This window comes from Mauremys mutica, unplaced genomic scaffold, assembly GCF_020497125.1.
Source record: "Mauremys mutica isolate MM-2020 ecotype Southern unplaced genomic scaffold, ASM2049712v1 Super-Scaffold_100252, whole genome shotgun sequence".
Classification (NCBI taxonomy): domain Eukaryota; kingdom Metazoa; phylum Chordata; order Testudines; family Geoemydidae; genus Mauremys; species Mauremys mutica.
Window position 1 is genome coordinate 78,007 of NW_025423296.1, and position 70,587 is coordinate 148,593.

The following is a 70,587-nucleotide window of genomic DNA, read 5'->3' on the forward strand; positions in this document are numbered from 1 at the left end:
CCGTGGTGGGGCCTCTTACCATCAGGGGCAGCTCTATAAATTAGGCCGCCCCAAGCAGCGCGGCGCGCTGCGCCGCCCTTCCCCGGTCCCGCGGCGGGTCCCCTCTTCCCGCGGCTCCGGTTGAGCTCCCGCAGGCATGCCTGCGGCAGCTCAAGCGGAGCCGCGGGAAGAGGGGACCCGCCGCAGTCATGCCTGCGGCAGGTCCGCTCGTCCCGGGCTCCGGTGGACCTCCCGCAGGCATGCCTGCAGGAGCTCAACCGGAGCCAAATGCCGCCCCCCCCGGGAAAGGGCCGCCCCACGCGCCTGCTTGGCACGCTGGGGTCTGGAGCCGGCCCTGCTTACCATTCCCACTCCAGGTGCTCACTTTGGCAGTGGGGCAGGAGATTTTACCTCAAGAGGCTTTTCCCCAGCTGTCGAGAAGCAGAGAAACACCCAGGCTCCAAAGGTGCTATGTAGCAACCCCCTCAAGCACAGGGACAGGCGCACACTTGGAAGAGGGAAACTGCTCCACACGCTAGCCCGGGCAACCGCCCATTTTCTTTGGCAAGTCAGGAATGGCAAAGGCGAGACTGGAAGCACCTGGGGCTCATGCCCCAGCCTTTGTGACGCCCAACCCCCAACTCCTTCCCGGGGCTCTAGCTGAAGCCAGAGCATTGGCCTGAGCGGCCAAGAAGAGGTTCCAGCCCTGAAGGGAGCAGGACTTTCAGCACAAAGGTAAAATTGCACCAGCACAACCACGAAGGGACTCGAACCCTCAGTCGCCTGATCCAAAATCAGACGCCTTATCCGTTAGGCTACGTGGTTATCCGTTAGGCTACCTGTGTCGCCACTTCCCCTGCTGCCCCCTGCCTGTCTCCTGCAGCCTCTGCGCGACCACCGAGTGGGGGAACCTCGCTACAAGTGCAGCCTGGGCAGCCTCTGTCATTGCAACACCATGGGCAGGGTGTGAACCGCCAGCTGGGGGAGACTAACGCCCTGCCCCGCCCCTTCCACCTGAGGCCCCGCCCCTTCTGCAAACACCCCTGTGCCCAGCGTACACCAGCCCTTAGATCCCTCTTGGTATTTCAATGCAGGCACTGACCTGTGAAAGGAAAACATCAGCTCACAAACACAGAGACTGAATTCCCCACATTTAATCTCGCTGCACTTTCCAGAAAGTCTCAACATTCATTTAGTTCTTGCTAGGACAGAGAAAAAATAAGTGACACTAAGTTTTTGGCTCAGTTAAATAAAATTAAGTGTTTAATTAACATAGTAAAAATATGTCCTGATTCCACTAAATAACACCATAACATGAAATAAGAAGAGACAAATCTTGTCAGTGACAACTAATTTTGAAAATGATCTTCCCATTATTAATTTCCACACCGCCCCCATTGGAGGTCTGGGCACCTCCAGTGTCACTGCTCTGTATTCACCTTACCCTAGAATTGTTCTCGGACATTCCCAAATTTGGAAAATTGTGCAGTTCACAATGTGAATAGTGACCCCGGCTCCTTCCTGCACCTGCTCTACATTGCTCCACAGCAGCTTCTCCCCCTGCAGAGTCACCCCAGCACTGCAGTGCAGCCGCCCAGGGTTTTGCAAAAATTAATAATACAGAGTTTGGAGGAAAGTAAACGTTTGGGAGTTGTGGAAATAGTAAAAGGCAACAGTTGTGGTGTTACAAGAAGGGCAGTTTTTGGTTTAATAATAAAACCCAGTTATATAAATGTAACTGTATGTGCAGCTCTGTGCACTCACGTTGGATGGAAGCTTAGTAATTAAATTATACAAGAGGGTCAGGTAAAGTGGCTACTACCACCGCTGTGTTTTGTCCCGAGAAGCCTTTACAGCCATTCTGAGGGGAAATGGGCCCTTTGCCCACAGAAATGGTCTATAGGGGACGGCTGCAGGCAGCAGGCGGAGAGATAATCTCATCAAAATGATTTGACTCCTGGGTAATGTAAGCAAAATCACTAAAGGAATGTCCGGGGTTTCTATTGGCACTTAACTGGCCTGCCCCTGGCTGTCTCTGGTTGTACAAGATGGACGTGTAATCGGGGTACAGTTGTGTAATAAAAAAAGTATTGCAGTGCAAGGGCTGTTAGACAAAACAAAATGTTGTGTGTAATTGAGTAAGGTTTTAAAAACCTACACTGAGACTTATGGTTTGTAATATAATGTTCTGAAGGTTAAACTATGGAAGGAAGGTGCATTTTCCCAGGACGTGTGCAGTGTATATTGGAGAAGGGGTAAAAGAAATGCAAACAAAACATGGTACTTAATTCAAACCCTATTAGGGCTCCAAAGGGAGCCACAATAGGCTGTGGTTTCTTTTTCAGATCTGTGGGTTTTGAAGCAGAAGATGAAAGTGGAAAGTAATCAGAACTCGGGTGGAAGTTGATTGTGTCCCTTTTAAGACAGTCTCTGAGCTGCTGATGGCTTTGGATCCAAAAGCAAGACTGAAAGCCGGTGTGAATGCAAATGACCTAGCTGATGGGGGAAGGAGAGAACTGCCCATCAGTAGCAGCACAAAGGAGCTGCAAATAATGAATACATCTAGTCAGCAAACAAGCTACTGGAAGACTCAGATTGTGGCCCTCCAGGAAAGGGAGGTGAAAAAACAAGTCAAGCCTGAAAATAAGGGGGACAGGTTAACCCTAAGGAGTGTGTGTATACTACTACTACACTGTGTGTGTGTGTGTGTGTGTGTGTGCGTGCATACGTACAGTGCTAAAGCTGTCTCTCAGCTATTACCTGAGAATAAACTTAAAGCTTGGTGCAGCAGAGAAACTATTGCAAACTGGGTCTGTTGTACAAGAGGGGAAACTGAGGCACACCACCTCATGAATTTCATAAATGACCCGTGAGTGGGGTAATTCACTATCTGACTATAGAACAAAATAAGGACAGCCTGGAGGGAATTCTTCTGTTTTTCCTGCAATCAGCAAGGAAATTTGTAAAAGGAAGTGGTATTATTATTATTAAGCACTAATCTGTCCCCACCAGGGGTGTGTGTGGAAATTGTTTCTTTTGTTTTTCAGACACTCTACAAGCAAGCTGGTGCCAGCAAAAGACTAACCCATAATACCATGAATCTATGTTTTGTGTTGTTTGTCTGTGGTGTTTGTCTTGTTGTTAGCATTGTTGTGTTTCAATGAACAGAAAATCTCATGACGTGGGTGGGGATGGCTTCAAAAGGCTGACCTGGGGGAAGATGTGTATGAAATGCAAAATGCTCGACTAGGAGGCCAGCGCCTGTGTAATAGCTACCATGATATCTGGAAGTGAATCGGCAGCTAATGTGGGCCCCACAAGCCCTATGGGAATAATGAGAAGGGGATTTGCTCGCTGGGAATCAATGGAGGGGTGTGTAAAATGGTGTGAATCCAGAGAAGATGTTTGAATGTGCCCCTCCCTGATGGCCGTGGAGGAGAACACCCAATGGCCCGTGGCAAGGGGTGGACAATTTGGTGTACTGTGTATGAGGTGTTTTGCTGGAAATGTACATATCACTGGGGACACAATTACACCAGCCCCTAACCAAACTCCACACTACATGCTGCTCTCTGGGCTTTGGTGCACAGATAGACCTGTGACTCTTACTGCTGTGAATAATCAAACCAGCACATACAGCCTGATTCCACACCATGTGGTTAAGTTGGTTTGGACAATAACCCATTTCTCTGTGGACATTCAATGGACTTATGATATGGACAAAAGCACAAAAACCTGCAGCGGCAGAGTATTGCAACTGCCAGCAACTGGACATGTTAAGAGCTTGACCCCATCAAAGGAGGAGAGGAGGTGTTTTGGTGGTGGCCAGGATGTTGGACCATGCTGCAGTGCTCAGGGCTCTCGGTGTTGCTGTGGATTATTACAGCGGCTGGTGTATTGCTAAGTATACTTGTGTTACATTGCCTATGGAAATAACCTAGAAGTAATGGAGTAAGCCCCGCCCACCTGTACTAGACAACCTGGACCCAACCTTCCCGGGCCCACTATAGTGGGAAGTCTGGACGCTAATTGGAACAGGTGTGGCCCGCCTGTACGAGAGAAGGTGCAGGGCACTGTACTACGCACGGGGCAGTGGGACAAATGGAATATCAGCACCTTCCACCTTGATGCCTGGCCCTATCAGGAAATGTGTCACCATATGTCCTATGTTTTGCTAAGGGGGTGAATGGGAACAGGGACACAAGCAAGGCTCTGTGGCATCAGGGCTGGGATGGGGACACTGAGGAAGGAAACTGGAATCATTGCTTGCTGGAAGTTCAATCCAATAAACATCTCATTGTTTGCACCTTCGGACTTTGGGTATTGCTGCTCTGTGTCTACGCAAGAAGGAGCCGGTAATGGGAGGGTGAAGGGATAAACCCTCTAACACTAACTAACATCTAACACACATTTGAACCCCTTCTTTTCACACAGTTGCTCATTCTCAGGGGCTGCTTTGTCTCCAGACAGATCCATTCTCTTTCAGAACAGCCTTGCTCTTTCCGTCTGTTTCACTCACTGAGGTGTGGGAGTAAACACTCCCCTTCCCTCTAGTCTCAGACAAACACTAGTATTAACTGTTTGCTACTGATGGATTTAGAAAGCATTTGTCAAGATGCCATTTCTGGGGGATTTTTCCCAAGATGCAGTATTTTGTGTTCAAACATCTCCCAGCTTCCTTGGTGAAAATAAGGCCCAGGTTTCCTTGCAATATAGAGGCAGTTTTTCACCCCAAATGGGACTCGAACCCACAATCTCTGACTTAGAAAGCCATTGCCTTGTCCATTAGGCCACTGGGGCCCTGTGAAAAAATGGAAATTAAATCTCCTAAATGCATATTTCTCATATTAACTTGGAAGCCAAATACCCTCTTTCTGCACCATACAGAAATGTCTGCATCCCCTGGCAGCGAGGCTACTGGGGAGGTCGCTTACAGAGCTGAGCACCACTTTTCTGCCAGCCATCTTTAGAGAAGAAGGCTCTTTCCCCTGACAGCCACACAGAGCTGCCTAGCGCCCCGAGAGCCTCCCTCGTGTTCTCCCGCAGCAGCCGCCTGCTGGTGTGGGTGGGAAAAGGGGACCAGGAAGCACTGCAGCATCATTCCGGGACAGGAGGCCCTCACCACGCCCAGGCCTGCCTCTTGCCTTCAGCCCAGGCAGCCAGAGGTGCCAGGGAGCTCCCTGGCAGGCCGCCGCCTCACCCAGGAAATAAGGAAAAGGGGATGAATGAAGAAGTCAGGAAATAACGAGGAAATGAAGAGGTTTGTCGAACGGGTTTCTGCCCGATTTACCATCTTCTCAGCTACCGCTCAAAGTTAAAACCCTAAAGTCGACCTATCGGCATAAGTACAGATGGTTAGATGGGAATTAAAAGGAGCTGCTGTCACAAGTGTTAGGTGCCTGCAAGCAGCATGCAGACCGTTTACAAACACTGCAATTAGACGCTCAGATGAAACGTTTGCCCTAAATCAGAAACGACAATAGGAGGACCAGCAGAACGCCACTCTAGGTAAACGGCCGAGTACTGGAGGCTGTTAGAGGCAAAAAGTCATTCCTCAAAATTTGGAAATCAGATCCTAGTGAGGATAATAGGAAGGTGCACAAACTCTGGCCTGTTAAGTGTCAAAGTCTAACAAGTCAGGCTAAGAAAGAATCTGAGAAGCAACATGCTAAAGACACAAAAGCTAAGCATAAATCCGGCCAATGCAAGTCCTGGTCTGTCCCCGCAGAAAGGTGAACCCCCTCTGTGGCTGGAGTGAGCTCCTCTAAGCCGACCTCACTACAGACCTGCGCCAGGTAGTGCTCATTGTAAAAATGTTTCCTCTGACGGTTGGGAAAACGGGACCAGCGGTCCTCAGGCCGGCTGACACAATTAAAATCCCCCCCCAACAACAAACATCATGCAGTCCAGAGGAAGGGAGCCTTTGATCTTCCCTCTCATGCCTTAACTGGGGACCATACACACTAATATAGCAGTAACCAGTGCCACAGAGCACAAAGCCCACCAGTAATGCCCTCCCTGGTCGGAGCTCCAGCCCCTTCTGTACTCGCACCGCGAATGTGAAGAACAAGACTCCAGCCCCATCATTCTTCCCTGGCCAGGAGGCCCTTCCTCCAATCACCCTCTGCCCATTGATCTACCCTAAAGTCATGAATGTGCATTTCCTGAACACCCACCATGGCCAAGTCCAGCTGCTCCAAGGCACTGAACATCAAGCGCCTCCTCCTGGGCCCCCAAATCCCTGCCACCTTCCACAGGGCCACTTTTACAGATGCCCCTTCCCTGGTACTGCCCTTGCTCAGCTGCACAGAGGAGTTTTCATCCCCAATCCCTGCCTGTCACTGCCCAGCAGCCCTCTGGCACCATTCCTGAGGGTCCCCCTGCCTTGCTCTCTCCCTGCCATGTTGGGAAAGACAGCTCCCATCTCTCCTTGTTAAAGGTCAGGTGGGCCAACTAGGGGCAGAAGCCCATTCTATGTTTCCCTACTGCAGAGCCCAAGATCAGAGACTCACCATCAGTGCCACCCACAGGGGAGGCAAGCAGGGCAATTTGTCCCAGGCCCCACAGGGGCCCCATGAGACTACACCATTGCAACTTTTTTTTAATGGAAGGGGCCCCCAAAATTGCTTTGTTCCAGACCCCCTAAATCCTATAGGGCAGCCCTGCTCATCTTCGGTGCAGACACCACTGTGCTCCCAGAGAACAAACTGCCCCTGCACAAAGAGGGATGAAAAGATCTGTTAAAGCCTGGGATTGAACTAGGGACCTTTAGATCTTCAGTCTAACACTCTCCCAACTGAGCTACTTTGGCAGCTGCATGGGAGCATTTTGGCCTGTTGCCTCTCTGCCCGGGAGGTTTTTGCAGCAGTTGCACACAAAAAGGACGTCACTGTGAGTGGCCCATGAAGACAAGACTCGCTTTTGCCAGCCTTGCTCAGCTTGACTTGCTGCCTCACCCCGTTCCTGCCCTAGTGCCCGGGTTGACCTGGTGGTGGAAGGGGACAGGGTGCCAGTGGCGCGGGGAGGAAGTTGAGCTGGACCCTGAGCTAGACTAGACCCTGGCGGTGAGAGTCTGGCCACCACTTGCCGCCCCGCCCTGTTGTCCTGGCTTCCCCCACTGGGCGTCATTTCGGGAGGGACGTGGGGCTTCTGCCTCCCCTCCCCGATTTTCACACCGCAGAGGAGTGCGAACAGGAAAACGAACGGCTGCTCCACACCCCCACCGGAGGAACCCGGCGCCCTTAGCTGTGGGGAGTAAGAAGTGGCTGTTGGCTGACAGGGCCTGTCCCCGAGGAGCTGGAACAGCAGCTGCCGCCTCCCCCTCGGCTCCAGGCTGTGGGAAATGCTCATTGCCTGGCTGCATGGGCGGCTGCTGCTCCGTGCTCTGGAGAGCGTCTGTATTGCTCTGTCAACCCCCCGTCTTCACTGAGCCAGTCTGGTAAGGTCCCAAGTGCCCCCTCCGGCCTGGCAGCTGAGAGTCTGTGCAGACATCGGCCCCCTGCCAGCCCCACAGGCAGCAGCAGCAGCGCGAGCCCCCCTGGCACCACAGGGGCACTCAATGCACTGGGTTTGTCCCAACATAGGTCCTAACCACTTCTGTGAGCTCATATCTCTGGTTCTTCTGCCATGTGCATTGGTGGAAGGAATCTCCTATGTCAGAATATTTGCATCACACCTTTTAATCTTTCAAAGTAGGAGGAGGTAGAGGAGAAGTGATGTAAATGCATAAAACAAGAGAGAACTGTCTGGTCTACACTAAAGACATTGATTGGTATAACTATATTGCTCGGGGGTGTGAAAAATCCACATCACTGAGCAATGTAGTTACACAGCCCTAACCCCCTGGGTAGACAGCGCTACATCAGCAGGAGGGCAACATAGCCACCACCGCTTGCGGGGGCTGGACCAATCAAGTCCGACAGGAGAGATCTCTCCCATTGGGCGAGAGCATCTATAATAGTAGTGCTACAGTAGCACAGCTACATTGGTGCAGCTGTGCCAACATCAGCTTTATTGTGTAGCTGCAGCATCAGAGAAAAAAACATGGAATCAGGACTCAACATGCGTGTCTCCGGCAGTTTGAAATTGGAGCCTGACACATTCGTTGCCTCATTGGTTACCATCATTTCTACAGCCTGAAAGTCCTTGTTACCCAATCGGGCAGCCAGCTTGGGATCCACGGGTAAGGGATGTCCTGTGAAGCACTCTCTCTTTGGATCCAGTGAAGGATGATTGTTCTCAATCTAACCCTGGTATCCTTTGGAAGTGTAATCAGTGACCCTGAATTAGGAAGTGGAGTGGTACAAACAATTTTCCTTGGGTCGTTGGTCACCAAGGCTTCCTTTCCTGGGGTGGAAACCAAGAACTGGGTGTGGACTCTTTCAGCCCCAGTTCTTTCCAAATCTTTGGTCTTGGATAGGGTAAATTTACACTTCTCTGAAGTAGAATCCTTTACAAAACCACTCAAAATCTCAGCAGTGTTAATGAAGAATGGCTTCCTGAAACATGCCCAGCTTCTCTTGAATGCAGTGGCACAGTTCCAGGCAAGGGACTGGATACAGGCCTGGATCAAAATCTCCATTAGTTACCAGAGCTGGAGTTTTTATTCAAGAATAGCTATTTTGCTGAAGCTATTACATTTTCAACACTGATTTCATTTTATACACATCTTTAGCACCTACAAAGGATAAATTCAACAAAAAAACCATTTCTATTTCCTCAACATCTGTGCCATGAAGGGCAGCATTTCCCATACCATAGGATTAGCTAGGACAGACCTTCTGTAGGACCTGGGTTACACATGCTCTGGGAACCAAATACCTGGGCATTTTGCCTACTTCAAAATCACTTATCATGGAATTCTCTCCCCAGAACATCTGAGACAATATTGCCTTAAACAACTGAACTACACTGTGCTTGTATACACTTCCTTCAGTTAGTTGGGGTTCTGATGTTGTTCACCATTTCCAAACGGAGATTTTAAATCACTGTTTCTTTATTAGCATATCCAGTAAATTGGAGAGTTCTCTCCTGTTGACAGAACTGCACTTGCACTTTCTCCACGTCATCATGGAGGGATGGTGAAAAACCAAAAGTGAAGTGAGAAATCATGACTTTAGCAAATGGTCATTGGTCTTAAATTCTCCAATAAATCTGAGCTACATCCTATCAAACTGAACTAATATCCAATTAGGTGACCAAACAGCCTTCAGGAAAGATAGAAACCCACATCACAAAGGGACAGTATACATGACAACGAAAGTGTGAAGTGAAATTCCAGAGCAGGTTACATCTGAGTTTTCAGAATCAGGACAAGAGATTCTCCCATCACATTCTCCTTTTATCCATTCAAACTTGCTTTACTCAGCACTGTCTCAAAAGTCAGTTAAGTTATTTATAAATTTTTTAGTATCTGAGCATCCCATAATGAGGGGAAAACCGCCCCCTTGCCAGAAGTGGATTTACCAATAGATGGAACCTGGGATTTAAACTCCAAATGATCACATTGTGTTTGGGATCCATTTGAATTCCCCTCCAAGGTCTTTGACACTCATCTCCAGTCATAATGACTCTAGTATAGGATTAAAGAAGTCAAAGCATCATCTCCAGCACAGACAACGTAAAATGCTTCAACAAATGACACTTTGAGAAGTGGATGGATAGAATGTGATGAAGATAAACTCTACATGGCTCAGACAAAAGGTAACAGTTCTGCAGTGATGGGGAAGAAGGGAATCTCTGAATTACCCTGTCTCCTTCCAGTGTCAGAAAGGCTGAAATGATACTTTTTTTCTGCCCCTGCTCCTATTAATTTACATATAATTTGAAAAGTTCCCAATATAGCTGCTCTTTAGCAAAACCCAGGGCAACGTGAGAACTGGCAATGATAAAATCTGTATCATTGGGGACCCTAACAAAAACTTTGCAATAGGAGGAATGGTATAAATGTGGTGCTCCCTGGTTCCTGATAGGAAGAGTACACTCCAATTACTTGTGGGACAATAGAAAGGACAAATGGGCCCACCTCAAGAGTGAACTGCAAAAGGCAAAAATGGGCCACTTATCTGGACAAGCTGAGGGTTAACAGTACTGAAAACAGTTCAAACAGCTTTAAAAGTTACTGTGTGGGAATCACGAAAAAATATGAGAGAAAAGAAAGTATAGATAACCCTAGAGGTTTTTATGGCATTGATCTCCCTTCCAGATTCTCTTATGGCTAACATGGGCTGAGTGCCAAGAGAAGGTTTTCCCGAACTCATTGCATTCATAGGGCCTCTCCCATGTGTGGATTTGCTGATGTTTAGAAAAGTCTGAGCTGCTAGTGAAGCATTTTCCACACTCACTGCGTTCGTAGGCCTCTCCCCTGTGTGGAGTCTCTGATGAACAGAAAGGGCTGATCTGTGAATGAAGTTTTTCCCACATTCACTGCATTTATAGGGCCTCTCCCCTGTGTGGAGTCTCTGATGGTGAAAAAGGCCTGATCTTTGAGTGAATCTTTTCCCACACTCTCTGCATTCGTAGGGCCTCTCCCCTGTGTGGATTCTCTGATGAATAGAAAGGGCTGAGCTACTAGTGAAGCATTTTCCACACTCACCACATTCATAGGGCCTCTCTCCTGTGTGGATTTTCTGATGCACAGAAAGGCTTGATCTGTGAATGAAGTTTTTCCCACAATCACTGCATTTATAGGGCCTCTCCCCTGTGTGGATTCTCTGATGGTGAAAAAGGCCTGATCTTTGAGTGAAGCTTTCCCCACACTCACTGCATTCATAGGGCCTCTTCCCTGTGTGGATTCTCCGATGAACAGAAAGGCTTGATCTGTGACTGAAGTTTTTCCCACATTCAGTGCATGTATTTTTTCTCTTTCCCATGAGGATTTCCTGCTGTGTTGTGGTTTCCTTGAGGCCCTTCTCCATTCCCCAAGAGGAAATAAATTTACCCGCTTTCTCCCCTGGCTGGTTTCCCGGCTCTCTTTCTGGTCTGTGATGAATTTCACGGGATTTTCCCTGCTCATGATTCCTGGACACATTCCTTTTCGACCTTTGCGATAATGCTCTGTGTTTTTCCACTTGCTCAACATTTTCCTGCTGAGAATTCTGCTCCTCTTTCTCACATACCATTGCGTCACCTGCTGTGATAGAGACAGAAACCTCAAACAGGGATGGAAAGGGGAAGGCCAAACCAAAACAAGTACTGGAGAGAGGTCAAATAAAAACAAGAACTGAACTCCTCCAAACTCTTGCCCCAAACAGGAGAGAGGAGGGGATCAATTCAGCCTTCACATCCCATCCAAATTCACAGGGGGAAGGGAGGAAGCTACTGCCTGGTGTCTGCTAGCATCTATAGGAAGCCATGAGCTATATTTACTTCGAGGATACGACCCCGGCAAGGGACAATAATGAACTGAGAGACCTTCCAAAGTCTTTGGAGGGCATCCCAGATGTTTCCTTCAGGCACTTACAGATTCCGAGTTGCTTTAATGTTTCCTCACCTATGCAGGGAGCTCTCAGGATCTCTCTTTCCTCTGAATCCTGGAGGTCTGGAACCCATGACTCCTCCCTTTGTTCTAGCTGGGAGATCACATCAGGTTGGCAAACTGGAAACCCTGCTCAGATGAAAGAAAACAAAGGAGTTCAGTTGATTTCAGATGACTGTGTCATAAAAAACACTATTAATTTAACTTCAGTGCTTAGTGTGAGCTGGTGTGCCTGGGACAGTCCACACTGAAAATGCCAGGGTCAGGGCAGGCTGAAAAAGGGAGAGCAGATGCTCCCAAAACTGGTGGTTAACACGGAAGTTAAATTCACTGATCAGTCACCAACTGTGCTTCTGATCCCCCACACTGGTTATCGAGAAACTGAAAAAAAGACATCACATGGCCCCCTTTACTGCATTCCAGTTCTCTGACTCCCAATCAGCACCTAGGTCCGGCACAGTGAGAGGTTATTTAAAAACTCTGCGCACATAAACAAAGTGTTCTTCTGACCCCAGAGTCAGCCACATTACCAGGTCTGTATAGGTTTGGATCTTACCCAGAATACTATGATGCCAGCCAATCCTTAGCATCTAAGGTTTATAAGCAAGAAAGCATCGAAACTAAAGGTTTATTATAAAAGAAGGAAAGAAAAAGGAAGTTGTTAAAATGGGAAAACAGTCAGATACATTCAGAAATCTATACATCTGGTTCTTAGTAGTATTGGTGAGTTGCTGGCTTGAGAGGCTCTCTGGTACACATCCACATCATTCAGTCCTTTGTTCCATGGTTCAGTTTGTAGACAAGTTGCTCCAGAGGTAGGAAGAGGGATTGAAGACAAAATGGAGATGATGCAGCTGCCCTTTATATTCCTTTTGCCAAGTGGCTTCTACTTCCTGTGTCCCAAACACAAGCTTCACAGCACATGGCATGGAAAAACCTTGGAGGTCTCAGTACACAGGCATACCCCTGCATGTCTTGCTGACTCAATAGGTGTCTCCCTTGATTCTTTCCATGGATTCATTGTACAGCTGATGACCCCGGATGGGCCATCAAACAGGCTGGGCAGCGCTGATGCCAATATGTCTGGGGGTGTCACTCAGAAACACTACACAAGTCTGGAATACAGCTATACCCTACATATCTATAACTCACAATATAAAGATAGAAACAAGATTATCAAACTTGGAAAATCATAACATTTTCATTGATACCTTACATGGCATATCTAGCACGATTCATTGCAATTTCATCATATTGGTATTTATAATAAAATAATAATACAGTTGAACCCTGTTATGTCGCCGGCCTAGGGGTTTGCCAAAAAGCGTCAAGATAACCGATGATCGAGATAGCGGGGCCGGCCGGGCGGGCGGGCGGGGACCGGGGAAGCGGGGCCGGGCGGACGGGCGGGCGGCGAAGCGGGGACCAGGGAAGCGGGGCCGGGCGGGCGGGACCGCGGGGAACTGCGGGGCGGGGGACGGGGGGCTGGGGAGCCGGGGAGCGGGCGGACGGGGAAGCGGGGCGGGCGGCAGGCGAAGCGGGACCGGGTATGCGGGGCCGGGCGGGCGGGTGGGGACCGGGGAAGCGGGGCCGGGGAAGCGGGGCCGGGCGGGCGGTGAAGCGGGGACCGGCGGAGCCGGCCGGGCGGACGGGCGGGCGGCGAAGCGGGGACGCGGGGAGCCGGGCGGCTGGGGACGCGGGGGGCCGGCGGCTGGGGACGCGGGGGCCGGCGGCTGGGGACGCGGGGGGCCGGCGGCTGGGGACGCGGGGGGCCAGCGGCTGGGGACGCGGGGCTGGGCGGCTGGGGCTGGGGAGCCGGGGGGTCGGGGACGCGGGGAGCCGGGCGGCCGGGGCGGGAGCCGGGCGGCCGGGGACGCGGGGCCAGGGCAGGAGTCGCACGGCTGGGGACGCGGGGCCAGGGCAGGAGTCGCGCGGCCGGGGAGGGATGCGGCAGGAGCCGGGCAGGGCCGCCGCCGGAGTTAGTAGTTTACCGGTAAGTGGCAAATTCGGCGCTCTTCTGTGCTCAAGATATTAGGGTTCGGCGAGATTAAAGAATCGACATAACCGATGAGAAACCGATAAGACAAAGAGGGAGTTTGGCGGTTCCACTTCTAAAACGTCGACTTAATACGATTGGCAAGTTAACCGAGGTCGAGATAAATGGGTTCGACTGTAATATAAAGTGTCTCTCAATTCCATAGAGTGTCACTTAATAAACCAGTGAATTCCCAGGACCGGTTCCCCAGGTGTTTGAAGATGCCGAACACCTTGCTTGTGAGGGACTGAAATACCCACATATATGTTGGGAACACACAGACAGACACTGTTCAAGTCTGTGCCCCTATGTTCACTCTTCTAGAAAATTATGATCAATTTTGTTCATAGTATGTGTCAGGGCTGAATCTCCACTCTGTCACTCCGAGTGCAGAAAGTGGGGGCCCGCCAGGATTCTAAAAATTAATTTGTGCAACTCTAGGCTTGTATTAAACCCCCAAAGTTACAGCTTTTCTCTGACCTTGGCTTGGTAAATGCTGCCACCACCCAAATACAAAAAACCCCCAAACCCTTGGACCCAGGAAGGAGCACTTGAGAATTCTTCCCTCTAGGGCACCCTCAAGCCCTTTCACCTCCCCTCCAGGAAAGAGCTGAGAAAGAAAACAAAGGACACCAAAAATCTAACCCTGTTCTTAAGAGAGAGAAATTTTATTAAAATTGAAAAGAAAAACAATAAATCTGGAACTTAGGCTTTTGCTAGATCTTAAAAGAAACAATTGTTGTAAGCACCCAAAATAGCTTTCCTGGGGGTTCAGCTTAAAGCTTAGAAGCAAACAAAAGTATCTGGGATAGCACAGAGGAGCTCCAAAAGCCAAAATAAAAAATATAAACCTGATTGTGTCTGTCTAAACATTCCCTGTCCAAATCATTTCTTCTAGGGATGGAAGATGAATTTTCAAACCTGCTTCAAGCCACACACAGCATTGCTACTCCGTGTCGCCTTCTCCAGAGAACAACAGACAAAGGGAAAGTTACTGTCCCATTTTAAAAAGTTCTAGTCTTTCCATTGGCTCTTTTGGTCAGGTGCCCACTCCTTTTCTTTTACCTATGGCCTTGTTAACCCTTTACAGGTAAAGCAAGCAGAGAAGTCACACCAACAAGGATTTTACAGCAATCTGGCTGGCTGGGTGTTTATAAAAGGGAGATCCCTCCCCTCCCCCTTGATTTATCACTGTATGGCTTGTTCGGTACCATTTGAAAAGACAATCTACTGAAAATCCTCCTTAAAATGTGTAGCAACACTGTATGTAAAGTTATGAGATTTTACGGCATGATGTTACTGAAAAAGTTGCAACCCTAACCCCAAGTTCGTCAGAGACAGCAAGGAAAACAGCTGGTCAAATAGCCATTCTCCAGGAGAGGGAAGGTGTGAAGAAGACATTTACATTCCATCACAGGGACCACTTGAAGGTCATATCTACGAGAGCCTGTCACCATGACTCAGCTGAGAACTGGATTTGTTTCTAGTACAAAGGACTGAATTATAAAGAGAGGTGAGGAAAATGCATGAGACTCTCTCTCTCTCTCCCCCCTTTCCCTCTGCTCATGACAACTCCTGAAGAACAGAATGTGGGCAGCAGGGGCAGGTTAGAGGGATTCCCGGCTGAAAGGAAAACCAGCCTGTCTCAGCAGATGGTGAGAGAAACATTTGTTTTAAATCCGTTTTAGCTGGTTAACTTAGACATTAGTTTGTGTTTTATCTTCCACTTCTTTTGTAAAGAATTCTGACTTTTATGCCTCGTTACTTGTAGTCACTGAAAATCTTTTTTTTTTTTTTTCCCCAGTAGTTAATCTTGGTTTATTGTTTTCTCTAACCAGTGTGGTTGGATTAAAGTGTGTTGGAAACTCCATTTGAAATAACAAGGCTGGTGCATGTCATTTTCCATTGATGAAATAACAGATTTCATATGAGCTCCCACTGTTCAGTAGTGTGCTGGACAGGACAAGATGCACATTTCTGGGAGATGTCTGGGAGCAGAGAATTTTCTGGGGTTCCCCTGTATGGTATGTAATTCGGGAGTTGCTGACTAGCAGCACTCAAAACTGTGTAGCTGGGAGCGAGTTACATTCTGGAGACTGCGTGTTACCTGCCCAGGAGTGGCTGCTCTCACAGTAAAGCAGTGTAAAAGGCACCCCAGCCTGGGGAACTGAGGGGACACAGCTGTTCAACAGTCCAGATTGTACTGTGCTTAATGTCACAGACACTCAATTTCAAAGTCTCTTAAAACACATAGAAAGTAAATCCATGTCCCAGAAATCGAAGTCTCCAGAGAGAGGGCAAGTCTCCCTGGCTCTGCTTCTTGCTGACAGACAGGTCCAGAGACAAAGAGAGAGTCCTGGGGAAGCTGGAAACATAAGCGTGGGGCTCAGTGGAGAAAGGGGAGAGGAAGGGCAGGGATATTACTGAATGCAGGATCTCAGCACTACTAGATGTCAGGATAACACATAGTGCAGCCCACTGGACAACATAATCCCAAATATACATATAAAATGATGGGGTCTAAATTAGTTATTTCCATTGATTTATATAAGGGCAATAAGATATTCCCTGTATTATTGTCTATCCCTTTTTAAATAATTTCTAACATCCTGTTTGCTTTTTTGACTTCTGCTGCACACTGCTGGATGTCTTCAGAGAACTATCCACAATGACAAAAAGATCTTTTTCCTGATCAGCTGTAGCTAAATTTGCCCCCATCATATTGTATGTATAGTTGGGGTCGTTTTTTCCAATGTGCATTACTTTACATTTATCCACATTAAATTTCATTTGCCATTTTGTTGCCCAATCACTTAGTTTTGTGAGATCTTTTTGAAGTTCTTCATAGTCTGCTTTGGTCTTAATTATCTTGAGCAGTTTAGTAACATCTGCAAACTTTGCCACCTCACTGTTTACCCCTTTCTCCAGATCATTTATGAATAAGTTGAATAGGATTGGTCCTAGGACTGACCCTTGGGGAACACCACTAGTTACTCCTCTTCATTCTGAAAATTTACCATTTATTCCTACCCTTTGTTCCCTGTCTTTTAACTAGTTCTCAATCCATGAAAAGATCTTCCCTCTTATCCCATGATAACTTAATTTATGTAAGAGCCTTTGGTGAGAGACCTTGTCAAAGGCTTTCTGGAAATCTAAGTACACTATGTCCACTGGATCCCCCTTGTCCACATGTTTGTTGACACCTTCAAAGAACTCTAATAGACTAGTAAGACATGATTTCCCTTTACAGAAACTATGTTGACTTTTGCCCAACAATTTTTGTTCTTCTATGTGCCTGACAATTTTATTCTTTACTATTGTTTCAACTAATTTGCCTGGCAGAGACATTAGACTTACCAATCTGTAATTGCCAGGATTACCTCTAGAGCCCTTTTTAAATATTGCCGTTACATTAGCAATCTTCCAGTCATTGGGTACAGAAGCTGATTTAAAGGACAGGTTACAAACCATAGCTAATAGTTCCCCAATTTCACATTTGAGTTCCTTCAGAACTCTTGGGTAAATACCATCTGGTTCCGGTGACTTGTTACGTTAAATTTATCAATTAGTTCCAAAACCTCCTCTAGTGACACTTCAATCTGTGGCAATTTCTCAGATTTGTCACCCACAAAAGGTTTGGGAATCTCCCTAACATCCTCAGCCATGAAGACTGAAGCAAAGAATGCATTTAGTTTCTCTGCAATGACTTTATCATCTTTAAGGGCTCCTTTTGTAACTCAATTGTCCAGGGGCCCCACTGGTTGTTTAACAGCTTCCTGCTTTTGATGTACTTAAAAAACATTTTGTTATTACCTTCTGAGTTTTTGGCTAGCTGTTCCTCAAACTCCTTTTTGGCTTTTCTGTTCCATTTTTACACTTAATTTGGCAGTACTTATGCTCCCTTCTATATACACCTCACTAGGATTTGACTTCCACTTTTTAAAAGATGCCTTTTTATCTCTCACTGCTTCTTTTACATGGTTAAACCAAGCCACAGTGGCTCTTTTTAGTTCTTTTGCTGTTTTTTTTTTAATTTGGGGTATACATTTAAGTTGGGCCTCTAATATTGTGTCTTTGAAAAGCATCCATGCAGCTTGCAGGGATTTCACTCTAGTCACTGTACCTTTTAATTTCTGTTTAACTAGCCCCTCATTTTTGTATAGTTCTCCTTTCTGAAATTAAATGCCACAGTGTTGAGCTGTTCTTCCCACCACATGAATGTTAAATTTTGTTATATTATGATCACTATTTCTAAGCGGTCCTGTTATAGTTACCTCTTGGACAAGATCCTGCGCTCCACTCAGGACTAAATGGAGAGTTGCTTCTCCCATTGCGGGTTCTTGTACCAGCTGCTCCAAGAAACAGTCATTTAAAGTATTGAGAAATTTTGTCTCTGCATTTTGTCCTGAGGTGACGTATCCAGTAAATATGGGGATAATTGAAATCTCCCACTATTATAGAGTTCTTTATTTTGATAGCCTCTCTAATCTCCCTTCGCATTTCATCCTCACTATCATTGTCTTTCACAGGAGGTCGATAATAGATCCCTACTGTTATATTCTTATTAGAGCATGGAATTACTATCCATAGAGATTCTATGGAACATGAGGTTTCATTTAAGATTTTTACTTCATCTGAGTCTACATTTTCTTTAACATACAGTGCCGCTCCCCTCCCCACCCCCCGAGTATGACTTGCTCCGTCCTTCCGATATATTTTGTACCCTGGAATGATTGTGTCCCATTGATTGTCCTCACTCCACCAGGTCTCTGTGATGCCTATTATGTCAATATCCCCTTTTAACACGAGGCACTCTAATTCACCCATCTTATTATTTACACTTCTAGCATTTGTGTACACGCACTTTAAAAACTTGTCACTGTTTATTTGTCTGCCCTTTTCTGATGTGTTAGATTATTTTGTGTGTGAATGCTTCTCGTCTGATCTGGCTCCTACTTTATCCTCTTCCAGCCTCTCTTCCTGACTAAAACTAGAAAAATCTCTATCACTACACTCTCCTCTAAGAGAAGTCTCTGTCCGATCCACGTGCTCCTCTGCAGCAGTCGGCTTTCCCCGCATCTCTTAGTTTAAAAACTGCTCTGCAACCTTTTTAATGTTAAGTGCCAGCAGTCTGGATCCACTTTGGTTTAGGTGGAGCCCATCCTTCCTGTATAGGCTCCCCCATCCCCAAAGTTTCCCCAGTTCCTAATAAATCTAAACCCCATCTCTCTACACCATCATCTCATCCACGCATTGAGACTCCGAAGCTCTGCCTGCCTACCTGACCCTGCGCGTGGAACTGGGAGCATTTCTGAGAATGCCACCATAGAGGTCCTGGATTTCAGTCTCTTTCCTAGCAGATTAAATTTGGCCTCCAGGACGTCTCACCTACCCTTCCCTATGTCATTGGTATCTAAATGTACCATGACCACTGGCTCCTCCCCAGCACTACACATAAATCTATCTAGATGCCTTGAGAAATCCGCAACTTACGCACCAGGCAGGCAAGTCACCATACGGTTCTCCCGGTCATCACAAACCCAGATATCCTTGTTTCTAATGATCGAATCTCCCATTACTAACAGCTGCCTTTTCTTAATGAGTGGAGTTCCCTCCCCCCGGTGAGGAAACCTCAGTGCAAGAGGTTCTTCCAGATAGTGTTGGGGTGAGGGTCCCAACTATGAGAAGCTTTCCCTCTGCTCCCGTTGACTGCTCTCATTCCCTGGGCCTTTCATCCTCCTCAACAGTGCAGGGGGCTGTCTGACCGGAGTTGGGGCAATTCTATAGTGTCCCGGAAAGCCTCATCAACATACTTCTCTGCCCCCCTTAGCTCCTCCAGTTCCAACACCCTGGCCTCCAAAGCCTCCACACGGTCTCTGAGGGCCAGGAGCTCCTTGCACCAAATGGACACATACATACATAACATAAGAACGGCCGTACCGGGTCAGATACAAAGGTCCATCTAGCCCAGTATCCTGTCTACCGACAGTGGCCAATGCCAGATGCCCCAGAGGGAGTGAACCTAACAGGCAATGATCAAGTGATCTCTCTCCTGCCATCCATCTCCATCCTCTGACAGACAGAGGCTAGGGACACCATTTCTTACCCATCCTAATAGCCATTGATGGACTTAACCACCATGAATTTATCCAGTTCTCTTTTAAACGCTGTTGTAGTCCTAGCCTTCACAACCTTCTCAGGTAAGGAGTTCCACAAGTTGACTGTGCGCTGCGTGAAGAACAACTTCCTTTTATTTTCTTTAAACCTGCTGCCTATTAATTTCATCTGGTGACCTCTAGGAAGCTTCTGTTGATTATGCTGCACTTAAACCTGAGTTTTACTTGAGCAAACAGGAGATATTTGACATTGTGCAATATGGCTCCTGTGCTCTGTTCCCAAAGTGTTCTGCAGCAGGGGAGGGTCTCTGGTAGTGTGTGTGTCACTGGCATATTGGGGTGATGCTGAAACAGGGCAGAGTAGAGGCGGCATTGTGGGGCTGGCGTAAACCTTCTCTCTCCATTTCCCCTTCCAAGAACCGAGGGGACAGTAACCCTTACCCAGTGAGGTCACATTCTCATAGTTCTCCTGCATGACATCCCAGTAGAGGGCTCTCTGAGTGGGGTCCAGCAGAGCCCACTCTTCACTGGTGAAATACACAGCCACCTCCTCGAAGGCTACCGGCCCCTGAAAGAGCAAGAGTCCAACACTCAATACCTGCTGCCCCATTCACAGCCCCACTATTTGTGAGGAGAGGAGCCCATCAAAGGGAAGCCCTGGGTGGATTGCAGTCAACAAAGTCCCACCCCCACCCTGCTCAGAGCATCCCGGAAACAAAGAGAGAGCCCCTTATCTCTCCCAGCAGATCCATCACATACCTACTAGCCACAGACTGATAGAGGAGAGGGAGCCCCTAGCAGGGACCAGGGAGAGATCCCTGGTAGGAAGCCCAACACCCTCCTCATTGTGAGGAGCTGGATATGAAGGGAGGGGAATCTCCCCTAACCCTCACTGGTGGGTGCCCCCTTCATATCTCACAGCAGCCACTGGTTAGTCGGGTCAGGCTCCAGCACTATGAGTCTGGTCAGTTTTCCCAGCCCCATTCACGTGGGTTATTTTCTGCTCCACAAACTAGAGCATTTACACCTCCGAACCTCATGGGTCTGTTCCTAGAATCTAGGCCACTTATTAAACTACTCCCAGCAGGTTTGTCACACGCTGCCCTCCTCCCTTTCTCCACCCTGTGCATTTCCTGCCCCGCTCCAACCTCCAAACCAGACTGTGCAAACCTTCCCATCTCCGGTGTATCTGCTGTCCCTCTCCATCCTGTAGGAACTCACCAACCCCCTCTCAAAAAAATAATCCCTACCTGAGCTGGCTCCACTGCAGCCATTTCTCTTCCCTGTGTCATGGGAGGATGGGATGAGCTGGAGAAAACATGGACGTCATTCTGCAGCCTGGCAGGGCAAGAAGGGCAGTTGTGGAGGTTTCAGAACAGGCTTTAGTTAATTTCACATCACGAGTCCCCCAGGCCCTTTCCCTGCACACAGACATCGTAGACTCTGCCATGCTGGGAACATGCTTGATCTCTTTAATTACAGTGTAGACCTGGCCCCTCCTGCCAGGCTAAGCCCACAGAGACATTTTTAACCTCCCTTCTCCCTCCCCTCACCCCGTAACAAAGTCTCTGAACACAAGGCTAGAAAAGAGCAGAACCAAAGGAGTCACCGTGGGGGATTCCCTCAGACAGTGACCCCAGGGCAGCCACACCCCAGCAGGGGGAATATGGAGTCAAGAACTGGTTTCTCCTCTGTCTGAGCCTTTTCTTGTTCACTGGAAAGTGGTTCTGCCCAGGGATGCTGCAATACATGTGTCTGGGTGGACTAGAGAGCTGGAAATCTCTCCCCCCACTCATTTCTCCCACTGCCCCTTTCAGTGTCTCCTTCCCCAGTCCTCTCTGCCTGCCCCTCTGGCTGGGACAGTCCCATTCCTGGAGGCTTTGATCTCCCAGGGCTGGATTTTCTCCTGGCAACTACTAATGGGAGGAGAAATGGGGGGGAGGGGGCTGTTTGTGCAGAGTCACTTTCTTGCCAGTCCCCAGCACTTTTCCTGAGGTCTGTTACCTGGAGTCTGTGGGAGAATTTGTATTAACAGGGCCCAGGGCTGCCCTAGGGGGCTAGGACGAGCGGAGAAAGTCATCACTTTGGCAGGGCAGAAAAGAAGCTTTAATTAAGGTCACTTCCCAGCAGAGAGGCCCCACTGGGGGAGCAGCAGCTGCTAAGCCTGGTCTCCCAGATCACAATGGAGGCTGCAGCATCTGACCCAGGAAGCTGAACCCCAATATCCTGAGCAGAGAGGGACTGAGCCTTTGAGCAGCTTCCCTCCTTTAGCTCTCTGGGGAGAGCAGCTCTGCTGATCTCATTTGCCCCACTGTCCATCTGGAGTCACTCCTTGTCTTTCCATGCAGTGACTCTGGATTAACGATGGTCTCAATGAAACCAGATTTCAGGAAGAATGAGTCCAGAACGCTGTGGAAGAGACCATTGTGTGGCATTTCTAGCCCCCTTCTCACCTGCCTCACCCCCCGGATCTAGGACAAGGACTGGGGGGGGGGGGCATGAATATTCCCTGCGGGACCAGAAGTTCCTGCAGTTTTCAAGAGGGGAGAAAAGCAAAATCTGTGATTTCACCTGACAGTGTTTGGTAAGTGGATAGAAAGTTACCAGGGTGAGTGGGCCTGGCTGGGGGCTGCCTGGCCGCGCTTGGAGCCAGGATTGTGGCACAAACTGATCCGGGAGCAGGATCAGGGTTAGCAGCAGCCCCCAGACACCCCCCAGTACCCAGAGCCCAGACCCCACAGCCGGGGCCCCAGACACCCCCAGCCAGGGTCCTGCCAGATCTTCCCTGGCCCCCAGTCCCCAGAGTCCCTGGCCAGGGGCCCAGACACCCCCAGAGCCCCCCCAGCCCCAGGGAGAGCTGGACACTGGCGAAGGGGAGAGAAAATGGGGCACAATCGGGGGGGGCAGGGAACTTCTCAGGGGTGGGGGGAGGGGGGTCACCCTGGGGGCTGCTCGTGGCTCTCTAGGGAGAAAGGGGGCAGGGCGGGGGGGGGCGGGGGGTCCCCACGGGGGGGCAGCGGTAAATCCGAGGGGATCTCAGCCCCCCCCGTTCTCTCCCCGCTCCTCGGGGGTCACCGGCTCCCCCCCCCCCCCAGCCATGTCGGGGCTGCACCGACACTTCCCCCCCCCGCCCCTTTCCCAGCCCCCCCGCTGCCCCGCCCGGGCTCCCGGCTCACAATAGAGCAGCGCGCGGCGCTCACCCAGCAGCTGATCACACTCCGCCCCGCCCCCGATCTGCGCATGCCCAGAGCCGGGAGACACAAAACTCTTCTCTGGCTCCGGGAGAGGCGCCAACGGCCCCGCGCGAGTTCGCAGTCCGGCTCCGCCTCCCTCGCCTACGTCACTTCCTGTCCAGGGAGCGCGATAAACTACATTTCCCAGCCTGCCCCGGGGGCGCTTCCGCCCTCTCCAGCCCAGGTAAGGGAGGTTCCCGGGGCCAGCCTGACCCGCCCCCCACCGCTCCTCCCTCCCCCCGGCCCCGCCCCCCCCGCCTGTTCCCGGGGAGCGGCAGTGCCGGGGGGGGCTTGTGACCCCCCCGTAATAACCGGCCCCGAACAGCCCCCGGCCCCGACCCCGCCCGGCAGGAGCGTGTCCGCCCCACGCGTGTCCCCGCCCCACGCGCTGCCCCCGGCCCCGGCCATGGCCCCGCTGCCACACACAGGGGCGGGGGCCAGGTGGGGGAGGAGCGCCTCCTCCCCGGGCCTGGCCCCGCCCCCGGGCCCCTCGCAGGGGGGTTGGGACCCGCGGGGAAGCGGGACCCGCCTCAGCCCGGAGGGGGCAGGAGAGGGGCCGGGGCTCCCCAGGGGAAAAGCGGGGGCGGGGCTGGTGCAGCAGCTCCACCCCCCCCCTCCCCCGCCCTGCGGTGCCCGGCTCAGCAGAGGGGTCAGCTGGATCCCGGCGAGCGCTGCAGCCTGAGCGGGGGGGTTGCAGGGCACAGGAAGGGGCTGGGGCAGCTGGGAGCAGTGGGGGAAGGAGGCCGGAGCCGGGAGCGCACAGAACCGGGAGCATCAGCCCCCGGCAGCTCCGGAGAGACCAGACGCTGCTGCCTCCATCGGGAGCGGGGAGCGGAGCAGCTGCTGCTTCCCCAGCGGGGTCTGTGCGGGGGCAGCCCGACATTAACCCCTCCGGGCCGGGCGGGGGCTGCTCTGGCCGCAGTGGAGCCAGCTCAGGTCGGGTTATTGGGGGGCGGCTGGTGGGGTCCTGCTGGAGGGGGAGGGGCAGGAAACACTGAAGAGGTGGCAACTTCTGGGGAGTTAGGTCTGGGGGGGGCAGGGAATCCGCTGGGTGAGGAGAGGGAGGGGACAGAGTGTGACAAACCTCCTGGGACTTGTTTAACGGGGGCCTAGATCCTCAGAACAAAGGCTTGGGTGTTGGGGGAGAAAATTCCCTAATTTGTGAAACAGGAAGCAGACAAAGCAACCCCCTGGGCGGGGCTGGGAAAACTGACCAGACTTCCAGTGCCGAACCCCTCAGCCTGCGAGCCAGGGGCTGGTGTGACATGGAAAGGGGGCACCCACCAGGGAGGTGTAGGGAAGATGTCCTGGCCCCTCACATCCAGCTGCTGGCAGTGGGGAGGGTGTTGGGTTCCTGCCATGGGGCTGGATCAGCCGCTGGCTCGTAGCCGTGTGATGGATCTGCTGGCAGAGACAAGGGGTCTCTCTTTGTTCTCTCACCGTGGTGCCCCCCGGCTGCTCTCAGCAGTGTGGGGATAGGACTGTGCTGACTGTCTCTGTCTCAGAGCTTCCATTTGATTGGTTCCTTTCCTCCATGACTAGTGGGGCAGCAGGTGTTGGACTCTTGCTCTTTCAGGGGCCGGTGACCTTCCAGGAGGTGGCTGTGCATTTCACCAGGGAAGAGTGGGCTCTGCTGGACCCCACTCAGAGCCCTCTACAGAGACGTCATGCAGGAGAACTATGAGAATGTGACCTCGCTGGGTAAGGATTCCCGTCCCCTCCGTTCTTAGAAGGGGAAATGAAGAGTTAAGGTTCATGGCACCCCCACAATGCCACCTCTGCTCTGCCCTGTTTCAGCATCACCCCAACATGCCAGAGAGACACACACTAGCCCTCTCCCCTCCCCGGTTACAGAGCGCTCTGGGAACAGAGCAGTGCAGCAGCAAGTCTCACGACTTCTCTTTGCTAAGATAATATTCGGGTTCGTCTCCGTCATAGCAAATAGAAGCTTCCTCCCCCTGGCCTGCTCTCCAGTGCTGAACCTCCTGCACACAGACCAGCTGAGACTCGCAGTGTTACCACCTCTTTGCCCTCAGCCTGCGTTTTCCTTTTGAGTCACTGCTTCCCCTCACTAAGCCCCACAGATCACTCGAACATACGCCGCCAGGGTGCTGACAACCCCCATGGCAAGCACACGCCCTTGGCCACCTTTGCTGACACAGCCTACAACACTCAGCACAGAACTGAGGCAGAACTGGCCCCCCAAGTTTCACATGCACCTCTCTGCATTGCACAGGCACAGTTCTGCCCAGCTGCTGCAACCCATCCCTCCGTCAGCTGGCCCCGTGCACACAGCTGGAGGCATGCGGTTAGATGCTGGGATTCCCACCTGTGAACACAGCACAGACAGTGGCACATTCTTAGTCTTTCCTCAGATCGATTATAGGTTCATAGCTTTGAAGGCCAGATGTGACTATTAGGTCATCTACTCTGACGTCCTTTATACCACAGACCACAGAATTCATCCCGTTACTGCTGCATTGAGCTGAACACCTGAGTCCCTGTGGCAGTTGGTTAACCTTTGCACGGCCCACACAGAACCATCCTCAGTGGTTCTTGCCAGCTGCAGGGTTAAGGGTTGGGGGAAAGTGAAGGTTGCATTGGAGGGGGGGCGTTTATATTAACTTCTCATTTCCTGGTTCGCAGAGGTTTAAGTTTAGTCACCATCTATACCAGAGGTGGGCAAAGTACCCTCCTGCCTCCCTTGTTTTCTTTCCCTTGAGCAGGGTTTCCAGTTTCCAAACCCTACGTGATCTCCCAGCTGGAAGGAGGGGAAGAGCCGTGGGTCCTGGATCTCCAGGGTTCAGAGGAAAGCGAGATCCTGAGAAGTCCCTGGACAGGTGAGGAAACATGAAATCAACCCAGAAACTGTCAGTGCCTGAGAGAACCGGCTGGGATTCCCCACACAGACTCTGTGAGCTCAGGACAGTCCCCAGCAGATCTCACTCCTGGCTTCCTACAGATGATGACTGACAGCTTGGCTGGAGCTCCCTCCCTTCCTACTGAGTGTTTGGATGGGATGTGGGCAGGGCCGGCCTTGGGGAAATGGCACCCTGGGCAAACTTGCATTTTGGTGCCCCTGGCTCCCATGGGCGTGGCACCCCCCCTTCCCTCTGTCCCCCATGGGCTCCCCAGGCTCCTCACCCTCCCTTCCCCCAGCCCCTGCACTGTGCCCCCTTCGCTCCAAATACCTGCTCCCTCTTCACTCCTAACTTCTGCCCCCTCCAGCCCCTCCCAACCCCTGCCCCCTCCTGTGCCCCTAAGCCCTGCACTGTGCCCTTTCACCCCAACCCCTTCCTCCTGTGCCCCTAAGCCCAGGACTGTGCCCCCTTCACTCCTACCCCCTGCACCTCCCTCCTGCACCCTGAACCCCTGCATGGTGCATACCCCCTTCACCCCAAACCCTGCCCCCTGCACCCCAACCCCTGCCCCCTCCTGAGCCCCCAGCCCCTGCACTGTGCCCCCTTTGCCCCAAATGCCTTCTCCCCCTCCTGCACCCCTAATCCCTACACCCCCTTCAATCCTAACTTCTGCCCCCCTGCACTCCAACCCCTGCCCCCTCCTGAGCCCCCAGCCCCTGCACTGTGCCCCCTTTGCCCCTAACCCCTGCATCCTCCTGCACCCAAGTGGGGAACCTGACCTAGATGCACAAAGCAGCTGGCATTGCTGCTCGCTCCCCCACTGGACTGCTGCTCCCCCGCCCCACACAGCCCTGGGGGGACAGGAACAGCAGCAGCTGCACACGTGGAGCAGGGCGGAGAGGGGCCCCTCCGCTCCAGAGCAGTCACCTGGCTCTGACGGCTGGTCGTCCAACTGCCCCCTGCAGCTCGGCTCTCTCCCACTCCCCCACGCTGCTGCTTATCTGCTCCCCATGCCGCTTTCATCAGCCCAGCGAGCCTCTCGGCAGCAGGTCAGGCGGGAATCCAAACCCTGTGCCCGGCACCCCCTTGGGTGGGGCACCTGTACGGCCCCCCCTAAAGGCCAGTCCTGGGTGGGGAGCAGAATTGATCCCCTCCACTGTCCTCTATGGGGATGAGTTTGGGGGAATTCAGTCCCCGATTTTTATTTTCTATGTCCTCAGCACTTACTTGGGTTTGTTCTCTGCCTTTCCATCCCCAATTCTGAGATTTCTCCTCCCTTCTAGCAGGTGATGGGGTGGTGAGGGAGAGCGAGGAGCAGAATCCTCACCAGGAAGATGCTGAGCTCGCCGAAGCGCATGGGGAATTACTGCGAAGATCCAAAGGGAGCGTGTCCAACCCCCGTGAGCAGGGAAAAGCTGGTGAAAGTTACCCCAGACCAGAGAGAGAGCAGGGAAACCACTCAGAGGAGAGAGTGGATGAACCCATTAATTGTCAGGGAACTCACAGGGACCTCAAGGAAACTACATCCCAGGAGAAAATCCTCAGGGAAAAGAGAGAGACTACATGCAGTGAGTGTGGGAAAAACTTCAATTACCGCTCAGCCCTTATTCGACATGAGATAATCCACACGAAAGAGAGACCCTACGAATGCTGTGAGTGTGGGAAGAGCTTCAATCGTACCTCAGTCCTTAGTAGGCATCAGCGAATACACAGAGGAGACAAACCCTATGAATGCCGTGAGTGCGGGAAAAGTTTCACTCAGAGATATACCCTTATCTCTCATCAGAGAATCCACACGGGAGAGCGACCCTACAAATGCTGTAAGTGCGGGATAAGCTTCACTCAGAGATCAGCCCTTATCTCTCATCAGACAATGCACACGGGAGAGCGACCCTATGAATGTTGTGAGTGTGGGAAAAGCTTCTCTCGGAGCTCAAACCTTACTATACATCAGCGGATCCACACAGGAGAGAGACCCTATGAATGCCGTGAGTGCAGGAAAAGTTTCACTCACCTCTCCTCCCTTATCTCCCATCAGACAACGCATACGGGAAAGCGACCCTACGAATGTTGTGAATGTGGGAAAAGCTTCTCTCGGAGCTCAAACCTTACTATGCATCAGAGGATCCACACAGGAGAGACACCCTATGAATGCAGTGAGTGCGGGAAACGTTTCACTCATCTCTCCTCCCTTATCTCTCATCAGAGAGTCCACACGGGAGAGAAACCCTATGAATGCAGTGAGTGCGGGAAAAGCTTCTCTCGGAACTCAACCCTTATTACACATTACAGAATCCACACCGGGCAGAGACCCTATGAATGCTGCGAGTGTGGGAAAAGCTTCAGTCATAGCTCAGGCCTTTCTAAACATCAGAGAATCCGTAAAGGAGATAAACTTCATAAAAACCTTCTCTAGAGCTGTGAGAAGATTTTTTCTTTAATTCTTTTGACAGTTCCCAGATAGTAACTATTAAGGTATTTGCATCTTTTGCACATTGTGGTCCCTCAGCTCCCACACATGAGTTGCCCAGTTTTGAAGCTCGCCCATCTTTGGGGTGGATCCTGTGGTCCTTTCTATCAACTCCATTGTCCTGCGAGTCATGGGAGTGGGTGTCCTTTCTACCAGGAATGTCCGTCACCCCAGGTGAGGGAGATAGGGAGTGTCTTCAACCATTTACGTTGAGATAAAATCTACCTGGGCCTCATCACTATGGTTGCCATGGAGTTAGCTAGCTTGAGTTCACTTTTCTGATAACTATTCTTGCACTAAAGACGAGGGCAATGGAAAGTAGGTGGAGCTATCTTGCACATTTCCTCCTGATCTGACCTAACCACCGTCACATTTCCTTGTCTTAACAAACCTGGAGTTTCACATTTGTATCCTCCTCCCAGTGCAAAGTTATTGTTCGAGTTGCCACATTCCTCTTTGAGGACAGATTTTCTCATTCCCAGTTGTCACATTACCCTGGATTGTGCAGAACAGCAGTTATTTTGACTTTTTTTCTCATTTAAATATATTTAAATATGATGAAGAGCTGGAGCAGTGTCAGGGAAATAAGTGTCATTTTAGGCTCTGTGACACTGGAAGGAGATGGGGAAGGGTGGAATCTCTGAGTCACCCCATCACCCCAGAACTGTTACCTTGTGCCTGAGCCATGCAGAGTTCACCCCTTCGTATTCCTTCACTTCCCAACGTGTCCGGTGAGGTCATGTTCTTGGCTGTCACTTGGGAATGGTGCTTGGACGTCTTTGATCCTAAATCAGTCAGTCTGGCAGGAGGTGAAAGTGTCACAGACTTGGAAGGGATTTCAAATGGATCCCAAGCACTGTTCAAATCCCCTTTTCCCTCTATTGGCAAAGCCACTTCTGGAGAGGTCGGCTGTTTTTTCCACCCGTTATGAAGGTGCTAAAACTTCTGTAAATAACACTAATGAGACAGCTCTGGGTGAAGCAGGTTTCAGTGACTCATGGGAGAATTTCTCATCCTGATTCTGAGACATCAGATGTAACCTAGTCTGGAATTTCACTTTAAATTAAAATGAAAGTGTCTTCTACCTCTCTGTGATATGAGTTTTCCATCTTTCATGAAGGCTCCTTGGTCATATAACTGCATGTTCGTGGTGTTTGACAGATTGTAGCTCAGATTTACTGGGAAATTTCAGCCAAATGACCATCATTCTTTACTTTAGGTTTGTTTTTTCCCCTATCCCTGCATGGTGACATGGAGAAAATTCAAATGCAGTTCAGTCAATAGGAGAGAATACTCCAAGCTGCTGGACATATTATCAGAGAAACAGTCTGGTTTTAAACCTCCAGTCTGAAAAGGTGAACAGCAGCAGACCCCAAACCATGTAACCGATGGAAGTAAGTGCACATGGTCACAGGGTAGTTCGATTGTTTAAGTCAATATTATGTCAGATGATCCAGGGATAGAATTCCACAGTAAGTGACTTGGAACTAGGCAAAATGCCCAGGTATTTGGTTCCCAAGGTATTTGTGACCCAGTCCCTACAGGGGGTTACTCCTGAAGAGATCTCCTAGCTAATCCCAACATTTGGGAAATGCTGTCTGTGATGAGGTGTATCAACCTTGAACTGGCACTGCTAGGGTTAACTGCGCCATGTGGGCTGAAGAGGCCACACCCCCTCCCCCTCTCTGGGCATGCGCTGACTGGAGACGGAGTATAAAAGGGAGCAGCTCAGCTCAGCCTGGGTGGACTGAGGAGGAGAACAAACCTATGTTGTGGGCTCCTGCCAGGAAACTGCTGGACCCCCAGGCTGCACCATCCAGCCACCCTGAGGCCCCTGCAGACACCCAGTTGACCGCCAAGGATGCGATGCTGGATGCCGGGACATTACCGACTCTGGACGTAAGGGTGGGAAGTGACTCAGGGAACGGGACTGTTGCAGTGAGAGATCAACCCTGGACACAGGAGTATTGGTTCCTCAAGGCCCTGGGTCAGGACCTGGTGGAGTAGGGTGGTCCCAGGTCCCTCTTCCCCACACTGCACCCACCACTGGATGGAGTCACCACCTGAAGACAAGCTGTCTTGACCCAGGGGACAGATTTCTCCGCCCCACCCAAATCCCTGCCTTCTTCCATACATGGCCACACACCCTGTGACAGGATGTATCAACCCCACGACACTGTCCATAATGATGTAGATGTGGAGGAAACAGAAGTGGTGTTTTTGTTGAACTCACCATTTGTGGGTGATGGAACTGTGTGTAGGACGAAATCAGTGTTGTATGTGAGATGGCTGCATTTTTAATAGGAACCTCATCTCTGTTATTTTACAGAGATTCTGATCCAGGACTATATCTGATCCAGGGGTGGGCAAACTACGGCCAGGGGGCCGCATCCGGCCCTTCAGACATTTAATCCAGCCACTGGGGAGCAGGCTCTAGGGCTTGCCACATTCTGACACTCCAGCCGGGGAGCGGGTCGGGGGCTTGCCCCGCTCCGCATGTGCTGTGGCTCCGTGCGGCTCCTGGGAGCACTGGCATGTCCCCCCTCCAACTCCTACACATAAGGGCAGCCAGGGGGCTCCACACACTGCCCCCACCCCAAGCACCACCTCCACAGTTCCCATTGTCTGGGAACTGCATCCACTGGGAGCTGCCTGGCCATGCCTCCGTGTAGGAGCCAGAGCGGGGACGTGGTGCTGCTCCCAGGAGCTGTTTGAGGTAAGCGACAACCGGAGACTGACCCCCTCCCTTGCCCCAGCCTCCCACTCTCCTACCCCCTCAGTCCCAGCCTGGAGCACCCTCCTCCCCCGCCAACCTCTCCTCCCTCGCCCCACCCCAATCCCCTGTCCAAGCCCGGAGCCCTCTCCCACACCCTGAACTCATGTCTGGCTCCACCCCAGAGCCCACTGCCCCAGGCAGAGCCCTCACCCCCTCCCATACCCCAACCCCCAATTTCGTGAGCATTCATGGCCCCATACAATTTCCATACCCAGATGTGGCCCTCGGGCCAAAAAATTTGCTCACCCCGATCTAATCCCTAACCACAACTGTACTCAACGGTTCACTGGTGGAAAGGGGGATTGAAGGAAAACTGCCATATATGAGAGAATTCTTTAATTGTTGAGGATTTATTATTACCAATGAAAATGAAATTAAACACGAAGTTACTCTTTAACGGAGAAGAGACTTAATTGTGTGATCAACTGAATTATACTGGAGAAATAAAACTTGTCTTGTTTTTCTTTTTGTTAGTAATGTAGGAAATGGGGGCTAATCCTGAAAAGCTTCTTTGATGTAATTTACCCCCCTTGGCCTAAAATGTCCGGCTGTAAAACCTCACTCCAAAGGTTGGGGTGAGGGAATGTGTGTGAGAAATAGAGTAGAGGAGAAAACTGACCCAGAATCGATTTGAATGATTTGTATTTCAAATGGAACTTATTTTGATTAGCTTCAAAGTCAATTTCTACGTAGGTGTGTTAGCAAAAAGAAGGTGGTCAGGGAAAGTGTGGGACCCTTATTGAATGGGGCAGGCAACCTAGGGACAGATGATGTGGATAAAGCTGAAGTGCTCAATGCTTTTTTTTTTTTTTTTTGCCTCGGTCTTCACAGACACGGGCAGCATAGTATGGGGAGGAGGTGAGCAGCCCTCAGTGGTGAAAGAACAAATTAAGGACTATTTAGAAAAGCTGGACATGACCAAGTCCTTGGTTCTGGATCTAATGCATCTGAGGGTCCGGAGGGAGTTGGCAGATGTGATTGCAGAGCCATTGATCATTATCTTTGAAAACTCATGGCGATTGGGGGAGGTCTCGGATGATTGTAAAAAGGCAAATCTAGTGCTTATATGTCTGCACTGCAATTTTAGTCTTGCAGCCCAAGCCCCATAAGCCTGGGTCAGCTGACCTGGGCTTTAAGACAGGTGCCCTGGGTGTTTTAATCACAGTGTAGACATAAGGAAGCACCCACGGCTGACCCCTGTCACATTAATCAGGGTCAGGCAGCTTGGGCTGTAAAGTTGCAGTGTATGTGGGTACGTCTACAGTACGGGATTATTCCGAATTTGCATAAACCGGTTTTGTAAAACAGAATTTATAAAATCGGGTGGAGCGCGGCCATACTAAGCACATTAAATCGGTGGTGTGCGTCCATGGTCCGTGGCTAGCGTCGATTTCTGGAGCGTTGCACTGTGGGTAGCTATTCCCTAGCTATCCCATAGTTCCCGCAGCCTCCCCCGCCCCTTGGAACTTCCGGGTTGAGATCCCAGTGCCTGATGGGGCAAAAATCATTGTCGCGGGTGGTTCTGGGTAAATGTCGTCAGTCACTCCGTCTGGGAAAGCAACGGCAGACAAGCATTTCGCGCCTTTTTCCCCTGGATTGCCCTGGCAGATGCCATAGCATGGCAATCATGGAGCTTGTTTTGCCGTTTGTGACTCTCACCGTATGTGTACTAGATGCCGCTCACAGAGGCGATTCAGCAGCGCTACACAGAAGCATGCTTTTGCTTTTGCATGACAGCAGAGATGGTTACTAGCCATATTGCACCATCCAAACCCTTCCATAAATTGGAACTGAGGATGATCATGGCTACCAGTCCTTTTGTACCATTTGCTGCTAGTGCCCCTGGCCGATCAGCCAGGGGCGCAAAAGCCAAGATTGGTTACTAGCCATATTGCACCTTCCATCGTTTTGTACCATTTGCTGCTGTCATAAGTGCCCCTGGCCGATCAGCCAGGGGCGCAAAAGCAAAAATTGGGAATGACTCCCTGAGTCAATCCCTCCTTTTTGGTATCTAAAAATAGAATCAGTGCTGCCTAATATAGGCAAGTGTACTAGAGAACCACCGTATCATAGAACCAGAGAGCACAGCTGCTCTGTGTCAGAGCCTGCAGAAATTATGATCTGTATGCTATTCACAGGGGGTGCTCCTGTAACAACCCCACCTGTTGATTCCGTTCTTCCCCCAGCCTTTCTTGGCTACCGTAGCATTGTCCCCCCACTTGTGTGATGAATTAATAAAGAATGCAGGAATAAGACACACTGACTTGTTAGTGAGAAATGAGTGGAAGGCAGCCTCCAGCTGCTATGATAGTCCAGACAGGACATTAAGCAGTGTGTAGGAGAGAAGCCCAGCATCCCACTGCTAGTCCAGGGGCAACTGAATCTTTTCTTTACACATGAAGGGTGGGGGCTGATGGAGCTCAGCCCCCTGTTGCTATGATGAGGATGGTTACCAGCCATATTGCACCATCCATCCACCAGAAAAAATTAGGGCCAATAGGCTGATGACGAGGACGGTTACCAGTCCTTTTGTACCATCAGCTGAGGCTGATGATGAGGATGGATTTCCATCTTTTTGTACCATCAGCCACCCATGGCGGGGGGGGGGGGGAGCAAGGATGTTGGTGTTGAGTGCTGCACTATCGCGTCTATCTGCAGCATTCAGTAAAGATAGGGTGACATGTAAAAGAGTCAGAGGATTGTTTTACCTTTCGCTTCTGGGGGTGGGTGGGGGGTGGGTGAGTAGATTGCCAAGCTATGCCCTGACCCGCGGACACTGTGTTTGACCCTAGAAGCATTTGGAGCTCAGCCAAGAATGCAAATACTTTTCGGAGGCTGCAGGAACTGTGGGATAGCTTCAGTCCTCCAGTCCATGAGCATCCATTTGATTCTTTGGCTTTCCGTTACGCTTGTCACGCTGCAGTGCGCTGAGTCCCTGCTATGGCGTCTGTCTGGAGATTTTTAAAAAAGGATTCTGAATTTCATCTTCTGTAACGGAGCGCTGATAGAACGGATTTGCCTGCCCTTACAGCGATCACATCCGCATGGTCCATGCGGGAGCTCTTTTTTTATTTTGATTTCGGACTGCATCGCCACCCGTGCTGATCGGAGCTCCACGCTGGGCAAACAGGAAATATTCAAAAGTTCGCGGGGCTTTTCCTGTTTACCTGACCACTGCATCCGAGTTCAGATTGCGGTCCAGAGCGGTCACTGGTGCACTGTGGGATAGCTCCCGGAGGCCAATACCGTCGATCAGCGTCCACACTAACCCTAATCTGATATGTTAATACCGATACTAGCGTTACTCCTCTCGTTAGGGAGGAGTACAGAAACCGGTTTAAAGAGCCATTAAAATCGATATAAGGTGTCTCCTAGTGTGGACGGTTTTGGCGTTAAATCGGTTTTATGCTCCTAAAACCGATTTAAACGCCTAGTGTAGACCAGGCCTGTGTCTCAGCTCGGGCTCAGTCCCCTGCTCTAGGAGCCCAGAAGATTGGGAGGGAGTTTAGCCAGTGGAAATGGTGAAGTATTGCCCTGGACTCAATGGCATTTCTCCATTGGTCTGTCTGCTTTGGGGCACAGACAATAACACGTCCTGCTGCATTTGTTATTTCAAAGGGTGGTTTAGGATTTTCATTCTCACACACGGTGCACAAAGCAGGACTCAATCCTGGGTGTAAACTAAACAAGCTGCCCATGGATTCTGGCAGCCAGAATGAGCCATTTGGTGTGAGAGCCCAGACCTGCCCCTGTCCCAGAGGGAGGGGTGTCATCTGTGACAGGCTGGAACACTGACTTATCAGCTCTTAACTCCCAACCTTTCATCAACTCTTATTATCAGTGCCTGTGAACATAGTTTAAACCATACTGGACTGGACCAAAGGTCCATCTAGCTCTCTGTTTTGTCCTCTGACAGTAGCCAATACTAGGTGCTCCTAAAGGTACTCAACAAGGCACCACTGGGAGTTGAACCCAGGATCTCCTGTTTACAAGACAGGTGCTTTAGCCAGCTAAGCCATGGTGCCTGCCTGTGGCTAAGGGACACTCTCTGCCCACACCTGACTCTCTGCCATCCCCAGTGGGGACTGACAAGCTTTCCATGTGTTTGGATTCTGCAAAGCAGAGAAGCAAGTGAGGTTTTCCTTGCAAGCTGTATGTGAGTGAATCTTTGGCCAGGTCTGCACTACAAAGTTATTTCAGCATCATTATATTGCTCAGTTGTGTGAAAAACACACAATGCTCCCTCGGTCGGCACTCTTCTCCTGTGTCCCAACCCACAGCCCCTCCTATTCCCAGTGCCCCTCAATCCCAACCTCGACGAGAGGCCTAGAGCTTTTTGCAGCCAACTTAAAATGACAAATTGTCAGTGTAAATGCTGCTGGTCATTATATCACCATAAGTGGCCACCTCCAGTATCCCACAATGCCCGCTGTGAACTCGCCTGCCCTGCATTCCTGCTACAGAGGCTGGGCCCCTCCCCTTTCATAGCTCCAGAAAGTTCTGACAGCTGAGCCGCTAGCTACACCAGGATTAGGTTGATATAACTGCATTGCTTGGGGGGGAGGGGTTACATTTTTTACACCTCTAAGTAATGTAGTTACACCGACCTAATTTTGTAGCGTAGACCTGTACAAACAATCACTCACACACCTTGGGAGTAAACCTTCCCCTGCTCCTCTGCTTTACAGAATCCAAACACGAGCAAAGCTTGTCAGGGCTCAGTGGGGATTGGCAGAGAGTCAGGTGTGGGCAGACATGATGCTTTTAAGTAACAGCAGGCACCAGGGCTTAGCTGGTTACAGCACCTGTTTTGTGAACAGGAGATCCTGGGTTCAACTCCTAGTGGTGCAGCGAGGAGTGGCTTTTGGTGTACCTGGTGTTGGCTACTGTCAGAAGACAAGATTCAGAGCTAGATGGACGTTTGCTCTAGCCCAGTGTGGTTTTTCTTATGGTTTAAATTACACTCGCAGGCACTGACAATAGAGTTACTGAAAGTTTGGGTGTTAAGAGCTGGTAGGTCAGTGGTCCAGTCCCCTCAATGCGGTTTCACCATTTCCACTCGCTAAACTCCCTCCCACCCTTCTGGGCTCCTAGAGCAGGGGACTGAGCCTGAGCCCAGACACGGACACTGCAACTTTACTCCAGCCCAAGCCGCATGGCCCTGATTAATCCGACACGGGCCAGCCGAGGGTGTTTCATTGCACTGGAGACTCCCAAGGACTATCCCAGGAACCGTGTACAATGCAGGCTTCTCCGAGATAGCACAACGACAATGGACACTGCTTGACTCACATCGTAGCAAAGGAGCTTCCTAGCAAGTCAGAGGAAACTATGAAAGAGGGGAAGAGACATCATGACTTGGCCTCTCTCCGCCACAATTCAGTAGCTGGAAACACACCTGGAGGACAAAGACTGAACTGAACTGATTCAGAAATCAGAATAGAATAATAACAATAATACTTTCAAACCAAAGACCCCAACCAGACTAGTATTGGTTTTTCAGCAGAAAATTTTCAGTTTGGGGAATTTTGTTTTCTCAGTCAGACCTTGCCAAGGGAAGCAGGGAGAAAATGTTGGAGTTGCCTTCTTCAGAACAGCTTGGCCTAGACACTAGCTCTGGTTCACTGCTCTGGTCTTGCTCGGGTTGAGGGTATTTTAATAATTTGGGCAGGTCCCAGGGTGTTTGGGGGAGATGATGAGGATGTTACCTTTTGAGATAAAAACTAAGAAATACAGCACTAGAGAATTTTTTTTTAAGAAATCTGGGATTTAGACATTTTATTTAAAGCAAAGGAGTTCTGAGTTTCTGTTTGCAAGAAGCAACATTGTTTGATCTGTCATTGTACCAAAGGGGAGATGATTGTCTACAAAGGAGGGGTGATGACTAAATGCATCCAATGAGAATGGGATTCGAACCCATGCGTGCAGAGCACAATGGATTAGCAGTCCATCACCTTAACCACTCGGCCACCTCATCTGAGCTAGCAAAAAAGAGACAGGAGGAGAAATCTTAGGCCAGCAGAGCTAGGGACAATAAGGAGTTTTTAAATACTAAGCGGAAGCAGAGGCTGAATGAGCTCCCCCCTCACATCTAGTGAGGAGATGGGGGAAAGACTTCAGGAACAGACCGTGTTTGCACAGACACACCTACTCTGCCTAGATATGCAGCATGATGGGGCCGCTTTCCCAAAATGACCAGTTTTGGCTGGTGGTGGGTTACAAATCACTTTAGGATTGAGTGGAATGAAATGTTATTATCCTTCCTGCATGAGTGAAGGGCAGCAGAACATACCTAGTCCGTCCTGATAGAGGGCTGGGTGGGTGGGTGGGTGAGGAATAGCTTTTATTGGACTTTATAGAAGTGATTGAGGACATCACCCTAAACCAGGGGTCCCCAAACATTTCACACTGTGCCCTCTTAGCCATGGCTGTGGCCCCTCGGAAGCCGCGGTCAAGAACCGGGGCTGGTAATGGGGCTGTTGCTTGCTGGGGAGAGGGGTGCAGACAGGGGTAAGGGGGTCGAGGCCGAGCAGGGAGCCAGAGCCCCAGGCTGAGGGTGGGGGTTGGGGAAGACCTGGGGCAGAGTGGGGCTGAGTGCTGCTACCTCCATGGGGGCTGGCTCAGGCCCTGAGGTGCCCCCATGAATGTTCCTCTGTGTCCCCCTAGGAGTCATGCCCCACATTTTGGGGACCACTGAACCCTACTCACTAAGCAGGGGCTAGTGATGCCAAAGCCCAGGGAAAGGGAGAACAAGTGCGGGGCCCCCAGCACTGGAACCATGTGAAGGGGCTGCAGGAGAGGGGCAATGGCTGGTGGCCCAGGGAGTTAAGGGCGGAGGGGGCAGGAGTTAGGGGTGAAGGAGGTGCAAGGGTTGGGAGTGCAGGAGCTAGCGGTAAAGGGGGAGTGGGGATCGTCCAGGGGCAATGGGGAAGTGACAAAATACAAGCTTTGCCCAGGGCACCATTTTCCCTAATGCTGGTCTGAGCAAACAACTGGAAATGACCCTTCAGTGAGACCAGAACCATCATGTAGAAAAGCTCCTTTGTTAAGTGGTGGTGGCTGAGGGCTTAGGGAGATGGGTTAGAAAGCAACAGGCATCTTTCTGTAGTGGTTTGATTCTTGCCTGCTAGGCAAGGCTGGTGTGTGGTGTCTCCATGGCTGCACTTTCAGTGTCTGATCATCCACAGTGCCCCAGGGAGCCAAGTCTAGACATATTCAGAGGCTCTATGCCAGGGTTTCTCAAACTTTCTTTCATTGCAACCCCCTTCTGCCAAAAAAAACTTACTACATGGCCCTGGAAAGAGGGACCAAGCCCCTCCCCACTGAGCAGAGGCAGAGGAAACAAAGCCTGAGCCCTGCCCCAGTTAGGGGAAGGCAAAACCAGAGCTTGAGGGATTCAGCCCTGGGTGGTGGGGCTCAGACTTTTGGTTTCAGCCCCAGGCACCAACAAGTCTAATGCCAGCCCTGGCGACCCCATTAAAACAGAGTTATGACCCACTTTGGGGTCCTGACCCACAGTTTGAGAACCACTGCTCTATGCTGATGGGAGAGAGTTTTCCTGGGGGTGTAGTTAATCCACTTCCCAAGAGGTGGCAGCTATGTCAGTGGGAGAAGCTATATTGGTGGGTGTGCAAGCTGTGGTGTTTACCACATTTAAGAAGTTTAATCAAACCCCATTTTTAAAACCACCTGTGGTCTGGGAATGGCAAAGGACCTCGATGAAGCAGGATTTGTCCTTCAAAGTCCTGGACATCACGATTCTATACTTTTGCTGTCATGGGGGTATAGCTCAGTGTTACAGTGCTTGACTACAGTTCACGTAGTCCTCAGTTCAAACCCCAGTGTTCTCTTATAACCCTCTTTCTTTTTTTTAAAAGTTAAACATTTTCATTTCCATTCTCCATTATGTTCAGGGGCTCCTCTCTACAGGAGTGCTTGATATCAATGTAAACACTCAACATTTCTCTGTCCAAATGCATAAAAACCTAGCAAAGCTGTCCATCAGATGAAATCAGTTCCAATCATCTAAGTGCCTAGTTTATGTTTTCATCAGTTAAACAAAGGTATCATACAAATGTACATTTGCAGATCCCTCTTCTCCAGGAGCTGTGCTGTGCAGAAGAACAAGAACCACATCCAGTTGCAGTTCAGGAGTCTGATGACCAAAGAGCCACGAAGTGTTCTGAGGGCTGGAGAAAAATGCCTTCTAGTGAGCTATTGAACGAGCTCAACCTGTTTAGCTTATCAAAAGAAGATTGAAAGGTGACTTCATTGAAGTGTTGAAGGGCCTTAATGGAGAGAAAAGATGGGGTATGAAAGGGCTCTTTAATCGAGCAGAGAAAGGCATAACAAGACCCAATGGCTGGAAGGTGAAAAGAGACAAATTCATATTACAACTAAGGCACAAATATTCAACATCGAGGATGATTCACCACAGGAACAATCTCCCAAGGAAAGTGGTGGATTCGCCATATCCTGATGTCATTTCATGAAGACTAGATGCCTTTCTGGAATGTGTTTGCCCCAAAAGTAGCTCTTGTGTCATACAAGATTTCTGACAAGGGAGCAGCGTCTGATGTTTTCCTGTCTAGCCGGCTTGCTGCGTAGAACGAACGCTCCTTGAGTGGGGTGATCCACAGGGAGTAGCTCAAACCTCCAAAGTGCCTGGGCAGGGGCAGGACATTAGCGCAGCAAGGGAGGGGTGTGGCAGTGACATCACAAAGGCCTTTTAGACTAACAGATTCTTTGCTGCTTCTACAGAACCAGACTAACACGGCTACCCCTCTGATACTTGACTCAAGGAGCGTTCGTTCTAGGCAGCAAGCCGGCTAGACAGGAAAACATCAGACGCTGCTCCCAATGCTACACTCAGTTTTTCAGAAATTAGTTGACTTTATGGCCAGAAGATACCATTAGAGCATCTAACCTGACCCCCTGCATATCACAGGCCTCCTGTATGACCCAATAGCTACTTTTGGGGCAAACACATTCCAGAAAGGCATCTAGCCTCCATTAGATGACATCAGGAGATGGCAAATCCACCACTTTCCTTGGTAGCTTGTTCCTGTGGTGAATCATCGTCGCTGCTGAATATTTGTGCCTTAGTTGTAATATGAATTTGTCTCTTTTCACCGTCCAGCCATTGGGGCTTGTTATGCCTTTCTCTGCTTTAATACCCAATCTTTTCTCTACATTAAGGCCCTTCAACACCCCCCAGTACCCAGTGCCCAGACCCCACAGCCGGGACCCCAGACACCCCCACAGCCCCAGCCAGGGTCCTGCCAGATCTTCCCTGGCCCCCAGTCCCCAGAGTCCCTGGCCAGGGGCCCAGACACCCCCAGAGCCCCACCAGCCCCAGGGAGAGCTGGACACTGGCGAAGGGGAGAGAAAATGGGGCACAATCGGGGGGGGGGGCAGGGAACTTCTCAGGGGTGGGGGGAGGGGGGGTCACCCTGGGGGCTGCTCGTGGCTCTCTAGGGAGAAAGGGGGCAGGGCGGGGGGGGCGGGGGGTCCCCACGGGGGGGGCAGCGGTAAATCCGAGGGGGTCTCAGCCCCCCCCTTTCTCTCCCCGCTCCTCGGGGGCACCGGCTCCCCCCCCCGGCCATGTCCGGGCTGCACCGACACTTCCCCCCCCCCCGCCCCTTTCCCACGGAGGGGCCGGGCATGGGGGGGTTAATGAAGGTCTCTCCCGCCGCGATCTGCGCATGCCCAGAGCCCCAGCGGCACAAACCCTTCTCCAGCCCCGGGAGAGGCTCCAACGGCCCCGCACGAGCCAGGCAGAACCGCAGCGCCCCGCGCGCGTCCGCGCTCCCGTTCCGGCTCCCTCTCCGACGTCACTTCCGCTCCACTGAGAGCCCGGAACTACATCTCCCAGCCTGCCCCGGGGGCGCGTCCGCCCTCTCTAGCCCGGGTGACGGAGGGGTCAGGAGCTGGAACTGCGCATGCTCCGTGCGAGCCCCACTGGGGGCGGGAGAACAAAGCTGCTGCTGCCGCCTCCGTGTGAGCCGGTGAGTGAGAGACCCCGGGGGGGGGGCGGGCACGTGACTCTGCCCCGGGGAACCTGGGAGAAGCCTCGGAGCCGCATCTGGGATGGGGGGGCGGGGAGTGAATTGGCTCCTGTCCCTGTTGGCGCCTCTCGCCCCCGGTACAGAGTCTCTCCGGTTCTGCCCCGTTTCTCTCTCGGGGTCTCGCTCGGGCTGTAACATCCGGGGAGATTCGCCCCCCCCCCATGATCCGCTCTCTCGGCTCCCCTGTGCCTCCCCCCCCCCCGGGGGCAGATTAACTTTTTGTGTCCCTGGGGCAATGGGTCGGTTTGCAGAGCGAGGGGCCGGCTGGGGGCGAGGACGCTCAGCCCAGCACAGGGACACTGGTTACAAACCCAACATTGCTGGATGCACCTGCCCCCCCCCCCCGCCCTGTGCTGCCAGCCTGCCCCTCCCCCACTGCCCCAGCGCCCCCTCCCCATGATCCGCTCTCTCGGCTCCCCTGTCCCCCCCCCCCGGGTCTCCCCCCCCCCGTTTTACCTGCAGCGATTTGTCCTTGTCCGGGTGGGAAATTGTTGCCCTGGGTCAGTCCCCAGCACGTGGCTGCCCCTGGCGTGGGGGCGGGGGGTGAGATGCCGGTTCTCTGCCAGGGCGGGAGGGGCACGTGTCCCCCGTGGGGGCTGCCCGGACCCTGGTTTCCCAGTTACTGCCCCCAACTACCACCACAGCCACCAGTCACCTGCCCATCCCCCACTGCTGCCCCCTTCCCTCATCCAGGGACCTGCCAGCTCCCCCCACCCCTTTGCCCTCTTAAAGCAGCTCCTCACAGGGCTCCCTGCTGCCTGTGGGGGTGGGAGGAACCATCACTTTCTGTATATGTATTGGATAGTAATATAAAATCCAGTCCAACAGCCCCCCTTTTCCCTCTAGTTATGTAGCAGTAATATAAAATCCCCTCGGATCTCGACGGTGTTCATAGACTATCAGGGTTGGAAGGGACCCTCAGGAGGTATCTAGTCCAACCCCCTGTGCAAAGCAAGAACAATCCCCAACTAAATCCTCCAACAGATTTTTACCCCAGTTCCCTAAATGGCCCCCTCAAGGATTGAACTTACAACCCCGGGTTTAGCAGGGCAGTGCTCCAACCACTGAGCTATCCCTCCCCCCTCTCATGTTATCACTTGCGTAGTTTCTGATATGTATTCTCTGCAAATCTAAAAATTATCCTAAGCCCCACTTTTTCTCTAATTGTCTATTTCTAAATGACTATGGCCTGAGATTTTTCCCTGTCTCTCTAATTATAAAATACTAAGAAAATCTCAGATTTACACCTTTTCTCAGATTCCTGAACATGGATATAAAATGTTGGCAAATGTTGCCCATTTTCTCTCTATTCAGTTATCAGATATTGATGTGAAACACTCAGATTTTACCTCGTATCAACAACTGAGATAAAATCCTTCTGATTTTCCACTTTCCTCTCTAAACGTATTTAATACCCATCAAATCCAGAGGCCTCCCCCTGTTTGGGGGATCAGTGGTTCCCAGCTGGTAACAGGAGAGTTGGCTGGACCCTTTTCTTTTCTCCAGCTGGCACTGGGTGAGGAGGTCACTCTGAGTGCAGCGTCGGTCCAGAAGTGTCCCAAAGCCCATGACAAATGGCCTCTGGGAGGGGTTGCTTCCCGCAGTGCGAAGATGTAGCTAGTGACAGGGCATGGACCTTTCTTGCCCTCCAGGCCTTCCATTCTCCTGTTAAAGCAGCACCCCCCAGGGATCCCTCTGCCCGTGTGACTGGCCAGCAGGGGGCAGTGATAACTTTCTATCCACTTAGCAGACACAGTGTGGTAACACTGTTGCTGGGGTAGGGGATGGGGTGTCTGTGTGGGGAGATTGGAGCTGAAGGGGCATTGTGGGAGGGGGAGGCCTCTGGGTGACTGGGCAGGGGGTACCCTACTCAAATTGGTGGGTTCTGGAGGTTTGGGGGGGGGGGGGAGGGGTTCTGATGTGCCCAGTCCTGAGGCTGTGGGTCCTGGAGGTGGGTATCACTGGGGACACGTTGGTGCAGAACAGTGAGGGTGGGCGTCTCTTGGGGAGGCGGGGCAGGGGGCTGGAGGGAGCCTGGTGCTGTGCCAGGGGCTTAGTCGTGCCCAATGCACAGAACTGGGTGGGGGAGTCCCAGGCGCTAGGTCGGGATGCCAGGCAAGCAGAGGGAGGGGTCCCGTTGTAAAGCATCAGGGGGTCCCAGGCAAACGGCCTGGCAGGTCCTGCTGGAGGACAGGTGGGGGTCCTAGGCAGGCAGTAGGGGAATCCTGGGCAGGCAGTGAGGGACTGAATTCCCAGTGAGGGATCCCCTGGGGGGGTGGTCCCAGGCTGTTGGGGGCTCTTGGTGGGGGGGGCCTTTAGGATTCCCAGCCTGCCAGTGATGGTCTGGTGGGGGTTCTCTGGCCAGTGGGGTGCTGAGGGGTAGCTGGAGTTCCTGTTCAGGGATTTTGGTGGTTGGGTCCCAGGGAATATCTGGTGGGACTCTGGCTGCAGGGTCTGGGCTCTGGGTACTGGGGGTGTCTGGGGGGCCCTGGATGGAGGCTCTGGGGGCTGCTACTAACCATGCTCCTTCTCTCTGATCAGCTTGTGCCAGAATCCTGACTCCAAGCACATCCCAGCATTCCCCAGCCAGGCCCAGTCACCATGATAACTTTCTAGCCACTTATCAAACATCTTGAAAACTCCAGGACCTTCCAGTTCCATTGGGAAAATTTGTGCCCTGAGTCCTTATACTAGATCTTGAGGGTGCGGCAGGTGGGAAGGGGGCTAGAAATGCCACACAATGGTCTCTTCCACAGCGTTCTGGACTCATTCATTCTGAAATCTGGTTTCATTGAGACCATTGTTAATCCAGAGTCACTGCATGGAAAGACAAGGAGTGACTCCAGATGGACAGTGGGGCAAATGAGATCAGCAGTTCTCCCTGTGAGGAGGGGCTCTCATTAGCTGCTCTCCCCAGAGAGCTAAAGGAGGGAAGCTGCTCAAAAGCTCTGTCCCTCTCTGCCCGGGATATTGGGGTTCAGCTTCCTGGGTCAGACGCTGCAGCCTCCATTGTGATCTGGGAGACCAGGCTTAGCAGCTGCTGCTCCCCCAGCGGGGCTCTGTGCTGGGAAGTGACCTTAATTAAAGCTGCTTCTCTGCCTGGCCCAGGGGATGACTTTCTCCAGCTGGTCCTAGCCCCTTGGGGCAGCCCTGGGCCCTGTTAATACAAATTCTACCACAGACTCCAGGTAACTGAAAGTCCTCTGGGAAAGTGCTGGGGACTAGCAAGAAAGTGACTCTGCACAAACAGCCTCTCCTCCCATTAGCAATTGCCAGGAGCAAATCCAGCCATGGGAGAGCAAAGCCCCCAGGAATGGGACTGTCCCAGCCAGAGGGGCAGGGAGAGAGGACAGGGGAAGGAGAGACTGAAAGGGGCAGTGGGAGAAATGAGTGGGGGGGAGAGATTTCCAGCTCTCTAGTCCACCCAGACACATGTATTGCAGCATCCCTGGGCAGAACCACTTTCCAGTGATCAAGAAAAGGCTCAGACAGAGGAAAAGCTGGTTCTTGACTCCATATTCCCCCTGCTGGGGTGTGGCTGCCGAGGGGTCAGTGTCCGAGGGAATCCCCCACAGTGACTCCTTTGGTTCTGCTCTTTTCTAGCCTTGTGTTCAGAGACTTAGTTATGCGATCGGGGGAGGGAGAAGGGAGGTTAAAAATCTCTCTGTGGGCTTAGCCTGGCAGGAGGGGCCAGCTCCACACTGTAATAAAGAGATTGAGCATTTTCCCAGGATGGCAGAATCTAGGATGTCTGTCTGCAGGGAAAGGGCCTGGGGGAATCATCCTGTGAAATTAACTAAAGCCTGTTCTGTAACCCCCACAACTGCCCTTCTCACCCTCCCACGCTGCAGAATGACGTCCGTGTTTCACTCCAGCTCATCCCATCCTGCCATCGGACAGGGGAGAGAAATGGCTGCAGAGGAGACTGTTCAGGTAGGGATTGTCGGGGGGTTGCTGGTGGGTTCCTGCAGGAGGGAGAGGGACAGCAAATACACCGGAGATGGGAAGATTTGCACAGTCTGGTTTGGAGCCGGGCAGGAAATGCACAGGGTGGGGAAGGGAGGAGGACAGCTTGTGACATTCCTGCTGGGGGGAGTTTAATGAGTGGCCCATATTCTAGGAACAGACCCATGAGATTAGGAGGTGGAAATACCCTAATTTGTGAAACAGAAAATAACCCTCCTACATCGGGCTAGGAAAACTGACCAGACTCCCAGTGCTGGAGCCTGACCTGACTAACCAGTGGCTGCTGTGAGATATGAAGGGGACACCCACTAGTGAGGTTTAGGGGAGATTCCCCTCCTTTCGTATCCAGCTCTGCACAATGAGGAGGGTGTTGGGCTTCCTACCGGAGATCTCTCCCTGGTCCCTGCTAGGGGCTCCATCTCCTTTATCCGTCTGTGGCTAGTAGGAGTGTGATGGATCTGCTGGGAGAGAAAAGGGACTCTCTATTCGTCCCCTTAACCTGGTGTTTCCAGGATGCTCTGAGTGGGGTGGAGGTGGGACTCTGACTGTGATCCACCCAGAGCTTGCATTTGATTGGCTTCTCTCCCCCACAAATAGTGGGGCTGTGAGTGGGGCAGCAGGTACTGAGTGTTGGACCCTTGCTCTTTCAGGGGCCAGTGACCTTCGAGGAGGTGGCTGTGTATTTCTCCAGGGAAGAGTGGGCTCTGCTGGACCCTGCTCAGAGAGCCCTCTACAGAGACGTCATGCAGGAGAACTATGAGAATGTGACCTCGCTGGGTAAGGGTTCCTGTCCCCTCAGTTCTTGGAAGGGGAAATGAAGAGATACGGTTCATGCCAGCCCCACAATGCTACCTCTACACTGTCCTGTCTCTGCATCACCCCAATATGCCAGTGACCCACACACTGCCACAGACCCTCCCCTGCTGCAGAACACAGGAACAATATTGCACCATGTCAAATATCTCCTGTTTGCATAAGTAAACTTCTTTGAGATGGGGTGACCAGACCTGCACGCAGTGTTATGCTCCTACAAAGCACATGGGATCTTTATAGAGGAAGGTAAACACACACACACACACACACACCTCTCTCTCTCTCTCTCTCTCTCTCCCTCCCTCCCTCTGCCAGAGCAGTTCATAGTTACCAATCTGTTGTAGCTCGATTCAATCTAATGGCCAATTACACTGAGCACAAGTGTGGGGCTGGGCTCTTGTCGGTCGCAATCCAATGCTCCGGGAGTGTGGCAAGATGAACCCAAAGTCCCATGGCCAAGCACCCTGGTTCTTATAGGGTTTTTTCCTTTGTTGAAGTCTATGGATTTTGCTGTATCAGTTTGTGATCGGTTACTTCTTAACTGGTGTAAACATTCCAGTGCACCTCCGAGAGGGTCAGCCTGTCCTTTGTTCTGATTTAATCAATTGTCCTCAGGGGTGCCAGCCTTGACCTCAGGGTCATCAATCTGCCCTTCGTTATGGATGCGCGTTGTTGATTCTTTGATGTCCTTTAAGTCTCTTGACTCCTTCTTCCTTGACTCTGGCTATAACAATGGCCTTTACATCTTCTCTTTTCCTGATGCATACATCCTCATTCACACAAACCCACTGAGAATACAAACAGTAGTGTTTTATATCGAGCAAAAAGGCATTGCAAATGAAACCTTGCCTTCAATGTTTCTCTAATCTACTTAACATAGACACAATAGAGAATCCTATCTCTTATTTACTAAACCTTAAAACAAAGACATGTAGATTTAACTAGAGTGCCTAATTTGTAATACATAGAGGAAACCATAGTAGACAGTGTAACTTATCCTAAAACAAAAGGTGACCATAATCAGTCAGAAGGATTGTTCTGGTCTGTCATTCCTTTCTGCTATTCAAACAGGGTGGCTGACAGGATGAAATCAAATCATACATTAAATTCTCACAGTACATTATAAAATCCAGCTCCTACAGCCGTATTCGAGATGTGGGTGCACCATAGATTTATATACAGGCAATATGATATTTTTTGTCTTTTCTATCCCTTGCTTAATGATTCCAACATTCCGTTCGCTTTTTGACTGCCGCTGCACATTGCGTGGATGTTTTCAGAGAACTATCCATGACTCCAAGATCTCTCTCTTGAGTGGAAACAGCTAATTTACACCTCATCATTTTGTATGTATAGTTGGGATTATGTTTTCCAATGGGCTGCACTATGTGCTATCCTGACATCTAGTACTGCTGAGATCCTGCACTCAGTACTATCCCTGCCCTTCCTGTTCCCTTTCTCCACTGAACCCCACCAGCCCATGCTTCCTGTTCCCAGCTTCCCCAGGACTGTCTCATTGTCTCTGGACCTCGCTGTCAGCAAGAAGCAGTGGCAGGGAGACTTGCCCTCTCTCTGGAGTCTTGGATTTCTGGGACATGGATTTACTTTCTCTGTGTTTTGGGAGCCTCTTTGAAATTGAGTGTCTGTGACATTAACCACAGTGCAATCTGGAGTGTTGAACAGCTGTGTCCCCTCAGTTTCCCAAGCTGGGGTGACTTTTACACTGATTTACTGTGAGAGCAGCCGCTCCTGGGCAGGTAACACACAGTCTCCAGCATGTAACTCGCTCCCAGCTACAGTATTGAGTGCTGCTAGTCAGCGACTCAGGAGTTACAGTGCAGCACAGGAAAACCCCAGAAAAGTCTCTGTTCCCAGACTTCCCCCAGAAATGTGCATCTTTCCCTGTCCAGCACACTACTGAACAAGGCAAGCTCATATGAAGTCTGTCATTTCATCAGTGGAAACTGACATGCACCAGCCTTGTTATCCCATGTAGATGAGGGGACTCACCCCTGCGGCACCCCTTGCTGGTGACTTCTGGGAATTAGCTCATTCCAGCTCCAGCGCACCCTCTGCAGGCTGGTGATCCGCCTGTCCTCTGGCCCCCCATGTCCCTCCCTGGACCTGGTGCCCCTTTTACCTGGGGTGCTGCCCTCTGGCAGTAACCCCTCAGTCTTGGGGTCTCCCCTCCCCAGGGAACTCCCACCCACTATTCCCACCTCGGCTCAGTATAAGGCCAGTCATCGTCTAGCCCCACACCCTGGGGCAGGCTGCAGTATCAGCCACTCATCACTGGCAAGGAGGGTTTGGACCTGCTGCCTTTGCCTACCGCTGGGCTGCCCTCTGCAACCCCCCAGTACCTATTGCCTTCTGCTAGGCCACAGCCTGGGGCTTTCCAGGCTGGAGCTCCCCAGCTCCTCTGCCTTTCCCCAGCCCTGCTCCACTCAGGTACCCTGTGTCCAGCTCCCTGCAGCCAGGCCCATCTCCCTCTACAAACAGAGAGAGACTCTATCTGCCCCTGGCTTCTCTGCCTTTATAGGGCCAGCTGAGTCTGTTTGGGGCCTGGCCCCAGCTGCAGCCACTTCCCCCAATCAGCCCAGCCTAAAAGCTGCTTTCTCCAGCCACAGGCCCCTCCCAGGGCTGTTTTTAACCCTTCAGAGCAGGAGCGGGGATCCACCCCGCTACATCCCAAATGCAGTTTCCAACACACTGTAATCCAAACACACTAGTTGGATAAAACAATAAAACAAGATTGTTAATTACCAAAAAAAAAAGATTTTAAGTGACTACAGGTAACGAGGCATAAAAGTCAGAATTGTTTACAAAAGAAATGCAGATAAAACACAAATATATTTGTTAGTCTCTAAGGTGCCACAAGTACTCCTGTTCTTTTTACAAACTAACATGTAGGTCAGGGGTAGGTAAACTACGGCCCGCAAGCCACACCCAGCCTGCTCGGCCCCTGAGCTCCCGGATGGGGAGGCTCCCCTCTCCCTCCCCTCCCCTCCTGTTCCCTTGCCTCTGCTGTCCCACTGCAGACTCAACATGCCGCACCACCAGCGCTCTGGCCCACCACTCCTGGGCAGTGTTGCAGCGGTGGGGCTGCGAGCTCCTACTGCTCTGAGTGGCATGGTAAGGGGGCTGGTCTGCGCGCTCCTGAGGGACCTCGTATCTAGCTCCGGCGAGCCGCGTGGCTGTGGTAAGGGGGCCAGGGGGTTGGATAAGGGGCAGAGAGTCCTGGGGGGCAGTCAGGGGACAGGGAGCAGGGGACGATTGGGCGGGCGGTCAGGGGATGGGGAACAGGGGGGTTGGATAGGCATAGGAGTCCCGGGGTCTGTCAGGGGGCAGGGGTGTGGATATGGGTTCATATCCAGGACCCCACCCCCTACCCAACCCCGCTGCTACCTGTCCCTTGACTGCTCTGACCTCTATCCACCCCCCTGCCCACTGACAGACCCTTGGGACTCCCACACCGATCCAACCGCCGTCCCCCCAGAACCTCCGCCCCATCCAACTGTCCCCTGACTGCCCCCTGGGACTCCCTGCCCCTTATCCAACGCCCCCACCTCCTTACCATGCCGCTCAGAGCAGCGTGTCTGGCAGCCACGTGGGCCACGCAGAGCCAGACACACTGCCCAGCAGGAGCGCACAGCCCCGCCCCGCAGGAGCGCTGCCCACGCGGTGGTGTGGCTGCGGGGGAGGGGCTAGCCTCCCCAGCCAGGAGCTCAGGGACCGGGCAGGACGGTCCTGTCGGCTGGATGTGGCCCGTGGGCCGTAATTTGCCCATCCTTGATCAAGGGCATAAACCTATTGAGTCAGCAAGACATGCAGGGGTATGTCTGTGTGCTGAGACCTACGAGGCTTTTCCATGCCCTGTGCTGTGAAGCTTGTGTTTGGGACACAGGAAGTACAAGCCACATGGCAAAAGGAATATAAAGGGCAGCTGCATCATCTCCATTTTGTCTTCAATCCCTCTTCCTACCTCTGGAGCAACTTCTCTACAAATTGAAGCCTGGAACAAAGGACTGAAAGACCCATCGAACATGTGGATGTGTTCCAGACGGACTTTCAAGCCAGCAGCTCAACAATACTGCTAATAACCTGATATATAGATTTTGGAATGCATCTCACTGCTTTTATTTAACAACTTTTTTTGTGTCATGTCCTGTCTTGTCTTTCCATGCTAAAGGATTGGCTGGCAGTGTGGTCTTTTGGGTAAGATCCAAACCTATAGTGATCTTGTAATGTGGCTGACCTTTTGGGGTCAGAAAAACATTTTGTATATGAGCAGAGTTTTTAAATAACCTCTCACTGTACTGGACCTAGGTGCTGATTGGGAGTCGGAGAACTGGAATGCAATAAAGGGGGCCATGTGATTTCTTTTTTCAGCTTCTCGATAACCCGTGTGTGGGATCAGAAGCACAGTTTGTGACTGGTCGTTGAGTTTAACTTCAGTGTTAACCACCAGTTTTGGGAGCATCTGCTCTCCCTTTTTCATCCTGCCCTGACCCTGGCATTTTCAGTGTGGACTGCCCCAGGCACACCCGTCACACTAAGCACTGAAGTTAAATTAATAGAATGTTTTTTATGACAAAGTTATGAAATCAAGTGACCTCCTTTGTTTTCTTTCATCTGAGCAGGGTTTCCAATTTCCCAACCTGATGTGATCTCCCAGCTGGAACAAGGGGAAGAGCCATGGGTCCCAGACCTCCAGGGTTCAGAGGAAAGAGAGATCCTGAGAGCTCCCTGCACAGGTGAGGCAATATTAAACCAACTGAGAATCTGTAAGTGCCTGAAGGAAACATCTGGGATGCCCTACAATGCCCTTGGAAGGTCTCTCAGTTCAATATTGTCCCTAGCAGGGGTCGTATCCTTAGGGTAAATATAGCTCATGGCTTCCTGTAGACACTAGCAGACACCAGGCAGTAGCTTCCTCCCTTCCCCCTGTGAATTTGGATGGGATGTGAAGCCTGAATTGATCCCCTCCTCTCTCCTGTTTGGGGAAGAACTTGGGGGAGTTCAGTTCCTGATTTTTATTTGACGTCTCTCCAGTACTTGTATTGGTTTGGCCTTCCCCTTTCCATCCCTGTTTGAGGTTTCTGTCTCTATCACAGCAGGTGACGCAATGGTATGTGAGAAAGAGGAGCAGAATTCTCAGCAGGAAAATGTTGAGCAAGTGGATAAACACAGAGCATTATCACAAAGATCGAAAAGGAATGTGTCCTGGAGTCATAAGCAGGAAAAATCCCATGACATTCAGCACAGACCAGAAGGAGAGCAGGGAAACCAGCCAGGGGAGAAAGTGGGTAAATGTATTTCCTGTAAGGAAACTCAGAAGGACCTCAAGGAAACCACAACACAACAGGAAATCCTCAGCAGAAAGAGAAAAAATACATGCACTGAGTTTGGGGAAAACGTATGTGATTGCTCCATCCTTATAAAGCATCACAGAATCCACACAGGGAAGAGGCCCTATGAATGCAGTGAGTGTGGAAAATGCTTCCTTAGCAGCTCAGCCCTTTCTCAACATCAGAGAATCCACACAGGGGAGAGGCCCTATGAATGCAGTGAATGTGGGGAAAAATTCACTCGCAGCTCAGTCCTTATTAGACACCAGAGAATCCACACAGGGGAGAGGCCCTATGAATGCAGTGTGTGTGGAAAATGCTTCACTTGCAGCTCAGGCCTTTATCAACATCGGAGAATCCACACAGGGGAGAGGTCCTATGAATGCAGTGAGTGTGGAAAATGCTTCACTGACAGCTCATCCCTTTCTCAACATCAGAGAATCCACACAGGGGAGAGGCCCTATGAATGCAGTGAATGTGGGGGAAAATTCAGTCGCCGTTCACACCTTATTACACATCAGAGAATCCACACAGGGGAGAGGCCCTATGAATGCAGTGAGTGTGGAAAATGCTTCACTAACAGTTCAGCCCTTTCTCAACATCAGAGAATCCACACAGGGGAGAGGCCCTATGAATGCAGTGTGTGTGGAAAATGCTTCACTTGCAGCTCAGGCCTTTATCAACATCGGAGAATCCACACAGGGGAGAGGCCCTATGAATGCAGTGAGTGTGGAAAATGCTTCACTGACCGCTCTTGCCCTATCCAACATCAGAGAATCCACACAGGGGAGAGGCCCTATGAATGCAGTGAATGTGGGGGAAAATTCAGTCGCAGTTCACACCTTATTACACATCAGAGAATCCACACAGGGGAGAGGCCCTATGAATGCAGTGAGTGTGGAAAATGCTTCACTAACAGTTCAGCCCTTTCTCAACATCAGAGAATCCACACAGGGGAGAGGCCCTATGAATGCAGTGAGTGTGGGAAAACCTTTATTACCAGCTCAGACCTTATTAGGCATCAGAGAATCCACACAGGGAAGAGGCCCTATGAATGCAGTGAGTGCGGGAAAAACTTCACTCGCAGCTCAAGCCTTTCTAAACATCAGAGAATCCACACCGGTGGGAGACCCTATAAATGCAGTGAGTGCGGGAAAACCTTCTGTGGGCACTTAGCCCATGTTAGTCATCAGAGAATCTGCAAGGGAGATCAACAACATAAACACCTCTAGGGCTATCAATACTTTTTTTTCTCTAATAATTTTCCTGATTCCCACATAGGATGTGAGGTTGGATGGACCTTTACTATCTGCCAACAGTGGCCAATGCTAGGTGCCCCAGAGGGACTGAATCTAACAGGTAATGAGCAAGTGATCTCTCTCCTGCCATCCATCTCCACCCTCTGACAAACAGAGGCTAGGGACACCATTCCTTACCCATCCTGGCTAATAGCCATTCATGGACTTAACCTCCATTAATTTATCTGCAAAAAGAACAAGGAGTTCTTGTGGCACCTTAGAAACTAACAAATTTATTTGAGCATAAGCTTTTCTGGGCTAAAACCAACTTCACTGGATGCATGCAGTGGAAAATACAGCCGGAAAATACACACACACACTCAGAGAGGACATGAAAAATTGGGTGTTGCCATACACACTATAACGAGAGTGATCAGTTAAGGTGAGCTATTATCAGCAGGAGAAAAAAACCTTTTGTAGAGGTTTTCGTGGCCTTTGAGAAAGCAAGATAGAGCTTTGGAAGACCCAGTAGGGTTTGTGGCCCAGGAATTGTTCTCAGATTCCACTGAGACTTCAACTCAGATTGCAGGATTCAAAGTCCTGAGTGCTGGCCCTTACACCATGGGACCAGCAGAGCACCTGTTGATTACTGTAGACTTCCAGCAGGGAGGACTCTGTGGGCAGGGGCGGCTCTAGGCATTTTGCTGCCCCAAGCACGGCAGACAGGTTGCCTTCGGCAGCTTGCCTGCGGGAGGTCCGCCGAAGTCGCAGGACCAGCGGACCCTTCGCAGGCAGGCCGCCGAAGGCAGCCTTCCTGCCGCCCTCGCGGTGACCGGCAGAGCACCCCCCGTGGCTTGCTGTCCCAAGCATGTGCTTGGCGTGCCGGGGCCTGGAGCCGCCCCTGTGTCTGGGGACAATTTTTTCTGGCAGGGAGGACTCAGTGGGAACATGCCTCTCTGGCCAGCCCTGCATTTGCTGAAAAAGTCAGCACACAGCACTTTGCTGCAGGCCCAGAGGCCTTTCTTCCTCCAGACTGTGAGGCCAGTGGACAGGTGAGGCAGTAGCACCTTCAGTCCCAGGCAGTAAAGGGCCCTTCCTGGGAAAGGCCATGTCCTGAAAAGGAAAAACTAAAGTCAAGGAGAGTCCTTCTAAAACTCTTTGGGTATGTCACAGGGGGAAAGTGTTTCTTTGCCTCACCAGGGACTTGAACCCTGGATCCTCAAATTAGAAGGCTGATGCGCTGCCAAATGAGCTAGCCAGGCTCACACTCTACAAAAAGCAAATTTTGTACAGAAGAGAAACTAGTCAAGAAAAATGAGGGCAGGAAACTATACAGAAAACCTGCTACTCTGGCTCTCTTAGCAGTCCTAGCCCCGCCTGCTCCTCCATCTGGTGCCCTGAGGCCGTATTCTTTTTTTTGTTAAATATCAAATCCAGGAGAAAACACGGTTATACAAAGCAAAACGAAATCACAAACAGAAATGTCATTGGAAATACAGAAATAAAAAAGGAAAATGCAATTCCCATCACTTTATCATATCTGGGCCATTCCTGTATCGAGAGCACCCGCGAAGGTCCCTGTGTGCTTACGAGAAACGTGAAGGAACTCATACCACAGCCTGAACATGCAACTCAACTGTTCCCAGGTGCCACAGTAAAACCCTTTCCCTGTTGTGAAGTTGCACTCCATAGGATTTTATTAAAGTATGCTAATGAGTGTGAATATAAAGTGACTGGACTATGTTTCATGCAAAAGGTCTCTTGTAAGGTATCATTACAAAGCTTATAATCTACGGTGTGTGTTCATCCTATTGTATGAACCGATCATTCTTGGATCTGAAACTAGAAATATGAACTATAACTCTGAGGTCCTGTTGTAATGATGCAAAGTGTGGGCCATTAATAGTGGTTTGGACTCTTGATGGCTCCCATTAACCAGGACAATTGACTGGAGATGGCTCTGTCCTGCACCATCTGTGAGTCAGGCCAGGAAGAATGAAGGCTTGGGGGGGTGTGTCTCACGGGACATGTGACCATGTCACCTGGTACAGGAATCCATCTTAAACCTGGGGCTCTTCCCCAGGAGAGAGACAAAAGATTCCTGCCTTGTACCAAAGCTCTATAAGAGGGTGGAACTGAACAAACATGCTGCAGTCATGAGACATCCCCTAGCTACCACCTGAGCTGGAACAAGGGCTATAGCAGGTGAAAAGATTGGGCCCAGACAAGAAATAAGTCTTGTCTTTGCAGATGGGACCTTTCCCTCCAGTGCTGGAGGATTTGCCCTTCTCATCTACCCTTGTCCCAAGCAGCACAGCAGGTAGGAATCTTAAATGTGCAGAGGAGACTTAGGAGCAGAAACCCCCCCAGACCTTCCATGCAATTGGCACTTGCCCCTCACTGAGCAGGATTGAAACTCCTGCAGGGCAGGAGCAAAGCAGCAGGGCGAAAAGAACCTGGAGATGCTAGGATTGAACCCAGGACCTCTGGGCATGTGCTCTACCACTGAGCTACATCCCCAGATGGGCCATTTGTGCTATAGGTTACATTCAGAGCCCTCCTGTTTCCAGAGCACCTAGTGGCCTAAAAGCAGCATGAGGGACACATTCCCTGCTCTGAGGCCAAATCTGCTGTCCTGGAAGTTGCTGGTTCTTAGGGGTCACTCTGCTGCAAGGCCAGATTCGATGTGTGGGGCAGAGAGAGTGGGTGCCCTGGGCTCAGGGTGCAGAGATACACTCAGCCCTCTCCCCTGCATTGGGTGGGGGGTGCTGCCACCCCCTCCTGGAATGTAATGGGAGGGGAGCGGCGCTGTGAGTCGCTCAACAGCTGACCCCGGTGGCAGAAGTGCTGTGGGGAGCTCCAGGTGTTTCTAGGGTCTGCTCTTTCCACCTGCCTGTAAAGTCCAGCTTTCCCCAGCACATTCACTGCGGTGCAATTGGGTCACTGTTTCCATGGCTGAACAGCAAAGAATCACTCCCAGTTTCCCTTCTATCTGCGGCAGGATTAGCCTTGTCAGTGATTAATGAGGTGGATCTTGTTGTAGATTGTTATTCATTCCCACCTTGACAATTCACACCGTCCCTTTCCCATGCAGATTCCCAGCACCTCGGTGATCCTGGTAGCAGGGGTTGGGTACTGAGATTTTCAGGGTCCTTTTTCCCCTCCACCTGGAGTGAACTCAGCTTTTCCCCCATCCCAGACAATCCATGAAATAACAACAGGGGCATAAAGAAAAGGGGAGGGAACATCTCACGGCCAGGGCTGGATGTGCCCAGGGCCCCCTGCTTGTCCATTGTTTCCCTGGAATTTGGCCTCCTGCTTTGCACAAGGGACAGCTCAGCTCAGCATCAATTAGGTGACTCTGGGAAGTTCGGGGTCCCCGGGCTCCCAAAGGAGGGGGAAGCAAGTCACCCCTGGAGCAGGTTAAAGCTGCAGAATGACAGTGGGGTTGCTGCCCCTGTGAACAGCTGCTGTAGCACCGCCTGGGCAGGACAGAGAGAGCCAGTTATAACCCCACCCCCCACCAGCCTGTATCGGGGGATGGGAGCACTCACACCTTGGGGACCCACACACCAGAGATCTACTGGGAGGGAGAGTGGCACCCACACACCCAGGATCTTGTAGGGGTGGACAAGGGCATCCACACTCCGGGATCCTCTGCAGAGGGACGGACACCCACACACCCAGGATTCTGTATGGGGGGCAGAGGTACCTGGACACCTGGACGCGGGATGGCGGCACCAAAACATCTGGGATCTTACCTGGGAGGACAGCGGCGCCTGCAGCTCGACATGAGATGGGGGCGGGGGAAGCAGGAGCATTTCCCAGTTCCAGGCTGTCCCCGTCTGGCCAAGGCACAGAGCTCACAAGCAGAGTTTAAAGCTCCAGCTGCCAGGCTATAACACAAGCCAGGCCCCATGGCTGGTGCCTGTGATCCCAGCGCCTGGGGAGGCTGAGGCTGGCGGATCGCTTGAGCTCAGGAGTTCTGGGTTGTAGGGGGCTGTGCCGATCAGGTGTCCGCACTAAGTTCAGCATCAATATGGTGATCGCGGGGAAGCTTGGGGTCCCTGGGTTGCCTAAGGAGGGGTGAACCGGCGCAGGTCAAAACTCCCATGCTGGTCAGTAGTGGGGTTGCACCTGTGATTAGCCACTGCTGCATAGCCTGGGCAAGATAGTGAGACACGGTCTCTTTTTATACAGACACCCCCCGCAGAGCCTGGATGGGGGGATGGGAGCACCCACACGCTGGGGATTCTGAATTGGGAGGAGGGACACCCCTCTGCAACACTTGAAAAAAGGAACAGCGACACCCACACACCACAGAGCCTGGATGGGGGCAGGGGAACCACACATGGGAGCTAGTTCATGGGGTGGGGGACACACCCATATGCTCCGTTGCACCATTCTTAATGAGAAGAACGGGGGCATCCGCACAACCCGGATCCTTAACGAGCTGGGGGACACCCACACACTCCATTAACCAGGAGGGACAGGGGCACCAGACACCCCCCGTAGCATGGAGAACACCCACATCCACCGGATCCCTCATGGGGGGTAAGACAGAGGGGATTATAATGGGGCCCAGCGCACCCACGCACCAGGGATTGTTAAGGGTTGAATGGACAGGGACACCCACACACACTGAGATCACGTCCTTGGAGGAACGCAAACCCTCCACAGAAGGACCTGGTCTGTTCCATGATGGCAGCCCAGCCTGGGTGAGTCAAAGTCTCTTTTTATACAGGCACGCCCCAGAGATCCTGACTAGGGGGAGAGAGACACCCACCCACCAGAGATCCTTAATGGTCTAGGGTGCACCCACACACCAGGGATTCTTATGGGCGGGAAGAATGGAGACAGCCAGACACACTGATATCACTTCCTCCAAGGAGCCTGGGCCAGACAGGGAGACACAGTCCCCCTTTACAGATCTGCCAGACAACCTTCCTCCCACCCCCTCCACAGAATGTTCTTATCTGGAGGTGAAGCCAGGGAAATCACATGGAGGATTCTTATCTGGGGAACTGGGGGGACCCACTTACCACCAGAGATTCTTAAGGGCAGGAGGAACAGGAACTCCCACCTCTGCAGCATGGGGGTGGGTCGCCTGCTGGGATCATCTGGGCATATTTCACCTCGTCAGTTCCCTGCCATTGCCTTGGGGGCCCCTTGTTCGCTGCCTCTGGCACCCAGTTTAGCCTCCTTCCTGAGAGCTGAAACGCTTTGATCTATCTAAGCTCTGTGGGATCAATATGTGTCATGGTGTAATTCTGTGTTATTCGGGGGTCAGACTAGCTGAGCTAATGGACTCTTCTGCCCTTAAACGCCATGAAAACATTTCCCTGGCTTCTCCTTGCGCCTGACAGACACCACGGTGAGGGGCCCAATAGAAGATCCTGGACACAGCGCTCTGGCTCTTACTTTACTTGGGGACGTCAGCGCTTTCCTAGCAAAGCTGCTGCTAAAGCGCTGGATTTGGGGAACGGTTCGGCTCCGATTCAGAGATCTGCCTGCGGGGTGTGAACCTGCCACGAGGAGCGGGAAACGCAACCAGCAACGGGAGGCGTTGGCTGAGCTCTAGGCTGCCCCCGTGTGGCCAACGCTTAGAACTGAGCAGCAGAGTTTAAAGCTGGCGCTGGGAGGGACCTGAACACGCGGGGCACGAAGGCTCCTGCGTGTAACGCTTGTTGGGTGGGCAGCTGAGTGTAGCTGATTGCCAGAGTTCAGGGCTGCACCCCGGGGTGCTGAGCAGGTGTCTGTGCTCAGATTAGTCTCGCTATGCTGGTTTCTGGGAAGTTTAGGGTCACCAGTTCCCCCTCGGGAGAGGGGAACCAGGTCAGCCCAGGAAGGGAGGCTGGCAAAACTCTGGTACCCATTGGGCAGTGGGACTGCCCCTGTGAAGAGCCGCTGCAGTATATGTTAAAGAAAGTGTAGATTCAAATGAAGTAAAAATCTTAAGCGAATCCACAGGTTCCATAGAGTCTCTATGGATAGAAATTTCATGCTCTAGTAAAAATATAACATTAGGGATCTATTATCGACCACCTGACCAGGACAGTAATAGTGATGATGAAATGCTAAGGGAAATTAGAGAGGCTATCAAAATTAAGAACCCAATAATAGTGGGGGATTTCAATTATCCCCATATTGACTGGGAACATTTCACTTCGGGACGAAATGCAGAGATAAAATTTCTCGATACTTTAAATGACTGCTTCATGGAGCAGCTGGTACGGGAACCCACAAGGGGAGAGGCGACTCTAGATTTAATCCTGAGTGGAGCGCAGGAGTTGGTCCAAGAGGTAACTATAGCAGGACCGCTTGGAAATAGTGACCATAATACAATAGCATTCAACATCCCTGTGGTGGGAAGAACACCTCAACTGCCCAACACTGTGGCCTTTAATTTCAAAAGGGGGAACTATACAAAAATGAGGGGGTTAGTTAGACAAAAGTTAAAAGGTACAGTGACTAAAGTGAAATCCCTGCAAGTTGCGTGGGCCCTTTTTAAAGACACCATAATAGAGGCCCAACTTCAATGTATACCCCAAATTAAGAAAAACAGTAAAAGAACTAAAAAAGAGCCACCATGGCTTAACAACCATGTAAAAGAAGCAGTGAGAGATAAAAAGACTTCCTTTAAAAAGTGGAAGTCAAATCCTAGTGAGGCAAATAGAAAGGAGCACAAACACTGCCAACTTAAGTGCAAGAGTGTAATAAGAAAAGCCAAAGAGGAGTTTGAAGAACGGCTAGGCAAAAACTCCAAAGGTAATAACAAAATGTTTTTTAAGTACATCAGAAACAGGAAGCCTGCTAAACAACCAGTGGGGCCCCTTGATGATCAAAATTCAAAAGGAGCGCTTAAAGATGATAAAGTAATAGCGGAGAAACTAAATGGATTCTTTGCTTCAGTCTTCACGGCTGAGGATGTTAGGGAGATTCCCAAACCTGAGCTGGCTTTTGTAGGTGACAAATCTGAGGAACTGTCACAGATTGAAGTGTCACTAGAGGAGGTTTTGGAATTAATTGATAAACTCAACATTAACAAGTCACCGGGACCAGATGGCATTCACCCAAGAGTTCTGAAAGAACTCAAATGTGAAGTTGCGGAACTATTAACCAAGGTTTGTAACCTGTCCTTTAAATCGGCTTCGGAACCCAATGACTGGAAGTTAGCTAATGTAACGCCAATATTTAAAAAAGGCTCTAGGGGTGATCCCAGCAATTACAGACCGGTAAGTCTAACGTCGGTACCGGGCAAATTAGTTGAAACAATAGTAAAGAATAAAATTGTCAGACACATAGAAAAACATAAACTCTTGAGCAATAGTCAACATGGTTTCTGTAAAGGGAAATCGTGTCTTACTAATCTATTAGAGTTCTTTGAAGGGGTCAACAAACATGTGGACAAGGGGGATCCGGTGGACATAGTGTACTTAGATTTCCAGAAAGCCTTTGACAAGGTCCCTCACCAAAGGCTCTTATGTAAATTAAGCTGTCATGGGATAAAAGGAAAGGTCCTTTCATGGATTGAGAACTGGTTAAAGGACAGGGAACAAAGGGTAGGAATTAATGGTAAATTCTCAGAATGGAGAGGGGTAACTAGTGGTGTTCCCCAAGGGTCAGTCCTAGGACCAATCCTATTCAATTTATTCATAAATGATCTGGAGAAAGGGGTAAACAGTGAGGTGGCAAAGTCTGCAGATGATACTAAACTACTCAAGATAGTTAAGACCAAAGCAGATTGTGAAGAACTTCAAAAAGATCTCACAAAACTAAGTGATTGGGCAACAAAATGGCAAATGAAATTTAATGTGGATAAATGTAAAGTAATGCACGTTGGAAAAAATAACCCCAACTATACATACAACATGATGGGGGCTAATTTAGCTACAACTAATCAGGAAAAAGATCTTGGAGTTATCATGGATAGTTCTCTGAAGATGTCCACGCAGTGTGCAGAGGCGGTCAAAAAAGCAAACAGGATGTTAGGAATCATTAAAAAGGGGATAGAGAATAAGACTGAGAATATATTATTGCCCTTATATAAATCCATGGTACGCCCACATCTCGAATACTGTGTACAGATGTGGTCTCCTCACCTCAAAAAAGATATTCTAGCACTAGAAAAGGTTCAGAAAAGAGCAACTAAAATGATTAGGGGTTTAGAGAGGGTCCCATATGAGGAAAGATTAAAGAGGCTAGGACTCTTCAGTTTGGAAAAGAGAAGACTAAGTGGGGACATGATAGAGGTATATAAAATCATGAGTGATGTTGAGAAAGTGGATAAGGAAAAGTTATTTACTTATTCCCATAATACAAGAACTAGGGGTCACCAAATGAAATTAATAGGTAGCAGGTTTAAAACAAATAAAAGGAAGTTCTTCTTCACGCAGCGCACAGTCAACTTGTGGAACTCCTTACCTGAGGAGGTTGTGAAGGCTAGGACTATAACAATGTTTAAAAGGGGACTGGATAAATTCATGGTGGCTAAGTCCATAAATGGCTATTAGCCAGGATGGGTAAGAATGGTGTCCCTAGCCTCTGTTCGTCAGAGGATGGAGATGGATGGCAGGAGAGAGATCACTTGATCATTGCCTGTTAGGTTCACTCCCTCAGGGGCACCTGGCATTGGCCACTGTTGGTAGACAGATACTGGGCTAGATGGACCTTTGGTCTGACCCGGTACGGCCTTTCTTATGTTCTTATGTTCTTATGCAGCCCCGCCAGGGGGAGCCGGTCTCTCTTTATGCAGCCTCACCCATTGCTCAGGACGAGGGTTGTGCTCAAAGATCTGTGCCCCGTGTTTTCACCTCCATGTGAAGCACACAGTGCAAATAACCCTCAGTGCATCAGCTCAGTTCCAGGCTCCACTTCCACCCGCTCAGAGCGCAGAGCTCCCAGGCTGAGCCTGAAGTTGGAAGCGGGAGACCCTGTAACCAGCCGGGCCCTGTGGCTGGTGCCTGTGATCCCAGCTCCTGGGGAGGCTGAGGCCGGCGGATCACTTGAGCTCAGGAGTTCTGGGCTGCAGGGGGCTGTGCCGATCGGGTGTCCGCACTAAGTTCAGCATCAATATGGTGATCCCGGGGAAGCTTGGGGTTCCCAGGTTGCCTAAGGAGGGGTGAACCGGCCCAGGTTGAAAACAGAGCAGGTCAAATCTCCCGTGCCGATCAGTAGTGGGATCGCACCTGTGAATAGCCCCTGCAGTGTAGCCTGGACAAGACAGTGAGTCTGCAGGTGGATTTTACAGTATGTTGGAAATAGGTTGGGTTGCTTGCCGAAATGATCACTTGTGGCTGGTGTTGGATTCCCAGTCTCCATGTTACAGGGGCAGGAGAAATAAAGGGTTGTTATCCTTGCTGTGTGAATCGAGGGCAGCACAACTGTGCTTGGCAGACCCCGACTGAGGGACTCACCCTCAATTCAATAGCACTTGCTAGGCAGGGGACAGGGGTTCCATAGCCAAGTGGGCCGGGGCCTGGGTCCCAACACTAAAATGTAGGTGTCAGACCAACATTAGGACAGGGTGGCTGTGGAGGGATGAGTGAGTCCCTAGACACCATAGTGAGTACGGTGCCTTCTTATTTTCCCCCTTTTCCACCCAGGATGGCAGGTGAACTCTACAGAGGCACCTCGGGGCTTGCACTGACTAAGGACAACAGCTGTGAGTGGGGTACAGAGAGGGGATGGCTCATGTTAAAGGACTTTTGGTTGCTGGACTTACAAACCGTAGGGAGAAGGACCCTGTCCAGCTTATTTGGGGGTGGGACTTTCCCTTGTGGTTTATGTTTATGTGTTGGGGCTGCTGACATGACTTCTGCTAACCCTGGGCTTACATTGCAGTGTAGACATACCCTGAGAGGGCATCTATACTGTGATAAAATCCCGCTGGCCTGGATGATCTGATTTGGGCTCCTGGGAATCAGACTGGAGCCCAGGCTCGGAGACCCTCATCCCTCGTGGGGTCTCGGAGGCTGGTCTCAAGCCCAAGTGTCTACACTGTAATTTTATAACCCTGCAGCACAAGCCTCACAAGCCTGAATCAACTGACCCAGGGTTTGAGAATAGTGACTTGGGTGTGTTAATGGCAGTGTAGACATAATGCTGGGCTATGTCCACACTGCAATGAAACACCCACGGCTGTCCCGTGCCAGTGCAGGCTCCCAGGCTAGGGCCGTGGGGTGGTAAATTTGCACCGTAGACATCTCGGCTCAAGCTCAATAGCGGGCTCTGGACCCCACAAGGTTGGGAGGGTGTTTAGCAAGTGAAAAAGGTAAAACCACAGTGGAGTATTACCCTGGACTCAACGGCATTTCTCCACTGGTCTGTCTGCTTTGGGGCAGTGACAGAATCATGTCCTGCTGCATTTGTTATTTCAAAGGGCGGTTTAGGATTTTCATTCTCACACACGGTGCACAAAGCAGGACTCAACCCTTGGTGGAAACTAAATGAGCTGCTCACAGATTCTAGCAGCCCCAATGAGCCATTTGGTGTGAGAGCTCAGACCTGCCCCGTCCCAGAGGGAGTGGGTCATCTGTGAGGGGCTTAGAACACTCATCTACCAGCTCCAAACTCCCAAACTTTCAGTAACTCTGTTATCAGTGCCTGTGAGTGTAATTTAAACCATAAAAACAGCCACCCTGTGCTAGACCAAAGGTAGCTCTAACTCCTTATTTTGTCTTCTGACAGTAGCCAATACCATATGCTCCAACAACCAGTCAATAAGGCACCACTGGGAGTTGAACCTAGGGTCTCCTGTTTACGAAACAGGTGCTTTAATCAGCTAAGCCATGGTGCCTACTCACTATTCTCTAATACACACACTGCCTCTTCCCCCCCCCCCGTCTCTGCCCCACCACACACACTTCAGGTGAAAAGCGGCTGTCAGTGTAGTAGGATGTGATGCTGTACCAGCCTATGAGACATTGAAAACCCTTCCCAAAGCACCCTGCAGCCAGTTGCACAGTGGGATAGCTGCCCACAGTGCACTGCTCTCGGTGGCGATCCAAGAGTTGCTAGCGTGGATGTGCTCTGGTGACACAAGCCGCATAGTGTGGATACGCAACAGCAGTTTAATTAAAATGCTTTAAGTAAAGCCACATAACCGCAAGTTCCTCCATAGTTGACAGGACTCAACCCCGAGCAGGGAGCCACCAATGGATTTCTAATCTATCACCTTAATCACTCAGCCACAACTCAAGCCCAAGTGTCTACACTGTCATTTTATAACCCTGCAGCACAAGCCCCACAAGCTTGAATCAACTGACCCAGGGTTTGAGAATAGTGACGTGGGTGTGTTAATGGCAGTGTAGACATAATGCCAGGCTATGTCCACACTGCAATGAAACACCCAGCGCTGTCCCGTGCCAGTGCAGGCTCCCAGGCTAGGGCCGTGGGGTGTTAAATTTGCACTGTAAACATCTCAGCTCAAGCTCAGTATTGGGCTCTAGAAGTCCTCAAGGTTGGGAGGGAGTTTAGCAAGTGAAAAAAGGTAAAATGGCAGTGGAGTATTACCCTGGACTCAACGGCATTTCTCCATTGGTCTGTCTGCTTTGGGGCAGGGACAATAACACGTCCTGCTGCATTCGTTATTTCAAAGGGCGGTTTAGGATTTTCATTCTCACACACGGTGCACAAAGCAGGACTCAACCCTCGGTGCAAACTAAATGAGCTGCTCACAGATTCTGGGAGCCACAAGGAGCCATTTGGTGTGAGAGCCCAGACCTGCCCCTGTCCCAGAAGGAGGGGATCATCTGTGACAGGCTGGACCACTGACCTATCAGCTCTTAACTCCCAAACTTTCAGTAATTCTGTTATCAGTGCCTGGGAGTGTAATTTAAACAGCCATACTAGGCTGGACCAAAGGCCCATCTAGCTCTGTGTTTTATCCTCTGACAGCAGCCAATACCAGGTGCCCCAAAAGTTAAACAACAAGCCACCACGAGGAGTTGGACCCAGGATCTCCTGTTTACAAAGCAGGTGCTTTAGCCAGCTAAGCCGTGATGCCTGCTTGTAGCTAAAACTCAGTGTCTGCCCACACCTGACTCCCTGCCATCCCCACCGGGGCCTGAAAAGCTTTGCTTGTGTTTGGATTCTGCAAAGCAGAGGAGCAGGTGACATTTTCCTTGCAAGCTGTGTGTGTGTTTGTGTGTGTGACTGAATCTTTGGCCAGGTCTGCACTACAAAGTTACTTCAGCATCATTATATTGCTCAGGTGTGTGAAAAAAACACAACGCTCCCTCGGTTGGCAGCTTGTAGCTGGTGCACACACTGCAATACCACGTCTGGTGACAAAACTGCCCTGTTTTGGTGACAAAATAAAACCACCTTGACGAGAGGCCTAGAGCTTTGTTCAGCAAACTTAAAGTAACAAATTGTCAGTGTAAATGCTGCTGTTCATTATATCACCATAACTGGCTTCCACCAGTATCCCAACATGCCTGCCATGAACTCACCTGCCCTGCATTCCTGTTACAGAGGTTGGGCCCCTCCCCTTTCATAGCTCCAGCAAGTTCTGACAGCTGAGTTGCTATCTATACCAGGATTAGGTTGATAGAACTGCATTGTCAGCCTAAGTATTGTAATTACTCCAATCTAATTTTGTAGTGTAGACCTGTCCAAAGAATCACACACACACCTTGGGAGCAAAACTTCACCTACTCCTCTGCTTTACAGAATCCAAACACGAACAACACTTGTCAGGGCCCAGTGGGGATTGGCAGAGATTCAGGTGTGGGCAGACACGATGCTTTAAGTAACAGCAAACATCATGGCTTAACTAATTAAAACACCTGTCCTATAAACATGAGATTCTGGGTTCAAATCCCAGTGGTGCTGTGGGTAGTGGCTTTTGGGGCACCTGGTATTGGCTACTGTCAGAAGACAAGATTCAGAGCTAGATGGACCTATGGTTTAAATTACATTCACAGGAACTGATCACAGAGTTACTGAAAGTTTGGGTGTTAAGAGCTGATAGGTCAGTGGTCCACTCCCCTCAATGCAGTTTTACCATTTCCACTTGCTAAACTCCCTCCCAACCTCTATAAAATTACAGTCCAGACAAATGGGCTTGAGCCCAACCTCTGAGGCCCCATGAGGGTTTCTGAACCCAGGCTTCAGCATCAACACAAATATCTGCACCACAGTTTTTAGCCCCTCAGCTTTAGCTCCATGAGCCCAAGTCAGATGACCCAGGCCAGCCCTGCTGCCATCTTTATCCCAGGAGAGATGGACTCAAAAGGTACGTCTCCATTGCAATGTAAACCCAGGTGTGGCACGCTGTGCTCAAAGCAGCACCTGGAAGCCCCATATTCACTACTCTCATATAATGATGAGATGGTTTGTACAAAGTCTGCCTGGTGAGGTATCATTTCAGAAGTCTTGCTCTGTTGAACATTAATATTATGTTGGATTGTGTGTGCTCGCATTGGTTGGGAAGTTATGAAGTTTTGCTCTGTGTGTGTTACTGAGATATGTTATGAGGTTGAGAAATGCCCCCCACCAGCCTTTCAGGTGTGACAATGGAGGAGCCAGACTCACTGCTGGCCCATTGAAGGGATCCACACTCCCAAGGACTATCCCAGGAACCGTGTACAACGCAGGCTTCTCCGAGATAGCACAGAGACAATGGGCACTGCTTGACTCACATCGTAGCAAAGGAGCTTCCTAGCAAGTTGGAAGAAACTATGAAAGGGGGGTAGAGACATTATGAATTGGCCTCTCTCCCCCACAACTCAATACCTGTAAACACATCTGGACAGCAAACACTGAACTGAGATAAATCAGAAGAGAATAATAACAATAATACATTCAAATCAAAGTCCCCAAACAGACTAGTATGGGTGTTTCAGCAGAAAATTTTCAGTCTGGGGAATTTTGTTTTCTCAGTCAGACCTTGCCAAGGGAAGCAGGGAGAAAATGTTTGAGTTGCCTCCTTCAGAACAGCTTGGTCTAGACACTAGCTCTGGTTCACTGCTCTGGCCTTGCTTGGGTTGAGGATATTTTAATAATTTGGGTATGTCCCAGGGTGTTTGGGGGACAAAATGAGGATGTTCCCTTTTGAGATAAAAACTAAGAAATACAGCACTAGAGAATTATTTTTTTTTAGAAATCTGGGTTTTAGACATTTTATTTAAAGCAAGGGAGTTCTGAGTTTCTGTTTGCAAGAAGCAACATTGTTTGATCTGCCATTGTACCAAAGGGGGAGAAGGTTTTCTATAAAGGATGGGTGAAGACTAAATGCATCCAATGAGGATGGGATTTAAACAGGATTTGAACCCATGCGTTTAGAGCACAATGGATTAGCAGTCCATCACCTTAACCACTCAGCCACCTCATCTGAACTGTAAAAAAAAAGGAGAGGAGGAGAAATCTAAGGTCAGCAGAGACAGGGGCAATAAGGCATTTTTAAATACTAAGCGGAAGCAGGGGCTGAATGAGCTCCCCCCTCACATCTAGTGAGGAGCTGGGGGAAAGACTTCAGGAACAGATCGTGTTTGCACAGACACACCTACTCTGCCTAGGTATGCAGCATGATGGGGCCGCTTTCCCAAAATGACCAGTTTTGGCTGGTGGTGGGTTACAAATCACTTTAGGATTGAGTGGAATGAAATGTTATTATCCTTCCTGCATGAGTGAAGGGCAGCAGAACATACCTAGTCAGTCCTGATGGAGGGGTAGGTGGGTGAGGAATCGCTTTTATTGGACTTCATAGAAGTGATTGAGAACGTCACCCTAAACCAGTGGTCCCCAAACATTTCACACTGTGCCCTCTTATCCAGTTGGGGGAGGGCAAAACCAGAGCTTGAGGGATTCAGCCCTGGGTGGTGGGGCTCAGACTTTTGGCTTCAGCCCCAGGCCCAAACAAGTCTAATGCCAGCCCTGGTGACCCCATTAAAACAGGGTTATGACCCACTTTGGGGTCCTGACTCACAGTTTGAGAACCACTGCTCTATGCTAAAGGGGGAGAGTTTTCCTGTGGGTGCAGTTAATCCACTTCCCCAAGAGGTGGCAGCTATGTCAGTGGGAGAAGCTATATCAGTGGGTGTGCAAGCTGTGGTGTTTGCCATATTTAAGAAGTTTAATAAATTCCATTTTTAAAACCACCTGTGGTCTGGGAATGGCAAAGGAGCTTGAGGAAGCTGGGTCTGTCCTTCAAAGTCCTGGAGATCATGAGTCCATACTCCTGTGGTCATGGGGGTATAGCTTAGTGGTAGAGTGCTTGATTACAGATCAAGTGATCCTTGATTTAAGCCCAAGTGCCCTCTTATAACCTTCTTTCTTTTTTAAAAAAAAAGGAAAACATTTTCATTTCCATTCTTCATTATGTTCAGGGGCTCCACTATACGGGGGTGCTTGATATGGATTTAAACACTCAACATTTCACTGTCCAAATGCATAAAAACCTAGCAAAGCTGTCCATCAACTGAAATCAGTTCCAATCCTCAAAGTGTCAATTTATGTTTTCATCAATTAAACAAAGGTATCATATGAATGTACATTTGCAGATCCCTCTTCTCCAGGAGCTATGCTGTGCAGAAGAACAAGAGCCACATCCAGCTGCAGTTCAGGAACCTGATGACCAAAGAGCCAGTAAATGTTCTCAGGGCTGGAGAAAAATGCCTTTCAGTGAGCTATTGAACGAGCTCAACCTGTTTAGCTTATCAAAAGAAGATTGAAATGTGACTTCATTGAAGCATTGATGGGCCTTAATGGAGAGAAAAGATTGGGTATGAAAGGACTCTTGAATCTAGCAGAGAAAGGCATAACAAGACCCAGTGGCTGGAAGGTGAAAAAATACAAATTCATATTACAAATAAGATGCAAATATTCAACAGCGAGGATGATTCACCACAGGAACAAGCTACCAAGGAAAGTGGTAGATTTGTCATCTCCTGATGTCATTTAATGAAGACTAGATGCCTCTCTGGAATGTGTTTGCCCCAAAAGTAGCTATTGTGTCATACAGGAGGCCTGTGATATGCAGGGGGTCAGATTAGATGCTCTAATGGTCTCTTCTGGCCATAAAGTTGACTAATTTCTGAAAAACTGAGTGTAGCATTGGAAGCAGCGTCTGATGTTTTCCTGTCTAGCCGGCTTGCTTCCTAGAACGAACGCTCCTTGAGTGGGGTGATCCACAGGGAGTAGCTCAAACCTCCAAAGTGCCTGGGCAGGGGCAGGACATTAGCACAGCAAGGGAGGGGTGTGGCAGTGACATCACAAAGGCTTTTTGCAGGACCTCAGACTATTGGTCAAAGGTGGTGGGGAGGTGGTGACCTCACAGAGAGATGCTGACATCAGCCAGGCAGGACAGGGGTGAGGGGCCAGGGAAACCTCAGAGACCCCTGTTGCTTTGCTTCAGCAAGTCTCCTTCTCGAGGTCTCTCTTTCAGGACAGAGAGTATTCGGGTTCACGTGAGCACCAGGAGGAACCTCTTTCGAGTTTTCTCCATCCCTTTTAGTGATTTTACTAGAAAACAGCCATCCCTGTTTAGAAGGTAAGAGCCTCCTCGAGGTTTGAAACCTGTTCAGTCTGATCCATCTGGTGACAGTTGAATTCTAGGCATGGAAAACACGAGCTTAAGGAGGCAGAATTTTATTCCGCACCTGGGATTTTGTCCCTTACAATCACTGGGGACATTAGGGTTTGTCCTTTTTGTTTCACCTTTTCCTCCATCAATCCCTTCCTCCTTTCTCTTTGTCTCTTGCTTCTTTTGTCCTTTCACCTGTTCCCCTCCCAACACCAGGAGAGAGAGGTGTGTGTGTGTGTGTTGTGGGGGAGTGCTCTGCAGCTCCCGCTCTTGAGGTCCACCCAAAAATGAGGGGCTGAAATACTGCTTGGGCAATGATACACATCAGTGACCTGGGCCATCCTTTGGGCTCTCTGGTGAGAACCCTCAGCCGTCCGTCCTGTCTCTACCCTGATTGGCTGAGCAGGGGGTTATTGACAGGGAGGAGATTCAGGTCCTTGTTGTTCTCTTTTAAGACCAAGGAAATAAGTCATAACCAGTCATATGTTTGATGAATTTTGCTGCTTCTCTGCATTAATTGTCTCTGAGCACTTCATGATTCTCTCTAACATTGCCGTTCTCCTCAAATACTTGCTGAATAATTAGTGTGCACTGTTGTTGGTCTGGAGCTCATCTGAGAGCACTTTACTCAGGTCATTCAATGCATGAAATTCAAGATCCAATGGCTTGTTTGAAAATCAGGGCTCTTGGGTCCTATTCCCAACTCTGCCACTGACTGACTGTGTGACCTAAGACAAGTCAATTCTCCTTTCTCAGCCTTAGCTTCTCCCTCTTTCAAGTAGGGATAATAACTTGGGACCTTACCAGACTGGCTCAGTGAAGACGGGGGGTTGACAGAGCAATACAGACGCTCTCCCGAGCACGGAGTAGCAGCCGCCCATGCAGCCAGGCAATGAGCATTTCCCACAGCCTGGAGCTGAGGGGGAGGCGGCAGCTGCTGTTCCAGCTCCTCGGGGACAGGCCCTGTCAGCCAACAGCCACTTCTTACTCCCCACAGCTAAGGGCGTCGGGTTCCTCCGGTGGGGGTGTGGAGCAGCCGTTCGTTTTCCTGTTCGCACTCCTCTGCGGTGTGAAAATCGGGGAGGGGAGGGAGAAGCCCCACTTCCCTCCCGAAATGACGCCCAGTGGGGGAAGCCAGGACAACAGGGTGGGGCAGCAAGTGGTGGCCAGACTCTCACCGCCAGGGTCTAGTCTAGCTCAGGCTCCAGCTCAACTTCCTCCCCATGCCACTGGCCCCCAGTCCCCTTCCACCACCAGGTCAACCCGGGCACTAGGGCAGGAACAGGGTGAGGCAGCAAGTCAAGCTGAGCAAGGCAGGGAAAAGCGAGTCTTGTCTTCATGGGCCGCTCACAATGACGTCCTTTTCGTGTGCAACTGCTGCAAAAACCTCCCGGGCAGAGAAGCAACAGGCCAAAACATTCTCATATAGCTGCCAAAGTAGCTCAGTTGGGTGAGCGTTAAACTGACAATCTAAAGGTTCCTGGTTCAATCCCAGACTTTAGCAGGTCTTTTCATCCCTCTTTGTGCAGAGGTGGATTGTTCTCTGGGAGCACAGTGGTGTCTACACCCAAGATGAGCAGGACTGCCTTAGGGGGTCTGGAACAAAGCAATTTTGGGGGCCCCTTCCATTAAAAAAAAGTTGCAATACTATATTCTCATGGGGCCCCTGTGGGGCCTGGGG

At 50.7% G+C, this 70,587-nt stretch overlaps 2 protein-coding genes and 6 non-coding genes across 8 annotated transcripts; 4 read left to right on the forward strand and 4 right to left on the reverse strand.

The window, feature by feature from the left end:
* Nucleotides 1-4,706: 4,706 nt before the first annotated feature.
* Nucleotides 4,707-4,779, reverse strand: TRNAR-UCU. Its single transcript has one exon. It is a non-coding gene; the product is annotated as a tRNA-Arg (tRNA).
* Nucleotides 4,780-27,387: 22,608 nt separating this feature from the next.
* LOC123360405 (zinc finger protein 70-like) lies at nt 27,388-28,697 on the forward strand. The gene has a single exon (XM_045001209.1). The coding sequence runs from the start codon at nt 27,574-27,576 to the stop codon at nt 28,114-28,116; it is 543 nt and encodes a 180-aa protein (XP_044857144.1). The 5' UTR covers nt 27,388-27,573; the 3' UTR covers nt 28,117-28,697.
* Nucleotides 28,698-34,897: 6,200 nt separating this feature from the next.
* On the reverse strand, nt 34,898-34,971 carry TRNAT-UGU. Its single transcript has one exon. It is a non-coding gene; the product is annotated as a tRNA-Thr (tRNA).
* Nucleotides 34,972-36,841: 1,870 nt separating this feature from the next.
* On the reverse strand, nt 36,842-36,923 carry TRNAS-GCU. Its single transcript has one exon. It is a non-coding gene; the product is annotated as a tRNA-Ser (tRNA).
* Nucleotides 36,924-51,346: 14,423 nt separating this feature from the next.
* Nucleotides 51,347-52,267, forward strand: LOC123360403 (zinc finger protein 551-like; the record flags this gene model as incomplete). The annotated part of the gene is made up of 1 exon (XM_045001206.1): nt 51,347-52,267. A coding segment is annotated over one exon (921 nt), but the record flags the coding sequence as incomplete, so codon positions are not given.
* A 10,835-nt stretch (nt 52,268-63,102) lies between these two features.
* Nucleotides 63,103-63,176, reverse strand: TRNAT-CGU. Its single transcript has one exon. It is a non-coding gene; the product is annotated as a tRNA-Thr (tRNA).
* A 4,396-nt stretch (nt 63,177-67,572) lies between these two features.
* On the forward strand, nt 67,573-67,644 carry TRNAC-ACA. Its single transcript has one exon. It is a non-coding gene; the product is annotated as a tRNA-Cys (tRNA).
* Nucleotides 67,645-70,337: 2,693 nt separating this feature from the next.
* Nucleotides 70,338-70,410, forward strand: TRNAV-GAC. The gene has a single exon. It is a non-coding gene; the product is annotated as a tRNA-Val (tRNA).
* Nucleotides 70,411-70,587: the final 177 nt, after the last annotated feature.

What these genes read in the sequence shown, in the direction of transcription:
- LOC123360405 (XM_045001209.1), top strand. Translation starts at nt 27,574, where the DNA reads ATGCACACGGGAGAGCGACCCTATGAATGTTGTGAGTGTGGGAAAAGC.